We start from the raw sequence: 69,741 nt of genomic DNA, 5'->3' as shown, positions 1-69,741 counted from the left end.
CCTAATCCAGGCACTTGTCATCTCCCGTCTGGATTACTGCAACTCGCTGTTAGCTGGGCTCCTGCCTGTGCCATTAAACCCCTACAACTCATCCAGATGCCGCAGCCCGTCTGGTGTTCAACCTTCTCAAGTTCTCTCACGTCACCCCGCTCCTCCGCACACCTCCACTGGCTTCCAGTTGCTTGCATCTGCTAACAAGACCATGGTGCTTGCCTTACGGAGCTGTGAGGGAACGGCACCTCCGTACCTTCAGGCTCTGATCAGTCCCTACACCCAAACGAGGGCATTGCGTTCATCCACCTCTGGCCTGCTGGCCCCCCTACCTCTGCGGAAGCACAGTTCCCGCTCAGCCCAGTCAAAACTGTTCGCTGCTCTGGCACCCCAATGGTGGAACAAGCTCCCTCACGACGCCAGGACAGCGGAGTCACTCACCTCCTTCCGGAGACACTTGAAACCCCACCTCTTTAAGGAATACATGGGATAGGATAAAGTAATCCTTCTACCCCACCCTTACCCCACCCCAAACAAAAAAACAAAAAAACATTGTAAAGTGGTTATCCCACTGGCTATAAGGTGAATGCACCAATTTGTAAGTCGCTCTGGATAAGAGTGTCTGCTAAATGACATAAATGTAAATGTAATGTAAACACACACACTTCTCTCTCTTTCTCTCTCAGGTCCTTCTGATGGAGCTCCTACAGTGAGACCTATCTGTATGGAGAGGAGGGGGTGCTTCATGTAGCCCTGGGTGATGTAGAAATGTTTTGTATGATCGATTCTAAGTACATTCTTTCCATAAAACAATTCCACCCTCCTATTTGAACACATGTAAAACAGGAGTTATTTTTACTGTGCTCAAGTTTCTAAAAGTGAGAGTGTGAGTCAATCTCCCTGTGTGTTTATCCCTGAGGCAGAGACAGAAAGGGTTTGCTACTCCAGAATAACAGAATTACTTAGCTGCTCACAGAGGGTGTGACCATGACCATGCGGCTGGCTTACCTCACCACAATATTTCCCAGGGTCCTTGGCGTCACCTCCTGCATGTCATCGTCGATCACTGGTTACTGGAGAAGAGAGAGGTGCATAGGAAATCTGATTTATAAGGCTTATATTTCACCAGTGGGCAAGGTGGGATGTCAAAATGTGGCTTGCTCTAAAGTTCAACCATTGTTTTGATGGTGTGTGTTTTTCTTCTTTTCGCAAGTCAACATGCCTCGGACTCCTCTCAAACGTGCACATATTAAACCAATTACAGTGTGACATTAATACCTTTTTGTATTTGTCAACTACATGTAACTGATTACAGTTGCAGAGCCTGGGAAAAGCAGTATCTCTCTGCATACTGGTCAGGTAAATTGACTGAGACTTTCAGAACATTTGGGATAGTTCCAGAGGCGTCATGCCCATAGGGGGCACAGGGGCACGTGCCCCTCAGATTTGTCCTGTTTAAAAAATACATATTTTGTTTTTTGTAAATGTTTTGTTGTTTCTCTGTAATACACTCTCTGTAATATTATCTAGCACCAAGAAATGTTATGAAGTTGGCTTTAACTAGCCCAGATAGGTTACCAATTTCCAAACATCATAACTAACTACCAAGAAGCCATTTCAGGCTATCAATCGTTAGAGTAGCTAGCTGGTCTATCTACACTACATGACCAAATATGTGGACACCTGCTCATTGAACATCTCATTCCAAAATCATGGGTATTAATATGGAGTTGGTCCGCCCTTTGAAGCTATAACAGCCTCCACTCTTCTGGGAAGGCTTTCCACTAGATGTTGGAACATTGCTGACCCGGGACTTGCTTCCATTCAGCCACAAGAGCATTAGTGAGGTCGGGGCACTGATGTTGGGTGATTAGGCCTGGCTCGCAGTTGGCATTCCAATTCATCCCAAAGGTGTTTGATAGGGTTGAGGTCAGGGCTCTGTGCTGGCCAGTCAAGTTCTTCCACACCGATCTCAACAAACCATTTCTGTATGGACCTCGCTTTGTGCACGGGGGCATTTTCATGCTGAAGACAGGAAAGGGTCTTCCCAAATTGTTGCCATAAAGTTGGAAGCTACAGAATTGTCTAGAATGTCATTGTATGCTGTAGCGTTAAGATTTCCCTTCACTGGAACTACCTAGCCCGAACATGAAAAACAGCCCCAGACCATTATTCCTCCTCCATCTAACTTTACAGTTGGCACTATGCATTCGGGTAGGTAGGTGTTCTCCTGGCAATCGCCAAACCCAGATTCGTCTGTCGGAGTGCCAGATAGTGGGCGAAGGTGATTCATCACTCCAGAGAACGTGTTTCCACTGCTCCAGAGTCCAATGGCGGCAAGCTTTACACCACTCCAGCCGACGCTTGGCATTGTGTATGGTGATCTTAGGCTTGTGTTCAGCTGTTTAGCCATGGAAACCCATTTCATGAAGCTCCCAACAAACAGTTATTGTGCTGACATTGCTTCCAGAGGCAGTTTGGAACTCGGTAGTGGTTGTTGCAACCGAGGACCGATGATTTTTATGCACTACAGCCCTCGGCGGTCCTGTTCTGTGAGCTTGTGCTTGGCCTACTACTTTTGCGGCTGAGCCATTGTTGCTCCTAGACGTTTCCACTTCACAACAACAGAACTTACACTTGACCGGTGCAGCTCTAGCAGGTCAGAAATTTGACGAACTGACTTGTTGGAAAGGTGGCATCCTATGACGGTGCCACGTTGAAAGTCACTGAGCTCTTCAGTAAGGCCATTCTACTGCCAATGTTTGTCTATGGAGATTGCATGGCAGTGTGCTCGATTTTATACACATGGCAGCAACGAGTGTGGCTGAAATAGCCAAATCCACTAATTTGAAGGGGTGTCCACATACTTTTGTATATATAGTGTACCTTAGCTGGCATGGCTGCTGGCAGGTTGGTAGACTTTAGAAAAGCAAGCAATTACTAAATGTACTGAATAAGACTCACATTCCTTTAAATCTTTTGCCCAGATTTTAGCAGAGATGCAGAGAAGCATATTTAGTTTCTTTAAAACAAGAACCACCAATCAGGAGGATACAGACAGCTCAAGAGGTTTTTCTGCTTAATGCAGAAGAAATATTTTTTTTTACATAAGATTAAACATAATGATTATGGCTCTAGCTTACATGAAAAAGCTGTTTCAGGTGTTTGAAAAATGCAAAATTCTCCAACTAGCGGATGGGGGGGCCTAGACACCACCCCACAACCATCCTTGCGTTCTTTGTGCCCCCTCAGATTTTGGGGGTGCATGACACCCTGGATAGTTCTGCTCTAATGAAGGAGACAGGTTAGTTCTCACCATTATATCCTGGAACGGGTTTGCCAGCCTGACCAGCAGGGGGAGACAGGAGCAACTCCACACTACTCTTCTATCTCTGCAACACGCACTTATAAACACTCATATACACGTACGCACACACACACACACATAGAAAAATATGCACGCATGCACACAGGGGGCGCAACTTTCACTGGGGATGTCCCCCCACATTCTGAAATTGCATTTTGACCATGCGGATGCCTCCGAGCAGTCGGGTAGGCTGTTTGGAGTGTTTATCCGACTGGATTAAAAAAATGAAACCCTAAAACCAAAGTTGCGCCCTGCATGCACACATCACAATCTCAACTTTTTACCACACAACCATAAAAAAGTTTTACAGAATGCGCAAAAGGGAACAAATTATTCATACTTTTGAGTGGAACAAAAGTCAGTTTCATGCATCCCTAGAAATAAAAATGGTTTGTGATTGGCAGGCATGTCATCAAAGCTGTGGTTGACCTGTGTTCTTCCTGTGAGCAGAGTTAACCTACATTACCAGAACTATGACAACTCCTATGGGCTCCTCTGACTCACACAACCAACCTCCACTCTACACAGCTGCTCCACTTTACACTGAGATATCTCTCTGTCTATTCTGTCCCCAGTCACATGTGCCCACACATCAACACTACAGCCCTGGTTCCAACCTAAATACAGCAGAACCATCAAAGAGGTGACACATCACACAGGGGGAGGCTCTGATGGAGGATAGGAGAAGAACCAATGACCACCGAAAATAGTTTTCTTCCTCCATCCTCATCATTGTATCCTGTTGTCATGGAGATATCTGAACGTGAGAGCACTCTAACCTACTTCACTTTCTTAGCAAGCTTTTTGGACTAAGCTTCTATCCATATTATAAGGCATTCTTTGCTTGGAGGGGGGATTTTGACTGTGATGGAGATGTCGCATAACATCCCAGATCAATGGAGGGAGAGAAATGAATCCTCCTCCTCTAGCCACCAGGGCAGTGGCCTCTGAACTGGAGATGTTCTGCACCTCTCTGGGCTCATTCTCCATCAGCAGGTTAATCACTCCCTGTAGACTTCCAAAGCCCTTCTACCTCGGCCAACACTGACGCGCCAACACTGAGGGGCCAACACGGGAGGTCTCCCCCAATGGGAGGTGCAGAAGGGGGGATATAGTCTGCCCTGGTCCCACCTACATGGTCAAAAAGTCAAGGCCTATCAGCCGGTGGCCTCAGCCACCTCAGTAACCAATGACAACAAACCAGCCACTGTTCTGCTTCCTCCTCAGGTGTGATATACCACACCCTGAGGGCAGAGATGACATGGTGTAGTAGGCCTACCGTATGTTTACGACTCTTGTTATATATATATGTGGATAGAGATCAATAAACCTGTGCAGAGTAGCTGTGTGCGTCTGCTCAGCCCATATATGGATCAGTGCAGAAATGGCAGATTATAGCAACACATGTAGACCGTGACAGGCCTCTCTAAATGGGAGCATGTGAGGATAACACAATAAACCCACTGAGCTGTGGCAGCAGCGTGTGTTTAAATCTTGCTGTTAGCGGCAGTCGTTGTAATTGCGGCGCAGATTTCAGCCAGCAATTAAAGCTGGAACAGAGATGAGCAGAGACCACTAATATAATGGCCCAATATAATTGCTCTCGCCAATTAAACACTTAGAAGTGAAACAATGCACAGGGCTTAATTGGCTGCTTACATAACCAGGTACATCTGGGCTGTTAGTGGATACTAGAGCAAGAGAATAAAACACCTTGGAACATTTTCCATGGGAAAAGTATAGATCTACAGTGCTTTTTTTATTGATTGTTAACCAATCTTTGATCTTTGTTCCAGTTTCAAATAATTACATTTTGTCCCGAAGTTCTTCGTGAGGTGTAAGGGGCAGCAGTAGCCTAGAGATGAGAGAGGCGGACCAGCAGCTGGAAGGTTTCTGGTTCAAGCCCTGTGCCGGGCAACACAAAAATGGGAATGGAACTGAATTGGAAGGCTGCTGGACTCTGTCTGATCCCATGTACCATCGCCTGTTGTTGTGCCCTTGAGCAAGGCACTTAACCCCAATCGAGGGGCTGCACTGCTGCTAACCCTATGCCTCTCAACGTGTCTGTGTTAGAGGTCTTCACGGGTCCACCCAAACCTGAATACACCAGACCCGACCTGAGCGGTCTGGGAGTGTTGGGAAAGACCGAAGCCAAATTTCCATTCTAACCAATGGACAATATTTTAACATGCTGCATACTGCAATAGTCTAGTACTTGATATTCAGAGCTGTTTTTATTTCAGCGAGAGGCAGGAAGGCCTATTAATATGCCACTGCACTGCTTAGTTCTCCATTCATTTAGTGTTCTTAAACAGCAAGGCTACGCTAAGCAGAAAAACATTCCCCCTGGCACATTCAAAACATTGAAGCCGGACGTTATCTTTATATTCCCAATGACAGGGAAGATTGTCTAGTGAAAACAAGCAGAGTCGACTGAGCGAGGCTCCCGGATGGCTACCAGAGAGAGGGATACTGTGAGGAAATTAGTGTGAAAACAGGTTTAGACATGGACGAGGGATGAAAGATGTGGTTCGCTCTCTCCCTTTCTCTTTCTCTCAGTGGTCAGATATCAGTACACAAACAAATCTTCTCCAGACAGACAGATCTGTTGGGTCTGTGGTGGTGAGAGGCTGTTTGGGAGTGATGAATGGAGGGACACTGTGAGAGGGCATGCAGTGAGGGGGAGAGGAGAGGAGAGGAGAGGAGAGGAGAGGAGAGGAGAGGAGAGGAGAGGAGAGGAGAGGAGAGGTAGCATTGTGCCCTTTCATACCAGGGTGCCGTCTAAAAGCCAAGCTCCATCACTGGTCTGTCTGTACAGACACAGAGCTACACAAATCCTTTATCTTTGTTCTGGGATCTCTGACATATAACCACTAATGAATACTCTCCCAGAATCACCTTGGCTTGTTCTTCTCTTTAATCTCACATTGACTTTTACACACCCACATACCACACATGCACACAGAAGCACAAACACAAAGAAGCACAAACACATAAAGCACAAACACACAGAAGCACAAACACACAGACACACAGAAGCACAAACACACAGAAGCACAAACACACAGAAGCACATACACAAAGAAGCACAAACACATAAAAGCACAAACACACAGAAGGACCAACACACAGAAGGACCAACACACAGAAGGACCAACACACACAGAAGCACCAACACACAGAAGCACAAACACACAGAAGCACAAACACACAGACACACAGAAGCACAAACACACAGAAGCACCAACACACAGAAGCACAAACACACAGAAGCACAAACACACAGACACACAGAAGCACAAACACACAGAAGCACAAACACACAGAAGCACAAACACACAGAAGCACAAACACATAAAAGCACAAACACACAGAAGGACCAACACACAGAAGGACCAACACACAGAAGCACCAACACACAGAAGCACCAACACACAGAAGCACAAACACACAGAAGCACAAACACACAGACACACAGAAGCACAAACACACAGAAGCACAAACACACAGAATCTTGAGTCAGGCAATTATCTGGCATTCTTGTCCTTCATCTGACCCTTCACATGTCAGGTGTCAGATCTCAGGGGGCAGGCTGTGTGTGTGTGTTTCTGTGAGTCTGTGCCTGCGTCTGTGTGTAGAGAGCGGGGGGATTGGGTTGTCCCGATGATATGCGGTGCTGGGGTAACTTTGGATTGTCCCGTGATGTGCGGTTGTGGGTAACTAAGTCAGACGATGACAGTGATCAGACAGCAGGCCCAAGGTCAGCAGACCCCTACTGGGGCAGAGCTAAGAGAGAGAGAGGAGACGGCAAACATTCCTGCAGCACTGTCCTACATCTCATCTCTCTACTGACCTGTCTGAACCAACAGACCAGTATACAACGTATTTCTGATATCTGCACCAATTAAATAGGCCGGTAAGCATAGTATTCAATATAAAACAGCATGATGTGCAATCACTATATATGTGCTATGCAGTTATTTAATGTATTACGTTCTATTTTGGATCATAATATTTAATAAACGGTTAGTTTGAGGATATTGTCTGGTATGACGCACAATTACTTGTTTACTGCTTTAATTACGTTGGTAACCAGTTTATAATAGCAATAAGGCACCTCAGGGGTTTGTGGTTTGTGGCCAACACTCCACGCTAGGTCACGCCTAAGAACAGCCCTTAGCCGTGGTATATTGGCCATATACAGTGAGGGAAAAAAGTATTTGATCCCCTGCTGATTTTGTACATTTGCCCACTGACAAAGGAATGATCAGTCTAATTTTAATGGTAGGTTTATTTGAACAGTGAGAGACAGAATAACAACAAAAAAATCCAGAAAAACCCATGTCAAAAATGTTATAAATTGATTTGCATTTTAATGAGGGAAATAAGTATTTGACCCCTCTTAATCAGAAAGATTTCTGAGCTTCCAGGTGTCTTTTTATACAGGTAATCGAGCTGAGATTAGGAGCACACCAAAGGGAGTGCTCTAATCTCAGTTTGTTACCTGTATAAAAGACACCTGTCCACAGAAGCAATCAATCAATCAGATTCCAAACTCTCCACCATGGCCAAGACCAAAGAGCTCTCCAAGGATGTCAGGGACAAGATTGTAGACCTACACAAGGCTGGAATGGGCTACAAGACCATCGCCAAGCAGCTTGGTGAGAAGGTGACAACAGTTGGTGCGATTATTCGCAAATGGAAAAAACACAAAATAACTGTCAATCTCCCTCGGCCTGGGGCTCCATGCAAGATCTCACCTCGTGGAGTTGCAATGATCATGAGAACGGTGAGGAATCAGCCCAGAACTACACGGGAGGATCTTGTCAGTGATCTCAAGGCAGCTGGGACCATAGTCACCAAGATAACAATTGGTAACACACTACGCCGTGAAGGATTGAAATCCTGCAGCGCCCGCATGGTCCCCCTGCTCAAGAAAGCACATATACAGGCCCTTCTGAAGTTTGCCAATGAACATCTGAATGATTCAGAGGAGAACTGGGTGAAAGTGTTGTGGTCAGATGAGACCAAAATCGAGCTCTTTGGCATCAACTCAACTCGCCATGTTTGGAGGAGGAGGAATGCTGCCTATGACCCCAAGAACACCATCCCCACCGTCAAACATGGAGGTGGAAACATTATGCTTTGGGGGTGTTTTTCTTCTAAGGGGACAGAACAACTTCACCACATCAAAAGGACGATGGACGGCACCATGTACCGTCAAATCTTGGGTGAGAACCTCCTTCCCTCAGCCAGGGCATTGAAAATGGGTCGTGGATGGGTATTCCAGCATGACAATGACCCAAAACACATGGCCAAGGCAACAAAGGAGTGGCTCAAGAAGCAGCACATTAAGGTCCTGGAGTGGCCTAGCCAGTCTCCAGACCTTAATCCCATAGAAGATCTGTGGAAGGAGCTGAAGGTTCGAGTTGCCAAATGTCAGGCTCGAATCCTTAATGACTTGGAGAAGATCTGCAAAGAGGAGTGGGACAAAATCCCTCCTGAGATGTGTGCAAACCTGGTGGCCAACTACAAGAAACGTCTGACCTCTGTGATTGCCAACAAGGGTTTTGCCACCAAGTACTAAGTCATGTTTTGCAGAGGGGTCAAATACTTATTTCCCTCAATAAAATGCAAATCAATTTATAACATTTCTGACATGCTTTTTTCTGGATTTTGTTGTTGTTATTCTGTCTCTCACTGTTCAAATAAACCTACCATTAAAATTATAGACTTATCATGTCTTTGTCAGTGGGCCAACGTACAAAATCAGCAGGGGATCAAATACTTTTTTCCCTCACTGTACCACACCCCCTCAGTCCTTATTGCTTAAATGTAGAGTAACTTTCTCAGGCCCTGGCTTGACAGATTTGTCCCAGACAGGATCCGAGGAAAGGCCCACGCCTTACCACTCTTACAGAACATTAGCATATCTGTTTTAGAGCTTCATTAAGAGCCCATAGAGTCCTGTCCAGACAGTCTGACAACCTCCCAGCCAGCAGTGAGCTGAGGTGCCAGACTGCGGCAGAGCTACAGCAGCGCTGGTTAATAAGCCCTTCTGGTTGGAGCAGCTGTACCTGGGAGGTAGGAGGGAGTGGAGGGAGGGAAAACCTCCATGGAGGTCACAAATAAAGTCCTCTACAGCTGATGCTCAGTTCTGGATCATACAGGCATGTGACAGACATGCACAAAGTTCCGTATGCAGATGAACAGGTAGAGGAGTAGAAAGGGAAAGCTGCCATCACACCTGCTCTAATAGCATCTCAAATTTGCTAATTACAAAATGACCAGCGTAATAAAGAACACCAGCTTTACGGGTCTATGGAGTTTAAACAAGGCAGAGCTAACAGCCGACAGAAAACCACTCTGCTTGAGGAGCCAATGACACCAGCAGCCTCTAGTGAGAGGCTAGCACACACACACACACACACACACACACACACAAAGTGTCTCGGAGGAGAGCCAAGCTGTAATTACGCTAGTGGCTCCGCCCACCACGAGCCAGGAACCTCTTAATGAGCCAGTCTGTGGGACGGGAGCCATATGGTAGTGAGTGACACGCTAGGTGTGACGCGCCACGCAAATCCACAGGTGGGCACGGAAAACAAGGAAAGGTTGGCCAAAGTAAGGGCTTTCATCTGAAAATAGATTGTGTATGTAATGTGTATCTGGGTAGTACGGCTAAACAAAGGGCACATTAGGTATTTTTATCTGGCTGGAATTCTTTGAATTCTTTGGTAATGGGATGTAGTCTTATAGCTTTAGATAAGGGGACACTGTATATGTCCATTACACCATAGCCGTACGTTACCCTAGTAACGTAACCATAAGGTGGGAGGAGATACTACCACTAACCTAGCCCCTGTTGTAAGGTGAAACGTGTTAACAAACTTCAAGTCCCATACCCTGCGGTTACTTCCACTGCGTCCACTGGAAATGCAGTGAAGTCGCGTCGCCATCCATAATAAGCGCTAAGCTGAGTAGTTAAGACTTCCTCTTAACTTCCTGACTCTCTGGGGCATAATCGTGTTGGACTTTAGAGCCTCAAGTGCCAAGCACAAAGCTACTGGTTTTCATGTTGGTGAGGAGGCTGTTTAAAGGAGGCTATGTGAACACACACAGCGCCACTTCACATGGTGGCTTTAACCCACAGACAGGACTGGCTCCTCTCTAGTGCAGAGTACAGGGCCAGGGGAATGAACGCTCTAACTCTATAGTCAGAATGAGATCAAGAAAGAAACACTGTAGTTGTAAAGGATAGTCATTATTTCTAAAACCTAATTTGCTGCAAAACGTAGGATCCTGTTTCTAATTGCACTTTAATTTACAACCTTACAAAGGTTTATTTAATTGCAATTCATTATGCACCCATTTGCGTAATATCACAGTCTAGTACTTAATTGTTCAGCTTCTATTCATCCTCTCTGTGTGATGATTACCAAATGTCTCTTCCTAGAGAATAGACATCTTGTGTACTGCTCCTAGACATATTTCCCCACAACGTTACAATGAACCTGAACCTTTGTACTGAGACAGAGAGCTTTAAAGGAAAGAGCCTTTAGCGGGTCATGTCCATGGGCTGGAGCTTGGGCAAGAGGAGCTGGACAGTGGGGGACAGAGACCCAGCCGCCTGCCCTCACTGCGTCTCTAATCGCTGCCTCCCATCAGCCACTTCACCCTGGTGAGCCAGACCCTGCCAACTGGAAATATTCTGGTTGCCCGGCAACGCCGATGACATCAGCAACCTTCATCATCAGCCGTCCCTCCAACCCCAGGCACTTGGGTCTTAAAATAGCGACACAGATTATTATCAGGCTTCAAAATAGCAGCCATTTTCTCTGTTTTCTTCCTGGATACACAGGGGAAAACAAGCTGGTATTCAGACAGATTTGGATAAAGGGGTGGGGGTCAGAGGATGCTGTGGGTGTCTGACTGAAGTGGATAGATGTGACTGTCTGTGATGTAACAGAAATGGAGACCGAGTGGATACTCCTTTTTCCATATTTTTCTTCTTTTTTTTCTTCTTTTTTTTATAATTTTTTTCTTCTTCATTTTTTCATTTTTTTCTTTTTTGGATACTCTTGATAAGGGAGATAGAGAGGGGAGAGTGAAAGAGAGCGAGAGAGAGAGAGAGAGAGAGAGAGAGAGAGAGAGAGAGAGAGAGAGAGAGAGAGAGAGAGAGAGAGAGAGAGAGAGAGAGAGAGAGAGAGAGAGAGAGAGAGAGAGAGAGAGAGAGAGAGAGAGAGAGAGAGAGAGAGAGAGAGAGAGAGAGAGAGAGAGAGAGAGAGAATGGTGAAACAGGAGAGGTGATGATTGAAACGCAGAATGTATCAGCGAATCAGCTGACAGCGTGTGCGTCTGGGTGCACATGAAAGTAACGAGTGCACAAATCACTTCTACTTTATATCAGTAAAGTTCTCTTGCCCACTGTCCCTGCAAAATGACATTTGATTTGGAAAGAAAACTAATAAAAAAACTAATTCAAATTCAAAGCCATATTGGTAAATCAGTCAAACTCTGCCTGTAAGCTTGTTTACATAATTGAACATGTCCATTAGGGAACATGAAATCTGCTGTTCATATGAGATCACTGACAAGTTAGACACATTTAGCTGAGACTAATCAGAGGCATCATTTATTAGAAGAGTTTGAAGCGAGCTGTTGATGTGCCATGTCATTTTCATCAAACAGAATTAAGGAGAACATATTTCTCACACTCTTAATATCGCTCTTCCGTAGACGCAACACTCCTGCAGTGAACGATGAGAAAGAATGCTGTTCAAAATACCTGCCCCTTTGCAAAAACTCATTTACACTTCTTTGAAGGCTGCAGGAGGAAAGGAACACTTACAGTGGGGGAAAAAAAGTATTTAGTCAGCCACCAATTGTGTAAGTTCTCCCACTTAAAAAGATGAGAGAGGCCTGTAATTTTCATTTATAGGTACACGTCAACTATGACAGACAAAATGAGGAAAAAAATCCAGAAAATCACATTTTAGGATTTTTTATGAATTTATTTGCAAATTATGGTGGAAAATAAGTATTTGGTCAATAACAAAAGTTTCTCAATACTTTGTTATATACCCTTTGTTGGCAATGACACAGGTCAAACGTTTTCTGTAAGTCTTCACAAGGTTTTCACACACTGTTGCTGGTATTTTGGCCCATTCCTCCATGCAGATCTCCTCTAGAGCAGTGATGTTTTGGGGCTATCGCTGGGCAACACGGACTTTCAACTCCCTCCAAATATTTTCTATGGGGTTGAGATCTGGAGACTGGCTAGGCCACTCCAGGACCTTGAAATGCTTCTTACGAAGCCACTCCTTCGTTGCCCGGGCGGTGTGTTTGGGATCATTGTCATGCTGAAAGACCCAGCCACGTTTCATCTTCAATGCCCTTGCTGATGGAAGGAGGTTTTCACCCAAAATCTCACGATACATGGCCCCATTCATTCTTTCCTTTACACGGATCAGTCGTCCTGGTCCCTTTGCAGAAAAACAGCCCCAAAGCATGATGTTTCCACCCCCATGCTTCACAATAGGTATGGTGTTCTTTGGATGCAACTCAGCATTCTTTGTCCTCCAAACACGACGAATTGAGTTTTTACCAAAAAGTTATATTTTGCTTTCATCTGACCATATGACATTCTCCCCAATCCTCTTCTGGATCATCCAAATGCACTCTAGCAAACTTCAGACGGGCCTGGACATGTACTGGCTTAAGCAGGGGGACACGTCTGGCACTGCAGGATTTGAGTCCCTGGCGGCATAGTGTGTTACTGATGGTAGGCTTTGTTACTTTGGTCCCAGCTCTCTGCAGGTCATTCACTAGGTCCCCCGGTGGTTCTGGGATTTTGCTCACCGTTCTTGTGATCATTTTGACCCCACGGGGTGAGATCTTGCGTGGAGCCCCAGATCGAGGGAGATTATCAGTGGTCTTGTATGTCTTCCATTTCCTAATAATTGCTCCCACAGTTGATTTCTTCAAACCAAGCTGCTTACCTATTGCAGATTCAGTCTTCCCAGCCTGGTGCAGGTCTACAATTTTGTTTCTGGTGTCCTTTGACAGCTCTTTGGTCTTGGCCATAGTAGAGTTTGGAGTGTGACTGTTTGAGGTTGTGGACAGGTGTATTTTATACTGATAACAAGTTCAAACAGGTGCCATTAATACAGGTAACGAGTGGAGGACAGAGGAGCCTCTTAAAGAAGAAGTTACAGGTCTGTGAGAGCCAGAAATCTTGCTTGTTTGTAGGTGACCAAATACTTATTTTCCACCATAATTTGCAAATAAATTCAATGTGATTTTCTGAAAAAAAGTCTTAATTTGTCTGTCATAGTTGACGTGTACCTATGATGAAAATTACAGGCCTCTCTCATCTTTTTAAGCGGGAGAACTTGCACAATTGGTGGCTGACTAAATACTTTTTTCCCCCACTGTATATCCATGACTGTACAGAAGCCTCTCTACTCTACTCATATCTACTCAGTCTTTCTGTTTGTCAGTTCATTACAAACAACAAGGCCTCCTACAGTAGTTCCACTGTGAGTTCCTACTGTTTGAAACCCAGGGCCCACAGTAGATGTGAGGAGTTCCCTGGGAGGTCAAGGCGAGGCAGAGACATTGCTCCTGGCTCTCTGTGATGATACAGTTTGCCACACAGCAGTGGTACATAACTACACTAGGTTTGCTCCAGGGTAGAGAGAAGCCCAGGAAATGGCTAGGGACTGCTGCTTTCAAGCTGTGATACATTTCATTTTCTCAGATGGAAGGCAGACAGCCTTTCCAGAGCATGAACGCTTTGAATACTATTTCACTCTGATTCTAGATCAGTGATCTGACAGACAGCCTCTTCCATTCAGATCATCTTCCACCACCTCAATACTGATTCTAGATCAGTGGTCAGAAAGTGGTCAGACCACAGAATTATGTCTTAATAAGATTTATGGGTCAGACAGCCTCTCTCTGCAGTCTCTTCTAATTCAGATCAACACAAGTCGCCCACCCGTCTGCCTTTAAAATCTCTATCTCTCTGAGCCTCCACTCCTGCTGATATTCATGCCATCGATTTCAGCTTTCCTTTGCTGAATATTACATTGGAAAGAGATTAAAGTGTGTCATGGAATGATTTGTGAAAATCAAAGGGTAATTGAAAATGTTCAATTTGTATCCATTTTGCAGGGAGCTACTAGATCAGCCTGGGAAGGCTCAGCAGTAAAGCCCCTGGATGGAGACTGCCTGATTGCATCTGAAGGACAAATCCTTAGAGGCATCTTACATTCTTTATAAATAACTGTTGATGGAATGCATTCCAAAGGAGTTGTACCTTTTCAAAATATTATTTTGATTTACGAGAATGTCTTAAACTTAGATTTGTGAGAACCCACCCAAACGTTTCAAAAGTAACATGTTTGGAATAATAATGTTTGGAATAATACCAATAACTGTGGTTTTTCTTAAATAATGTGTCTTTTCAGTGTTGTTTGGATTACTGCACAAACATTATGCATTAAATGTACAATCCTCTCCAGAACCCTAGGCTGCAAGCCAATTTCAACCTGCACCACAATTATGATTTTGCCATCACTGCAATTCGCCTCCCTCTTCTTGTGAGAAGGCAAGACTGTGGCTGATAAATGGGTTTGATGGATCACCTGTCACAGAGCAGTTGAAGCACAGGGTGCTGAAATCTTTAGATGACTTGTGACAGCCACCACCTGTCAGGTTCTTCCACAGGACTTAATTATGCATGCCTTCTCCCAGAGTCAAAATCAAATCACTGCAGAGGTTTCATTTCTAGCTGTCAATATTAAAGGAAATGTTTTAGCCCAAAGTTTGGGGCCCATTTCTAAACCTCTGACAGAAACTCGGATGCTATAGAAGGCTTGTGTGACGGTGGAGAACAGAACATGCCTGCAGCTCCCTCATCTCTCACAATAAAACAGACTGCTCGCATTCATTATGGTCCCTTTAACATATTGAGTCTGTCTGAGTTCAGTCTATTCTGTCTCTCACTCACACACAGAAGTAGGCGCGCACGCACGCACACACACACACACACACACACACACACACACACACACACACACACACACACACACACACACACACACACACACACCACACACACACACACACACACACACACACACACACACACACACACACACACACACACACACACCAGGGTGAGAGGAGACTTTTGTTATTGTCAGAGACAGACTCCTCTACTCTCGAGTGAACAGGTTGAGAACTGCAGGCCTTTATTCCCAGTAATGGCTTTGAGCTTAGTGATGCCGCCGATCACACAGCCTGCAGTGGATGAAGCTCCCTGGTCTGGACTGCACTAGCACCCCAGAGAGAAGCTGGGAAAGTGCCAGGGTTATTGTTCCATCTCTATCTATCAGCAGTCTGAGGTTTGACTGAACTTAAGCGAACCATAGGCGGACAGTGTGAAGGAATCCTATCATACCCCCTCAGGGCTAAGACTGACAGAGAGAGCCCCAAGGATATGCTCTGAGAATCAGCCTGTCGTCTCTGATAAACCTCATATCAACACCACAACCATGGAGAAGAACCACCTCCTAGGAGAGTTAGAGAGCCGGAAAGGAACTGGGCGCAGACACACACACGGACACACGGACACACCTTTTGAAGACATCCAGACTGATAAATGTTTCATAAACCCCTGTCCTCTGAGCTCCGTGCCGGACAGGCTCTGAGACACTCCTACAGACAGGAAGAGTAGAAGTGGAGACAGTACGGAGACAGCCAGTGGCTTTACACTCATCTGAACTGTATATGTGTGTACATGTGTTTGCATTCATTTGTGTGTGTGCCTGTGTGGCATCTGGCCGTTCAGATCACACTGTACCAGCCAACCAGTAGGAGGCAGTCTTTGATCTATCTCCTCGCTGTTGAAACTGTGTGTGTGTGTGTGTCAGGGCCACACGCTGGGATGTCGATCACTCATCCCCCTTTGGCCCCTCAGAGCAGATTTACACCCTTGACAAAAAGCCTTACATAATAATGCCAGTGTGGCATGCCTGCTAAAACTGCACTCATGACTGATCAGTGAAATATAAGGAGAGTGCAGCCAAAGAGAGGGGTCAATTCCATTTCAAATCGGTTAGCTCTAGTGGAATTAACTGAGGTTCAATTGATCAATGTGACATTTCCTCTGTTTTTCCAGTTCACCAGCTACATTTAAATTAATTTCCTGAATCGACTGGAATTGAAATGGAATTGAACTTAACTTTGGGGCAAAGCACCATTGATTTCAGGCTAAATCGATGCACTCCTAAGTCTTCTGTATACACTGAGTATACAACACATTAAGAACACCTGCTCTCTCCATGACATAAACTGACCAGGTGAATCCAGGTGAAAGCTATAATCCCTTATTGATGTCACTTGTTAAATCCACTTCAATCAGTGTAGATGAAACGGAGGAGACAGGTTAAAGAAGGGTAGTAGATGCCAGGCGCACCGGTTTGTGTCAAGAAATGCAACGCTGCTGTTTTTTTCCAGGCTCAACAGTTTCCGTTTCTAGAATGGACAACCAGCCGACTTGACACAACAGTGGGAAGCATTGGAGTCAACATGGGCCAGCATCCCTGTGGAATGCTTTGGACACCTTGTAGTGTCCATGCCCAGAATAATTTAGGCTGTTCTGAGGGCAAAAGGGGGTGCAACTTGGGCTGTTATGGTGACCTTATTACCGCCACACCGGCGGTCACGAATCATGACAGCAGTCAAATTCCATGTGACCGTTTAGTCAACTGTGGGACCTTATATCGACAGGTGTGTGTCTTTCCAAATCATGTCCAATCAATTGAATTTACCACAGGTGGACTCCAAGCAAGTTGTAGAAACATCTCAAGGATGATCAATGGAAACAGGATTCACCTGAGATCAATTTCGAGTCTCATACCAAAGGGTCTGAATACTTATGTAAATGTGATATTTAACATGTTTTTGCTTTGTCATTATGGGGTATTGTGTGTATTGATGAGGGGGAAAACTATTTAATACATTTTAGAATAAGGCTGTAACCTAACAAAATGTGGGAAAAGTCAAGAGGTCTGAATACTTTCCGAATGCACTGTATTATTTAGTATATGTAAAGACAAGATTAAATTAAGAATAGTGTGATGGGTGACAATATTAGCTTATTATACAAGCAATATTATCACTTGTGAATGATATATTATCACTTGTGAATGATGCCCAGCTTAAGGCAAGAAACAGTGCATGCTTTGTTTTGCGACTTTATCAAATCATAGTCCCACACCTCATGTAGCCTACCTAGCCCATAGGCCTAAATGTTTTGATAAGGTTTGTATCACAACTAAAGTGGCCAAATAACTTCTTAAAGTGAAGCACATTAATCCGCTTTACAACGGGTGTAGAGCCTAACTGGCATACATACGCAGCGCGTGAGTTAAGTTTGGGGAAGAACATTTTCACCATAAAAATGAACCTTTATAATAAAAGCATTACACGTATAATAGCATTTGAGGTCACTTTAGAGAATGCTGTTTTCCTGCTAATGTAACATTTGCGCTTATAGCCTACTGCCGTGTGCACATTGCTGCGCTTATAATGTGAAGAAATAGCCTAATAGTTTATCAACAGTTAAGCTAAACATTCTCATCTGTTGCGTCAGGCTCATTACGGCCACACAAAGGGGATGCAGACAGGAAATTAGAAGCATTATCAAGTGCTTGTGAAATTGTGAATGAGAGACTGATGAAGTGTGTACAGCCTGAGCAAAAAAACATGCCTTTCATGCAACTTTTTCAAATCATCATTAGAGTTACATCATGCAGCCTTGGAATGTATTAAAAATCTAAACATATAGCCCAACATTTGTATCACAACTAAACTTACATAAATAACTAAATTAAGCATTTCTGAGTACCTGTTTCTTTGTTAACCACTCAAAACAGAATAGCCGCATATGCACACTCCCTCAAATCGTTTGGAGAAAATATCCTTTCTATTTTATTCAGCTATGTTCAATTGAATTCTTCATACTATAAAATAATATAAAATAATCCCATGGAATTCTAAGCAAACCTTGAAATGCTGCTAAATGAACTAGTGTAGCCCACAGCCATATGGGATAGCCAGATCAGTGCCTAACATAATGTCACGCCCTGACATAGAGATCGCTAGTTGGTTTGGTCAGGGTGTGAATATCTATGTATTGTGAATATCTATGTTGTTCTATTTCTATGTTGGCCGGGTGTAGTTCCCAATCAGAGGCAGCTGTCAATCGTTGTCTCTGATTGGGGATAATACTTAGGTAGCCATTTTGGCTACCTATGTTGTGGGATCTTGACTCTTGTTTGGCTTGTTTGTGTGTAGCCATTGTGAGCTTCACGTTACGTTGCTTTTGTTGTTTTGTCGTGTGTTATCTTAGTGAATAAACATGTATGCATTCCACGCTGCACCTTGGTCCAATCCTGTACTCAACAAACGTGACAGAAGATCCCACCACCAACGGACCAAGCAGCGTGCCCAGGAGGAGCAAACAACCTGGACACAGGTGGGGAAGATGTGGTCTTGGGAGGAGATATTTGCGGGTAAAGGACCCTGGGCGAAGGTAGAAGCCCAGGTAGGAGAGGATCAACGGCGGCGCCAACAGTGCCGACAATGAAGGAAGCCCGAGAGACAGCCCCAAGAAAAAACATTTGGGGGGCACACGGGGTGGTTGGCGGAGCCAGGGGCAGACCAGAGCCAACTACCCGCACTCGCTGTAAGGAGCGTGTGTTCATTGAGGAACCAAGGTATGCGGAGATACGCACTGTGTCGCCAGTGTGCTTTCACAGCCCAGTGCGTCCTGTGCCAGCGCCCCGCACGTGCCGTGCGAATGTGGGCATCCAGCCAGGACGGGTTGTGCCAGCTTTACACTCCAGACCTCCAGTACGCCTGCACGGTCCAGTATATCCTGCTCCGGTTCTACAGGATACAGGATAGCCCTGCACTCAAGACCCCAATTACACATCACCAATATAGACAACAGCGATGATGGATGATTGGTCAATTGGGAGGTATTATATACAAAATAAATCACACACACCAACAAGAAGAACTTCCCCTCTTTATCCATTGGAAAGCTACTAGACCATAGCATATGGTCTATGAATTATGAACTGCTTTGAAATGACTAGTATTAATGAGGTTAGATTGAGAAGCTGATTAAGTTAATTGGGTGGATGTGGGAGCATAGTGAAAGCCTTAGGGCACTCTAGGACAAGAGAAGAGCAGCCCCAAATCATTGTGGGCTAATTCTTCTTCTTAGCACTGCACTTAGTGGGTCAGATGTAGTACCATAGCCGGTATCAAGAAAACTAACCATCGTCCTAGTGTAATATGTAGTGTCCATTGTGAGGTTCCAGTAGCTAATGAAAGTCTTACCAGTCTGCCACCAGTGGTCCAGTACAGGCACGCCAAAGCTCCTTTTGGCCCAGTTCAGAGTCTCCACGTCACAGCGCTCTCCAGCCAAGAAAAGGCTCTTCAATCTGGAGGAGCAGAGAGAACAGTCGAGCTCTATAGGCCAGTACAGTGTAACTGAGTAGTGGTAGATCTATAATTAAGCAATAAGGCCCGAGGGGGTGTGGTATATGGCCAATATACCATGGCTAAGGGCTGTTCTTACGAACATCGCAACATGGAGTGCCTGGATACAGCCCTTAGCCATGGTATATTGGCCATATACCGCAAACCACAGAGGTGCCTTACTGCTATTATAAACTGGTTACCAACGTAATTAGAACAGTAAAAATAAATGGTTTGTCATACCCGTGATATATGGTGTACAGCTTCAGCCAATCAGCATTCACAGCTCGAATCACCCAAACAATATAACAGCCAAGGAATGTTACAATTTTCTTAACACAACAATGATTCCCTACCAGTGTTTCCCTTGAAGTGTTTTCAAGTAATCTAAAAGTGAGTTGCGCCAGTGGCAGGGTGAATAGAACAATAAGCTAGAGTTTTCCCATTAGACAATAATTGCCTTACGAGTCTCAAACTTGCACAAAAAACGTGTACACAAAACAGCCCATATTGTTTCTGTTGATCTGAGTAAGTAAAAATCCCCCTCCAGCTGTTGTTATACAGATAAAGCCATGTTAATCTTCACTCAGGGACCTTGACATGGTCTGATAAAGCAGAGAAGACTTCACTTGCTGCCATACAGTTTCCATGGCCTCGTTCCACACATAACAACTCAAGGAATTCTAATTCACATAGGCCTCAGAGGAGGCTGGTGGGAGGAGCTTTAGGAGGATGGGCTCATTGTAATGGCTGGAATGGAATCAATGGAACAGTATCAAACATCTGGAAACCACGTTTGACTCCGTTCCATGCTGTACATTCCATTCCAGTCATTACAATGAGCCTGTCCTCCTATAGCTTCTCCCACCATCCTCCTCTGATTGGTCTGTTATCTGGGTCAGGGTGAGGGTCTTGGTGTAATCTAAATGAGAATGGGTAGAAGAAGCAGGGTCACATATCTCTACATAACATCCAGAGAATCACTCTGCTGCTCTTCGCTCCATATTCTACACAGCACGCCAATTTAAATTTAAATTTCACCCGTGTCACCTTGCCCTGAGTTCCCTGCTCCTACTCTGGAACAATCTGACCACAGCCTTGGATGGTTGGATCTGTGTGTAATTCATACAAGTGGGTGGGTGAAGGCCTAGCACATTTCTTCATATCTTTACAGGCCCAGATTCAGCCTTGGACAGGCAACAATAGTCCCACAGTACTATACCTAACATAGTCCCACTGGGGAAGTTTGCGTCTCATTAACAACAATGAGTGGAAACATTCGCCCCATAATTGCGTTTAGTGTGCATGTGCTTGTGTGTATGTGTGTGTGTGTGCTTGTGTGTGTGTGTGGCTGCGTATGTGCAATGAGAATGTATATCAACCGCACATATATTCCTTGAAAGATGGCACATGATATCCCAAGTACTGCATGATATAAATCCTGCAAATGTTAAGCAAACAGGCAGAGTGAGTCGCAAGCCAGAAGTCAGTGAGCCAAGCTTCCTGGTGCTACAAGCTGGAAAATGTTATTGACTGAAGTCATGAACTTTGTCACCCATTTTGAGTTAGTGCTCCGGGCTATGTTAATAAGGGCTATGAAATGGTGCTTGCTCCATGGTGCTGTAATTGTTCATCTGGGTGGGTTGAACAGTACAGCAAGACGCTGCTCCTACAGAGAGCTCCAAACCCGCTTTTCTATTATTTTTCTGACATCTGGGGTGACGAGTGAAATCGCTCAAGCTCGCTGATAATGCTCCAAGGCCATTACAGTGCAGAACCATTCCACGGAAGCAACTCATGTGTCGTAATAACAATAGTCATCGTGAAGTACCCAGAGTGGATGAAATACTGGGCTGAAAATTGCAATTTTATGGTTTTGGCACGTCTGCACCTTGCAACACTTGGAAAGTGCTACACAGGCAAATCTGACTTTCTGAAAAGCAGCACATAGGAAAGTGCATTCATAATGGCTTTGTGGCCCTGGAGGAGGCAAGCACTCTTGCCGTGCCCTTCCAGCGCCTTCTTCTTCTTTGTTTTTTGGGCGAATCGCAACCAACTGACAGGTGCATACACCGCTACCTACTGTACTGGAGTGTGAGGCCGGTCACGACCTATCTATCCTCCCAACGCCTTTCCGGCACCTTCCCTGTTGGGAGGCTAATGGAGCCCAGCTGAGGATAATAAGTCAATCAAGTGTGTGCTTGGCTGGACAATCAGTCCCAACAGTTGATTAGGCTGCTGCTGCTCGCACTCGAGGGAGATGACTGGAGACAGCAGCAGACAGGTTGGGGCTGAAAGATGCTCAGTTTAAGATAACCTTTGTTATTTGAAGAAATACTTTACATTTCTTATTTGTAAGCATTTCTGTTGGTAAGTGATGTAATAAAACCTCATTTATGTTGGTAAATTGTGTAATAAAGCCTAAGTTTGAAGTGTTTACTCTACCTCACTGACCCTCTGTACCCGGAGACCCTATTAGCTCTGGTCCATGGCAGTGGCTTCTCCCCAGGCTGTGTCACAGGCGGCAATAATTACTATGGGCTCTGTGATATATTTTAGCACAGGAATTGGTGCAATTAGCTACGCATGTGGCGTAACTGAGCTAGGAGCTGAGAAGAGGCTACTGCAGTGAGCTTATCAGAGAGCGAGAGTGATGAATATTTCATATGCTATCCACCCCTGGGCTACGGCACCCACATCATATTACTACTGAACTATCTATGGCCTACTGATAGTGGTGCAATATACACTGAGGAGATAGCAGCAACAACCAGTTCATAGGAGCAACCATCCACGCGTGAATTAAGGCAAGAGTCCTTTGAGGAACATTTGAGTGTCTTAATACTTAATGATGTGTTCTCAAAACGCTTGCCTTTCAATTCAAACTACAAGTTTATAATCAATTCATGAGAAAGAGGGGAAATAGAGTTGACGTTTTAATTGACATTATTTGCTATTTTATTCAACTTTACTGGACTGCGTTCTTTTTACATTCACTGAGAACATCCAATTTCCTGAGCTGTCAAATAACACGTTTAGTGTCTGCTGCTTCCTGCCCCCAGACTGTTAATGCTGCTTCCTGTTTGGTAGTAGAGGAGTGAGAAGAATACATTTGATGGTTGTCTGTTTTGTCTCCAGGCAAGGAAACACAAAGGTCAACCGGATATTCAACTACTGTCTGAGTCTGTCTGGATTCTGGAAACAAACTATATTTCATTGCTGTTGTTGTGTTTGTGCCTCAATTCTCTCTCAGTGAATTGCAGTAGTCTTTCACTAACCTGCTCCCTATGGGAGAAAGACAGTCATGGAAAGATGTTGCATGGCACATGACTAAACCAACAACTGAAGCATAGTCCATCATAACAACTAGCAGAAAGAATGTCATGTTAAAGTCCAGGGAAAACAATGAATTCAATCCCTTTGGGATTTGTGTCTCAGGTCTGGCTGGAGCAGTCGAGGCAAAACACTGTTCACAAACAGCACACAAAATACCTTCAAATTCCCCACATACAGATGATTAAATGGCAAACTATAACCAAAGGTCAAAGACCCCTGCTTTATGACTGCGTGCAACAGGTGTGGGGAAAAATCTAAATAAGTGGAGTTATCACCACTTCCCCTCTATTTTCACATTATACCTGCTCGACTGTGATACTGTTTCAAAATATTAAGGAACCAAAACTGTATTTTCAACAGATTTATTATCAATATAAATTATGACATTTCCCATGGGGATAACAATCACTTCAGTCCATGGAACCAGGCACCATCAAAGATGGCGTTGCCTGGGGCTCTCTACAGCACTCAGTGATTCCCTGTGTGTTTAGCAGCGTGGCAGCAGCACAGAATGATTTAATAGGAATGAATGCCCTGCCACTGTGTTTTATCTATCCTGATTAAACCTCAATCAGGTCTAAATGAGAACACAGGTCCTGAGTGATGAGCCTGGGCATGGCAGGGACACTGCTCCAGCAGATGGACAGAGACTAACAAGAGAGTGGGCAGGCAGCGCCAAAACCTTCACCCAGTGGGGGACAACACTGGATATGGATGAAAGGTATCCAGTCCCTGGACGTTAATAGGAAAACACTCCTTTATTGGGAATAAAGGGTAGGCCTACTTCAAGTGGGCAGAAAAGCTACAAAACAGAGCTAGCCATGACAGTTGTTGAATGGTCCATCTCTGCAGTGTTATGTCAGTATGTGGGGATTGGGTGGTGAGTGTACCTGGTGAGGGGGTACTGATGCCCCCATGGCAGCCTGGGTGTCCTGCTGGCGGATGGCTCAGATGGCAGTGGGCGCGGTGAACATGGAGGAACAACCATGCTCTGACAGGACGCGGAAGAACGCCCCGGCATCCGGCGTCCCAACAGGCTTGCCCTGCAGAGAGAGAGAGAGAGAGAGAGAGATCTGTTACAAACCCAAACAGCCTGAGGACATAAGCTTACATGAACACGCCAATTGGGTATTGAAGTGTAGCGGCACATTCAGAGCAAGCTGTTTTTACAAAAGCTTGCGGTAGTAATGACACAGCCAGCCAACTATCAAACAGAAGAACAGTGCTAAGGCCATAAAGTTTTGTTCCTATTGGAAAGAGAGGAAGGCGAGTGAGCAGTCCTACGCAGTGAAAAGTGACGTTCCACTACATTAACACTTTCACTCTGCGAACAGAATGAATATTAATGGGAAGATCTGTTTGAAATGGAGACAAAATTATATTTGGAGCTCAGCCTTGCAGACAGATGAGCTGAAACTGATGAAAAGAACACGATTACTCTATTGAGAAAGTATTGTGCACCAACAAAAGTCGTAGTGAGGAAGAGCCCATGGTCGAGCGGAACCGATATTAATTCTCTAAAGGTTCAGTCGGCGAGGTGGCTACTACAGTAAGTAGAGAGAGAGGTGTGAGAGAGAGAGAGAGAGAGAGGGCCAGATTAAAATGAGCTGGGAAAACAACAACAGACCCGAGGGCCTTGTGAATATTTGTGACTGTGTATTGATCAGTGAGACGACAGAAGGTCTTGTGTGGAGCATGGTAGACAGGAGCAGTGCATTCCACAAGACAAACACAGCCACAGACAACATGCTTTGGTTAAAGCTTGGCTGATGAATTCAACCCCCACCACCAATCCTACAGCAGCCACAGAGACCAAAAGGCTAATGAGGTGGATAGCCTCCATGTGCAGTCCTACCTCCCCACCCCTCTCTCCCAACCCCAGGGGTCATTTGCCCAGGGCACAAACACAGCAGAATCACCAGCAGCTCTTCATACAAATAACTTCCACAAACCAACCTAACTGGGCCTTTCGAGCCAGTGAATATTGGTTTAATGAGGCCGGGGTAAATTTGCAATGATGATCATGCGCATGAATATCAAGAGGCCGGTCGTCTGAAACTACATATAATCATGCGTCATTAGGAGTCCATTTTTCTTGCACTCATTATCTTTAAATAGAGTGATCTGTGAAGCATTTGGAATCACTGAGTGAAAGGGACAAGACCTTGAGAAAGTTGAGTTTGCTTGTTTTTCTGGAGTCAATTGACCAATAGCGACCCGTTCACGCTCATTATAGTAGGCCTACTGTAGGCTACGGTACATACCTCGTATAGAATGGTGGTGTTGCCGTGGAGGAGAGGGGCATAGCAAATGTAGGAGTGGCCCACTACCCAGCCCAGGTCAGACGCTGCCCACCATACCTAGCAGAGTAGGCAGAGAAAGATGAGAGAATGCATACTGTACTATGTTTGTGCATGCATATGGTATATGTTCTGTAATACAATAATAAAGAACACTGGAGATGTTTCACATTGACTTACTTCACCAGGCTTGAGGGCATAAATGTTTGCCATGGTCCACGTCAACATCACAGCGTACCCAGCAGTGTCCCTAACAACGCCCTGAGGGGGGGACGTAGAAAAGAGGAGAATGTTGATGCAAGACGAATGCAACAAGCTCTCAACAGGTTTCGTTTTTTATTTTACATCAAACCCTTGTATAAATCACCTCTGGAAAAAACTATTTTCTTTTTCAAGGCAACTATTTTGTCAGGCCATCTTTGCTATGTTTTTGAACATGTATGGTAATATAACCTGTATGAGTTCAGCTGTGTCCTCCATAGATCTCACTGGTGACTATGAGTCTGAGAGAACAGCAGGCTATAATGGAGGACCTCGCCAGCGGGTGGATATTTCATATTACCTGGGTGCCAAAGACAAAGGGAGCTATCTGGAGCTGTGTTTTTCCAATTTAGATACGCCTCCGGGCAATTTTTCAACCTCCTGCATGGTTCACCTCATATTCAGTACTACCGTTTCTGGTTTAAACACCGTCTCATCTATCTCATGGTGGTAAAGGTTAGAATGAACTTTAATCACATTTGCAGAGCCATAGAAAGTATACTGCAGCATATGATACTCATCTCTTGCATTAAACTGTGAAATTGACTGGCTTCTTTGTGATAAAAGTCGTCAGACCCCACTGGGCAAAAACTGGTTGAATCAACGTTGTTTCCATGTCATTTCAACCAAAAATGCAATGTGATGACGTTGAATCAAAATGGAAAACAGATTGGATTTGAAAAAAGTCATCAATGTAAGGGAATTTCTTATGTTTATTCACCCAACTTTTAACCTAAATCCAATGACATAGTGACATTTTTTGTTGATTTCATGTTGATTTCACGTTAGTTGACAACTCAACCAAATGTAAATCAAACCTAGACATTGAACTGATGTCTGTTCCCGGTGGGACTTTACACTCCTTCCAGTAATGAACATGTGTTGTGTCTAGTCAGAGTGGTTTACCTTAGGAGTGCCGGTGGTCCCAGACGTGTATTGTATAGAGGATGGCTGGCAGGGAGAGACACACAGTCATGAGGACGTGCAGTGGACATCTCCTCCTCCCAGTCCAGACTGAGGTCAGGATGCATGGACACCTTCTCCTGTTGCAGACAATCAACCAGGAGAGATGCATTCATTTCCATTACATATTCAAGAGAGACACATTCAAATAATTTTTACCATGTGGACATAAAATACAGATTAAAACAGAGCCATTAGTTGTGCACAAATCAACAAGTGCCTTTTCATAGTGATTACTAAAGTGGTTTAAGTTTCATAAGAGGGGCAATTTACCGACGACTTCAAAAAAAAGGGGGTGCATCTCATATTCTCACTATTCTTCAACAGGGGAGGTGTAGTGATTTGCTCAGACAGTTTCCATGACAACACACAACGTATCACCTTAAAAGTATCCTCCCTGTGTTGCATAATCAAAAATAGCTACTAGGGTAATTGAACATAAAGGTAACACAGCAGCACTCACAGTCTGGGTGCAAAGCCCCAGACATTCTGATACATTCCAAACATACAGTGGGGAGAACAAGTATTTGATACACTGCCGATTTTGCAGGTTTTCCTACTTACAAAGCATGTAGAGGTCTGTCATTTTTTATCATAGGTACACTTCAACTGTGAGAGACGGAATCTAAAACAAAAATCCAGAAAATCACATTGTATGATTTTTAAGTAATTAATTGGCATTTTATTGCATGACATAAGTATTTGATCACCTACCAACCAGTAAGAATTCCGGCTCTCACAGACCTGTTTGTTTTTATTTAAGAAGCCCTCCTGTTCTCCACTCATTACCTGTATTAACTGCACCTGTTTGAACTCGTTACCTGTATAAAAAAGACACCTGTCCACACACTCAATCAAACAGACTCGAACCTCTCCACAATGGCCAAGACCAGAGAGCTGTGTAAGGACATCAGGGATAAAATTGTAGACCTGCACAAGGCTGGGATGGGCTACAGGACAATAGGCAAGCAGCTTGGTGAGAAGGCAACAACTGTTGGCGCAATTATTAGAAAATTGAAGAAGTTCAAGATGACGGTCAATCACCCTCGGTCTGGGGCTCCATGCAAGAACTCACCTTGTGGGGCATCAATGATCATGAGGAAGGTGAGGGATCAGCCCAGAACTACACGGCAGGACCTGGTCAATGACCTGAAGAGAGCTGGGACCACAGTCTCAAAGAAAACCATTAGTAACACACTATGCCGTCATGGATTAAAATCCTGCAGGGTCCCCCTGCTCAAGCCAGCGCATGTCCAGGCCCGTCTGAAGTTTGCCAATGACCATCTGGATGATCCAGAGGAGGAATGGGAGAAGGTCATGTGGTCTGATGAGACAAAGATAGAGCTTTTTGGTCTAAACTCCACTCGCCGTGTTTGGAGGAAGAAGAAGGATGAGTACAACCCCAAGAACACCATCCCAACCGTGAAGCATGGAGGTGGAAACTTCATTCTTTGCGGATGCTTTTCTGCAAAGGGGACAGGACGACTGTACCGTATTGAGGGGAGGATGGATGGGGTCATGTATCGTGAGATCTTGGCCAACAACCTCCTTCCCTCAGTAAGAGCATTGAAGATGGGTTGTGGCTGGGTCTTCCAGCATGACAACGACCCGAAACACACAGCCAGGGCAACTAAGGAGTGGCTCCGTAAGAAGCATCTCAAGGTCCTGGAGTGGCCTAGCCAGTCTCCAGACCTGAACCCAATAGATAATCTTTGGAGGGAGCTGAAAGTCTGTATTGCCCAGCGACAGCCCCGAAATCTGAAGGATCTGGAGAAGGTCTGTATGGAGGAGTGGGCCAAAATCCCTTCTGCAGTGTGTGCAAACCTGGTCAAGACCTACAGGAAACGTATGATCTCTGTAATTGCAAACAAATATTAAGTTCTGCTTTTCTGATGTATCAAATACTTATGTCATGCAATAAAATGCAAATTAATTACTTAAAAATCATACAATGTGATTTTCTGGATTTTTGTTTTAGATTCCGTCTCTCACAGTTGAAGTGTACCTATGATAAAAATTACAGACCTCTACATGCTTTGTAAGTAGGAAAACCTGCAAAATCAGTGTATCAAATACTTGTTCTCCCCACTGTAAGTGGTACTAATAGAATAGACGTGAAAGATTACCTGAGGAGAGTGATTGCAATACCTGGCAAAGCATTTTTAGAATGATTTCCCTGAGCACAGATTCGGCTGTTTTTATGTACGAGTTGAGAAGAAACTCATTTCAGTTTGCTGGAGTGCCAACACATTACTGTAAATGGCTGCTGGCTGTTTTGGAGGAAATTGACTGTATTTTATGCTACCGGTTCAGCCTGGTTTCACTCTGACCCTGTGCCAAGCTCCCCACCACGGCCTGGAACCCATCTCAGCGTTGCATGATTCAGTCCCACAGCAGGGGGAAAAAACACACACATTTGCATTTTCATTCACTGAGCATTGACTCGCACACCTCATGCGCACCGGTTCTCTCTCCCACCTTTGTTTCAACAGGCTGTTTAGGAGCGACAGATCTGTCGAACCATCCATAACTCCATACAAACTCACGGCTGAAATAATCTGATCTATATACACTGGAATCGGATTAGTGGTCTATTCAGGAAGTAATAGCATTACGTAACCGCTAGAGAGGATAATGTAAAACTATTGCATGTCAACAGAGCTATTGTCTTTGGGAAATGACAGGCATCTCTCTGAGAGAGTTGACGTTAGTGAGTTAGGCCTTACCACAGCATAACATAGAACAGTATTCTATCTCTGTGGGCCTCACCATGTTGGGCTGGTTGTAGATGAGGACCTTGGAGGGATTGTGAGAGCTGAGCTCCAGGGCTTTCTCTACCAGGGGGATGTACTCCACTCTCCTGCCAGGCTCAATGCCAAAGGAGGCCGTCACTATCATCTTGGGCTGAAAGACACGGCATTCACACAGTGTGTTAGTGGTGCCTCTTAAAACACAACAAACGAAACAAGACCTAAGAGATGTGATACAACACAGTTTAACAAATGCATTAGTCTGAAATGTACTTTAGAACATTCTGAAAGGCCATGTTCTGATTATGTAATGTACTGTAAGTCAATATGACCGATATTACCTCTCAATTCCTATTTGCACACTAATCAAATGTAATAAGGGATCTGAAATTACTCTCATTCAACATAGAATGAGTGTCTCTAATATTTCATTCATTCTAATCCAATATAAAACAGGCTAATCAATTCTACCCAAATGCTTGAGGAGGAATCCTCAGCCATGGTGGAGGTGCTCCTCTCTGAATGGTGTATACTGTAGGCCTAGAACTTAAAAGGCTTTAAGGTCTGGCTTATATAGCTTAAAAGGATTTCAGTATATCCAATTCAGTGTCAGAGTCGCATACTGGCTAATACCCCTGCTGCTTTGATGAAATCCCTCCAACAAAATACTTCACTTGGCTTCAGTGAGACCTTTATCTACTGTAATATTACTATCTATGTGACTGTGAAAGTGGACCATCAACTCTTCTATAAAGGGTCCTATAAATGTGGCATGTACATTTCACACTTAACCATTCAACCATTAAACAGATCTGACAGTGGAGACAATCCTAAATATATTTTGGGTGCATGGTCCATTTAAAACTAAATTGACATGTTTTGTATCATGTTGAAACTGTTGCATTTCACTGATGTAGCATTATGAAGGAATCCCAGCACATCAAACTAAAGAGACACAATGTGAAGCTATGATGGTAGGCTGACCTTGGCATGGTCGATGCGGACAGACAGCTCCTTGGAGGCGAATCCCCCAAAAATGAGGCTGTGGGGGGCTCCGATCCTGGCACAGGCTAGCATGGTGAACATGGCCTGGGGCACCATGGGCATGTAGATTACCACCAGGTCGCCCTTCCACACCCCGTGTTTCACCAGGACCCCAGCCAGCCTGGACACCTAGGCAGAGAGGAGGGGAAGGGGTTACATTCTAATTAAATATCTACTGTGTGAAATGTTTTGTTAAGATCATTACCTGTTCCTGTAGTTCTCTAAAATTGATTATCTGCTTAGTTCCAGTCACTGGGCTGTCATAAATGATGGCCGGTTGATCTCCTCGTCCACTCTCGACATGGCGATCCACTGCATTATGGTAAACATTCAACTTCCCCCCACCAAACCTTACACAGAGAAAACCCAACATTAGAGACAGCATATTGTCATTAAGAGCCATTAAATAACTACTGTAATATGTTCACTGTAGATGTATCAATGTTATGAAATAACAAAGCTAACAGTAAGCACAGTAGCTAGGTCTACATTTAGAGAACGTGTTTGATAAGATAAGGGCTGAACAGACAAAAATGTCATTTTTTCCTGCAACGTACAGGATCTGTCTACAACCCCCAGATCTTTTGATGAAATGGGAGTCTCAACTCATTATGAGCTCTGTTGAGGTACTAAGGTGCTGAGACAAGCAGATGGTGTCTGGGTTCCTGTTGTTTTAAATATGCACCCACACAGAAAGATGAGACATCATGCACAGTCGCTCACTAGCCACGCCTTGATTTGAACACTATTACAACACTGAGGTCAATCTAGAGAGCATAGGGGATATTTACCATGCATAATTAAAGGTTCATCCTGTGAGGTCAGCCATCAAATACTTTGGACAGCTATACATGGTTTAATAATATGACCTTGTTGCACACAATTAATTCTGAAATATCTAATGATTAAGAACAAGTGCATGATATTTCACTATTGGATAGTCATAGACTAACTGTATGTACAGTGTCCCTAAACCTATCGTCCAAACATCTAATGCTTTCAAGTAGTAGGATAAATTGTATAGCTCCAAGGTGGTGGTAGTGCACAACGCCACTCCTTCAATATATTTTTGACGAAAATGAAAACGTTTCAGTTTGTCACTTTCACAAGGTTGGAGTAATAACATTGGCTCGAATCTACTTTGTGCCTTAAGATTTCGAGAAAATGAACAACTAAGGAAGATTTTTTCAGTTATCTCATTTACATCTCAAACCCCGGCCTGGTTAGTTTTGCAAGCGTTCCCGGAAGTCTCGCATTGTTGCGCATATACAGTGGGGGAAAAAAGTATTTAGTCAGCCACCAATTGTGCAAGTTCTCCCACTTAAAAAGATGAGAGAGGCCTGTAATTTTCATCATAGGTACACGTCAACTATGACAGACAAATTGAGAAAATCACATTGTAGGATTTTTTATGAATTTATTAGCAAATTATGGTGGAAAATAAGTATTTGGTCACCTACAAACAAGCAAGATTTCTGGTAAAAACTCAACTCGTCGTGTTTGGAGGACAAAGAATGCTGAGTTGCATCCAAAGAACACCATACCTACTGTGAAGCATGGGGGTGGAAACATCATGCTTTGGGGCTGTTTTTTCTGCAAAGGGACCAGGACGACTGATCCGTGTAAAGGAAAGAATGAATGGGGCCATGTATCGTGAGATTTTGAGTGAAAACCTCCTTCCATCAGCAAGGGCATTGAAGATGAAACGTGCCTGGGTCTTTCAGCATGACAATGATCCCAAACACACCGCCCGGGCAACGAAGGAGTGGCTTCGTAAGAAGCATTTCAAGGTCCTGGAGTGGCCTAGCCAGTCTCCAGATCTCAACCCCATAGAAAATCTTTGGAGGGGAGTTGAAAGTCCGTGTTGCCCAGCGATAGCCCCAAAACATCACTGCTCTAGAGGAGATCTGCATGGAGGAATGGGCCAAAAATACCAGCAACAGTGTGTGAAAACCTTGTGAAGACTTACAGAAAACGTTTGACCTGTGTCATTGCCAACAAAGGGGTATATAACAAAGTATTGAGAAACTTTTGTTATTGACCAAATACTTATTTTCCACCATAATTTGCAAATAAATTCATTAAAATCCTACAATGTGATTTTCTGGAGAAAAAAATTCTCATTTTGTCTGTCATAGTTGACGTGTACCTATGATGAAAATTACAGGCCTCTCTCATCTTTTTCACCCTCCCCGTTGTCCTAGGGTCAAAATGACCCGCCACTGTGTTGAACCAACTTTATTTAATTTTTATATTTTTTGGATCATTTGTGAGAAGGAGGCAGTGATACTTTCTTTAAAGTCTCACTACCTCCTTCTCACAAATTATCCCAAAAATATAAAAATTAAATAAAGTTGGTTCAACACAGTGGCGGGTCATTTTGACCCTAGGACAACGGGAGGGTTAAGTGGGAGAACTTGCACAATTGGTGGCTGACTACGCCCCCATTCTCATCGACGGGCTGTAGTGGAACAGGTTGAGAGCTTCAAGTTCCTTGGTGTCCACATCACCAACGAACTATCATGGTCCAAACACACCAAGACAGTCGTGAAGAGGGCACGACAAAGCCTATTCCCCCTCAGGAGACTGAAAAGATTTTGCATGGGTCCTCAGATCCTCAAAAAATTCTACAGCTGCACCATCGAGAGCATCCTGACTGGTTGCATCACCGCCTGGTATGGCAACTGCTTGGCCTCCGACCGCAAGGCACTACAGAGGGTAGTGCGTACGGCCCAGTACATCACTGGGGCCAAGCTTCCTGCCATCCAGGACCTCTATACCAGGCGGTGTCAGAGGAAGGCCCTCAAAATTGTCAAAGACTCCAGCCACCCTAGTCATAGACTGTTCTCCCTGCTACCGCACGGCAAGCGGTACCGGAGTGCCAAGTCTAGGTCCAAAAGACTTCTCAACAGCTTCTACCCCCAAGCCATAAGACTCCTGAACAGCTAATCATGGCTACCCGGACTATTTGCACTGCCCCCCCACCCCATCCTTTTTACGCTGCTGCTACTCTGTTAATTATTTATGCATAGTCACTTTAACTCTACCCACATGTACATATTACTTCAACTATCTCAACTAGCCGGTGCCCCCGCACATTGACTCTGCACCGGTACCCCCCTGTATATATAGCCTCCCTACTGTTATTTTATTTTACTTCTGCTCTTTTTTTCTCAACACTTTTTTAGTTGTTGTTTTATTTTTTACTTTTTTTGTTAAAAATAAATGCACTGTTGGTTAAGGGCTGTAAGTAAGCATTTCACTGTAATGTCTGCACCTGTTGTATTCGGGCGCATGTGACCAATACAATTTGATTTGATTTGACTAAATACTTTTTTTCCCCACTGTAGGTTTAGAAACTGACAGTGAATTCGACGTTGCACTGAAATGAATTGCCGTAGAAAATGACATGCAGCACAATGCCCGTGTAATTAATAGTAGCCTACTTGCACTGCCAGTGAATGCAGTTACTTTACCAGTGGTTGTAATATGACTAGTATTTACCATTATGCAACAAACCCGTATTTGGCGTTCATCACATTGGTATTGATGCACTTAAACGAATCAAGTAAGTAGTTACCACTTTGGAAATATGGCATCCCCATTGTCAAGTGTTCGACACCATGGCACAAACCAGGTGACATTCTGTGCTGCTTCACTCCAAAACTTTTCAGGGTCATCCCTCGCTGTTCTGAAAGCTTTGTCGTATGTGTTGTTGTTTGTTGAGAATGTTCTGTTACATTGTTGCGCTAAATAACTGTTACATTGTTGCTTGTTAGTTGTTGACAAAGATGAGAGAACTCTCCACTCACGCTGTGCTGTCGCTGTCCAGGAATTATAGAAATTGAACGGTCCCAAAGTGATCCTTCTCTTGCTCCGGGTATTTGGAATGGCAAGGAAATTGCAGTAACGTTTACAAGCAATACCATTGTCTGGTCTGACTTTTGCGATAATTACATTTTTAAAAGTCATACTTAATATTGTTGGCCGAAAAAGACTCATCTCTGAAGTGTTGGTAAACTAGTCTACTGAATGTATTTCGCACTTTAAATCTAGTTTAGAGGTGTGCTGTCAAAGACGAAAGAGGGAACCCTTGATCTCATCCGCAGATTTCTCCAGGTGTTTCTGTTCTTCAGACTCTATAGTGGCTACAGTGCCAACAGGGGCCAGCCATTTCGAGGGAAATGCAATAGTCTCAAGGAACACGAACTATGAACTGGATGTGGAAAGTTGAGTCGGGGGGTGCTTTTCTCAAGATAAATCAATCTTGGCAAGATTCCCTTCAGATTAGTAGTGAGTGCTTGCACAAGAGAACATGCATGCACTTCTTGTTGATTTAGTCGATTTAAGAACTAGATAATAATCTAGACCAGAATGTGTTTTTGAGTCTACTGAATGGGTGAGATTTGAGACAACTCCTGCAAGTTGCTACTATGCCCAGAGAACTAATCAGTTTTATACGTTTTTCCATCAATTCTTAGCCTACTATTAATTTATTTGGTACATTTAAGCAGCAACAACAACAGATTCTCAGCTAACTTCCTGTATTTCAACACATTTTGCCATGGTGCAGAAAGATAAATGTGCAGTTTTATAATTCTATTCAACACATTTTGTCATGAGGCTCAGAGAAAATGTTGCAGTTTCAAAGCTAATTTCCTGCAATTCTAAACGTTTTGCCATGGGTCGGGGCGCGTGCCCTGAGTTTGGCCCTGCATACCCGTTCGGTAATCCGGCCCTGGCTGTTATGCAGGAATATTTACAAAGTATAGGCCTAATAAGAACATAGGAAGTGGTTGTAAAGTGTTACCCAGATTTGTATTCCTTGGTGACAAAAAGTTAGTGCTTTGTCAAAAGTTTCCTAATAGATACCTTAAAGATGCTGGCCTACATTGTCTTCATAATATGCAGTTTATAAAATACCTTGAACCCCCACAATAAATTATTTTAGTTAAACTAATGTTATGAAGCCAATAAATACATTATTTTATTATATTGTGTTCTGTTCTAATACTAAATTATATAGACATAAGTACATGAACAGGGTGAAGGCATTGCAAATTAATGGAGCATTGGTCACATGAAATATTTTTTCTATTAGTCTTATATTCCATATTTAAAAAAATTTATAGGAAAAAATCTGAGTTTATGCATTTTTAGATCATTTACAATAAAGGTTTAAAAATGACAATAAAAAAAAATAAATGTTTTTCAATAAATAATAAAATAGTTTGACAACGATGCTTGTATGCTTTTAAATGATATCAGAATTCCTTTGATATCAATTGTTTTGGCATTCAGGTCCAAAAAGTCGCTTTCTGACCACTTCTCCGATGGGAAAACATGTAGGGAAAGTTTTCTTTTTTTTTATCAAAAGGGATGCTGTCAAAAAGTGATTGAAATCAAATGGATTTACCCAAGACTGTTTGCTCAGCAAACACATGCAGTACTGTTCTATAATAAAGCAGGAGTGCAACCTATGCTTAAACAACCCCTCTTTCCTCTTAAGATGAATGTTTTTATTTTAGTGTCAACCCAAAGATCAATCGGTGAGTTTTGAAACCCCTAAAGTTCTGCAGTCTGATATACCAGGCCTTAAATTATCGATCAAGGTATTTTGCTGATGCCCTATAAACTCCTGGGCTTAAGTCCAGCCACCACACCCTTATATGGTAATTTTCCCCCCTTAATCATATCACGATCAACTTCTACCAGTTGAATGTAGACACAAATATAATACTTTTTGTATTACAATTTTTCTGAAATGTTTTATTACAATATACAAATGAGGCTATATCTAATTAAATATTCACATATTTGCATATCGTGCAAATACATTTTTCTGGACACTGGAGGAAGTCAGCCTAAATATTTTTGTTTATTTTTGTTAAAACATTCCAGGGTCGGACTTGTCCTCAGGAAAATATTGGATATATACTTTAAAATCTTTAAAATCTGTAAAATACTAAAGATATACTAAAACACTCTATCTGCATTTTTCCAAAGAAAATGTTATTTAGAATAAAATATTTACAACATATCAACAATTCCCTCTGGGAAAGTCTGGAGAATATATCTAAGGATAACCACACAAAATTTGGTGAATGCAGATGCTTCTGAAGCTGAGATTTTTTTTTGTTGGTGTGTGGGAAGAGCCTGACTTTTGGGAAATGGCAGTTAAAGACAAGTAAACTGACTTTAGACTGCCAAACCCCTATTTAGACCCAATTACCATCTATTCAAAGTAAGTTACTAAATATAGTCCAGTTTGTAACATTTTCTATGAAATGGGCTTTAAATTGTGTAATTTAATGTAGTGAGCTGAGCTTTGCAGTTATTGATGTACAGTACCAGTCAAAGGTTTGGACACACCTACTCATTCCAGGGTTTTTCTTAATTTTTTACTATTTTCTACATTGTAGAATAATAGTGAAGACATCAAAACTATGAAATAACACATGGAATCATGTAGTAACCAAAAAAGTGTTAAACAATTCAAAATACAGTGAGGGAAAAAAGTATTTGATCCCCTGCTGATTTTGTACGTTTGCCCACTGACAAAGAAATTATCAGTCTATCATTTTAATGGTAGGTTTATTTAAACAGTGAGAGACAGAATAACAACAACAACATCCAGAAAAACGCATGTAAAAAATGTTATAAATTGATTTGCATTTTAATGAGGGAAATAAGTATTTGACCCCCTCTCAATCAGAAAGATTTCTGGCTCCCAGGTGTCTTTTATACAGGTAACGAGCTGAGATTAGGAGCACACTCTTAAAGGGAGTGCTCCTAATCTCAGCTTGTTACCTGTATAAAAGACACCTGTCCACAGAAGCAATCAATCAATCAGATTCCAAACTCTCCACCATGGCCAAGACCAAAGAGCTCTCCAAGGATGTCAGGGACAAGATTGTAGACCTACACAAGGCTGGAATGGGCTACAAGACCATCGCCAAGAAGCTTGGTGAGAAGGTGACAACAGTTGGTGCGATTATTCGCAAATGGAAGAAACACAAAATAACTGTCAATCTCCCTCGGCCTGGGGCTCCATACAAGATCTCACCTCGTGGAGTTGCAATGATCATGAGAACGGTGAGGAATCAGCCCAGAACTACACGGGAGAATCTTGTCAATGATCTCAAGGCAGCTGGGACCATAGTCACCAAGAAAACAATTGGTAACACACTACGCCGTGAAGGACTGAAATCCTGCAGCGCCCGCAAGGTCCCCCTGCTCAAGAAAGCACATATACATGCCCGTCTGAAGTTTGCCAATGAACATCTGAATGATTCAGAGGAGAACTGGGTGAAAGTGTTGTGGTCAGATGAGACCAAAATGGAGCTCTTTGGCATCAACTAAACTCGCCGTGTTTGGAGGAGGAGGAATGCTGCCTATGACCCCAAGAACACCATCCCCACCGTCAAACATGGGGGTTGAAACATTATGCTATGGGTATGTTTTTCTGCTAAGGGGAAAGGACAACTTCACCGCATCAAAGGTACGATGGACGGGGCCATGTACCGTCAAATCTTGGGTGAGAACCTCCTTCCCTAAGCCAGGGCATTGAAAATGGGTCATGGATGGGTATTCCAGCATGACAATGACCCAAAACACACGGCCAAGGCAACAAAGGAGTGGCTCAAGAAGAAGCACATTAAGGTCCTGGAGTGGCCTAGCCAGTCTCCAGACCTTAATCCCATAGAAAATCTGTGGAGGGAGCTGAAGGTTTGAGTTGCCAAACGTCAGCCTCGAAACCTTAAAGACTTGGAGAAGATCTGCAAAGAGGAGTGGAACAAAATCCCTCCTGAGATGTGTGCAAACCTGGTGGCCAACTACAAGAAATGTCTGACCTCTGTGATTGCCAACAAGGGTTTTGCCACCAAGTACTAAGTCATGTTTTGCAGAGGGGTCAAATACTTATTTCCCTCATTAAAATGCAAATCAATTCATAACGTTTTTGACATGCATTTTTCTGGATTTTTTTGTTGTTATTCTGTCTCTCACTGTTCAAATAAACCTACCATTAACATTATAGACTGATCATTTCTTTGTCAGTGGGCAAACGTACAAAATCAGCAGGGGATCAAATACTTTTTTCCCTCACTGTATATTTGAGATTTGAGATTCTTCAAATAGCCACCCTTTGCCTTGATGACATCTTTGCACACTCTTGGCATTCTCTCAACCAGCTTCATGAGGTAGTCACCTGGAATGCATTTCAATTAACAGGTGTGCCTTCTTAAAAGTTAATTTGTGGAATTTCTTTCCTCCTTAATGCGTTTGAGCCAATCAGTTGTGTTGTGACAATGTAGGAGGGGTATACAGAAGATAGCCCTATTTGGTAAAATACCAAGTCCATATTATGGTAAGAACAGCACAAATAAGCAAAGAGAAACGACAGTCCATCATTACTTTAAGACATGAAGGTCAGTCAAAACTTTGAAAGTTTCTTCAAGTGCAGTCGCAAAAACCATCAAGCGCTATGATGAAACTGACTCTCATGACATTCCGCGACAGGAATGGAAGACCCATAGTTAACTCTGCTGCAGAGGATAAGTTCATTAGAGTTACCAGCCTCAGAAATTGCAGCTCAAATAAATGCTTCACAGAGTTCAAGTAACAGACACATCTCAACATGAACTGTTCCGAGGGGACTGTGTGAATCAGGCCTTCATGGTCGAATTGCTGCAAAGAAACCACTACTAAAGGACACCAATAAGAAGAAGAGACCTGCTTGGGCCAAGAAACACGAGCAATGGACATTAGACCGGTGGACATTTGTCCTTTGGTCTGGAGTCCAAATTTGAGATTTTTGGTTCCAACCGCCGTGTCTTTGTGAGACGCGGTGTGGGTGAACAGATGATCTCTGCATGTGTATTTCCCACCATAAAGCATGGAGGAGGAGGTGTTTTGGTGTGGGGGTGCTTTGCTGGTGACACTGTCTGTGATTTATTTAGAATTCAAGGCACACTTAACCAGCATGGCTACCACAGCATTCTACAGCAAAACGCCATCACATCTGGTTTGGGCTTAGTGGGACTATCATTTGTTTTTCAACAGGACAATTACGCAACACACCTCCAGGCTGTGTAAGGGCTATTTTACCAAGAAGGAGAGTGATTGAGTGCTGCATCAGATTCCTGGCCTCCACAATCCCCCGACCTCAACCCAATTGAGATGGTTTGGGATGAGTCAGACAGCAGAGTGAAGGAAAAGCAGCAAACAAGTGTTCAGCATATGTGGGAACTCCTTCAAGACTGTTGGAAAAGCATTCCAGGTGAAGCTGGTTGAGAGAATGCCAAGAGTGTGCAAAGCTGTCATCAAGGCAAAGGGTGGCTATTTGAAGATTCTCAAATATAAAATATACTTTGATTTGTTTAACACTTTTTTGTTTACTACATGATTCCATATGTGTTATTTCATAGTTTTGATGTCTTCACTATTATTCTACAATGTATTTTTTTTTACAAAAAGTATAGAAAAACCCTTGAATGAGTAGGTGTGTCCAAACCTTTGACTGGTAGTGTATGTCCATTTTAAAGTGGTTAAAAATCATTAAAATGTTGTTGACAGTAGTATGATAAACTAAAGAAAATATACATTTTAAATTGTTTTTTTGTTGTTGTGTGTAATGTTTACTTTTTGAAAATACTAATATTAATGGACCAATATACCAACAAATCTCAAAACTGATAGGTAGATGCAAAAATGGCATTTCAGCCTGTGGTGCCTGGGCTTAGCACAGTAAACTCTCCGTAGCTGGTTTGTCTGCATGGCTCAACATGATAATGGATTTGTACTGGTTTCTGATCAGTCAATGTGATCTGTACCTTGATTGTGCTCTGCTTGCTGCTCATTAATGAATTACTACCATGTCATCAAAAGGGAGATTGTGTTTTCATGTACAGAACAGGAGTCTGACTACATTCAAAACCTTGGATCGTCAAAGGCTGTCAATTCTCCCAATGGTTTAATTTGTCCAACCTGAATGCCTCTGTAAATCACAGTACCCAGCGATAGAGCAATAATTCTTCCTATAGTAGCGCAGATGCTGCTGGCAGGATATGTGTAGTTTTCATTCTGTGTCTGGCACCTGGCACGGACGTGCAGTGTACACTCAATGATCTCCTGTAAACAGGGGCTGCACTAGGTTTAATCATAAGGGGTCTTCCATTCACCTCTCTCCCTCTCTGTTAGATATGATATGAGGAGTCAGTGTGAATTTGAATGGGACCGAAACGCACTGTCCACTTACGGACTACTTATTAAGGGTATTTTGAAGCCTTTAGCATTCTTCTTTTATCGTACTGTGATTGATTTCATACCCAATGTTACAATATGCCAGCATAAAAGTGGATTTATGAGACGATATTTGGTGTAATTACGATGATTGGAATTTTATACCCTACTGTGTGACTGGGTTTAATGTAGCACAGCAGTAAAATATGCCATTTAGCAGACGCTTTTATCCAAAGCGATTTACAGTCATGCGTGCATACAGTAGATGTTTAGTTTCATTAATCTAAGTGATTTGTCAGAAGTAATTTTGAAGTAGCTACTAGCTACTTCTTAGCCATCTCCTTACAGTTCCAAGCACGACTGACTTATTGTGACTGTGTTGGATGGTTGCCACTTTATCTTGACAAATTTTGGCTTCTCAGAGATCAGAAATGCAAACTAGTAGGCTACATTATTAAAAAAAATGTTTTAGTCATTTAGCAGACGCGCTTTTCCAGAGCGACTTACAGGAGCAATTAGGGTTATGTGCCTTGCTCAAGTCTTGCAAGTCCTTCATGTTGGAGCTCGAAGCCTAAGATTTTCCCTGTACCCTGCAATCACACCTACAACCCTGTACATGTGACTATTAAACACTCTGAAGCTACAGATTTTTCACCTAGTCGGCTCGGGGTTTCGAACCAATTACCTTTTGGTTACTGGCCCAACGATCTTAACCGCTAGTACTAGGTCACATGTTTGATTTATTCTTATTTGACATCTGGACATGTTACCTGCCTTTTCTGCCGAGACCAGGGTGGTTGAATGAAAGTTATTGAATGCATAAGGTAAATGCCTCGTGTCTGTCATAGTACCACTATACAGTATATGTAGAGGGCATTGCCCTCCCTCTCCATAAGGAATAGGATATATTTTCCAGAAGATCTGCCATGCAGTGCCAGCATAACACCCACATGTTTACACTGATTTCCTCACTGCTCTCTTTGATCAACTGTCAACAGCTGCCTGTTGGATGGATTTGAACAGTCTGGAACACTGCGATGGCAAAGCAGAATGTCAAATCAAATCAAATTGTATTTATCACTTGCGCCGAATATAACAGGTGTAGACCTTACCGTGAAATGCTTACTTACAAGCCCTTAACCAACAATGCAGTTTTAATAAAAATAAGAGTTGAGAAAATATTTACTGAAACTAAAGTTTTAAAAAGTAACACAATAAAATAATAATAACGAGGCAATATACAGAGTGACTCAGTACAGAGTCAATGTGCGAGGGTACAGGTTAGTTGAGGTAATATGTGCATGTAGGTAGGGGTAAAGTAACTATGTACTATGCAATTTATCATTCCTTGAAAATGGGGCTTGATCAGATCATCTCGGCAACCCTGAGCTGCCTTTTACCTCTTGGATAGTGCATTCTGCACATAAGCAATGGTATTTGTTTGTTCCTGACTTCCTTAAGTGCTCTATCTCTCTTTCTCTTTCTCTTTCTCTTTCACTTTCTCTTTCTCTTTCTCTTTCTCTTTCTCTTTCTCTTTCTCTTTCTATCTCTCTCTCTTTTTCTCTCTTTCTCTCTCTCTCTCTCTTTCTCTTCTCTTCTCTTCTCTTCTCTTCTCTTCTCTTCTCTTCTCTTCTCTTCTCTTCTCTTCTCTTCTCTTCTCTTCTCTTCTCTTCTCTTCTCTTCTCTTCTCTTCTCTTCTCTTCTCTTCTCTTCTCTCTCCTGAAGTAGAACGTGTCATCCATTCAGAAATCAATTCACTCTCAGTCGCAGGGCCTTAAGAGCACTGCAGTCTAATCCCCTCCTCTTTTTAAAAGCAGATTCTTTCTCCAAACACTAGCACAGCAGCCCATATTAATGTGAGCACATAATCTCCTTGTGTCCTCTTTCTCACTGGCCTTAAGCCCTCCCTCCATCCCACCACTTACCACCCATATACAATTTGCATCTGCATGGAGCTGGGTGGAGCTGCTGTGCGGTTGTGATTCGCCAGCACATATGGTCTGTGTGGAGTTGATTTAGAAGTGCAGGTCTAAAAGCACTTTAAGATGAAAGATACAGTATGGAATGGGTTTGCTGAAATGCAATCTGGGAAAAATGGCACAGCGTTACACAGTAGGCTGCAGAGTCATATGCTCTTCCGTTGTTACACTTTCCCACATTAGAATGGAAATCTACCTGAAAGTGAGGTCATTGATTTTCCAAAGTTTAAGTAGACTTCTGAGAGGAGCCAAGACATATTAAAAAAGAAATGGAATCATTTGAAACTTAAACACTGTTGTCTAGTTTATAACAAATTGTGCACTGAAAAGTCAGCCAGTTAAATACAATAAATGTCCCCTTATTTGCTTGAAATCTATAATAGCATTTACAACTGAAAATGTACAGGCCTATGAAATTCTGTAGCCTACAGTGTGATCTTGTTTCAATCCTGGTCCCTCCATTCTAAAGGATGTACCCATGGGCATTGAGAGGGCGATATTCAATTTTCCTTGGTTTTTGGCCACACTGCTACAGGTCATGCAGTAGATTTGCCACAGCATTAAGCTATAGCTGCAACAGGCATTAGTAAAGGAAACATAGATACAGAGAGAGCCCAGCCCAGTTCCCATCTATGCATGAGTCTCCTTTTTACAGGACTATAAACATGGGGATTAATCTATAAACCCTTGATCTGCTGCGGTTCCAAGCCAACATTGAAACCTGCCTATCACTTTGTGGTTGCTGTAGACTACTATATCAGCCTGGGGCTGCAGGAAAACAAAAATCACCTGCCATGAGCACAGGTTGGCTATGAAATTGGCAGTGAAGAATTCAATATCAAAATGTTCATATCAGCTATTCAATATCGAACACAGTTGGGCTATAGGTCAGTCCAGTACCATCCACACTCAATTATTTGCATAAAGATATTAATCCCGCGGTTGTTCGGTTTGACAGGACCGTTGGATCAGTCCTATGGAGCGGCGGCGCGGGAGGTAATCCCCTCTTGCTTCCAGCCACTCCCACCGACGGGCTCTGTGCTCTCACTCGCCCGTTTGGCTTGAGTTGCTTCTGATGCTGCAGCTACCATAGTCGTTCTATCTCCCAATAACAACAGTCATGGCGACAGAGGTCCAACCGCTCACTCTGGATCGAGGTAAGATGCACAACCGTCGGATTCGCTTTCTTGTTGAATTATTTATGGTTCTGTAACTTGAGCGGGCGATGCATTGGCGGACGGCATTTGAGGGGAAACTAGTATAAGCTATTATTTAAATTTGACATTCGTCAGTTTATATTTCTCTCTTGCGGGATACCGTTATTCGCTGGGAATAAAATGACCGTTTGGTGCGTACTCTGCAAAATGGGATAAAACGGCTTATAACAAAGGTGTTATTAACGCACAGTATTACATCCCACTGCTTATGAATACAGTGCATTTATCACTGTTATGTAACATCCAGTAGAATATTATCTCGCTGTATTCTTCACTTCGTGATTGGGATAAATAATTTATTGGGCGCAGGAAACCAATCACGCGTAAATCCTTACTTCTCTGGACATCAGACAACTTTTGGATGGGTAGGCTTAAGAATAGATAACAGCTTTTTTGATTGGTTTATATTTTTCTTGAATCTATTGGTAAATTGGACAGTGAACAATAAAGGGGTACAGGTCTTCACCCCATAGCATACCTGTTGTTGGCAGTGAAAAATGAATTCATTATTCTAAAGGGAAGGATAAGTCCACAATGTAGTCTACCTATAGCCTACGTCATATTTTGGAGTAGCAATAGGCCTACTTGCACGCGGACTTCAGGTGATATTGCTTTCCTAAAGTACCCTGCCTGTCCAATGATAACAGATGGATACAGATGTGTCACAGCATGATTGCAGGTCATGTGATAAAAGCTTATTTTATGAGCTCATCATTCAGATGTCGTCATGCAACCACCACCGATATTTCCATTGGTTCTATGTAGCCTACTTATTTATTTCCGATAGATCCTGGCTATTGTTTCATTTTGATATTCAAAACGGGGACAATGGGGAATATGGATAAAAAGTGAAGCCTCCGTTTCAGTCTGGAAATATGTAGCCTATAGAGTGCTTAAAACGAATCCGGCAGTGAAATGGCATTGGTGTGGCTGCATAACACAAACGAAACGAGTGGTGTTAAAAATAGAGAAAGAGGATACATCTGGGAAAAGTAATGGGCATGGGCTCACTTTGAATGATTGCCACAACAGTCAGTGACAGTAGGCTAAGCTGTAAACGCCTTGGAATAAACAACTCACAGGAATGTAGAAGGCAAGAGGATCTGTCTAAATGGAAAAATTACAAATGGTGACCTCTTTACATTGTATTGTCCACAGCGTTGCGCATGAGTAATCTATCCTGGCTGTTGTCGTGAAGTATGGAATGGATTTAAACCGAGGATCATCAGCAAAAGTGACCTGTCTTTATGCCCAAGGAATAGCGGATAATATAACAGTTTTATTCACACTTGATAAACATTGGCTCATTTGAATGATTTACAGTTAATTCCAATGCTCAGTGGCAATTGGACTCATTATTGCGTGACTGAAGCAACTGATAGGGGCTCTACATTAGTCAAACGTCTTCACATACTGTATATGAGCTTGAATGTGTATGCAAAGTCAAAAACATGATACAGGGCAAAATGATAAACAAGAAGCTCAACTCAGTTTCCTCCCACCATCCTCAGTTCAAGGAATTCAGTAATTAGGGGAAGGAACATTTCTGGCATTGAGATTCTATTGATAAACAAGTCATTCATTATATGACACAGTGGGGAAGAGTTTTTTTCTCCCCAGTCAAACTGAAATATAAATGCCAGTATAAGCTACTCAACCCTTTCCATTAGATATGGACATTTGGGTTTGCATATAGGTAGACTAGTGAGTCAGAGCCCTTATAATTTCAGAGAGAACATTCAGGTGACTGCTGTATTCACATGTTCTGCACATTAACGTTAAGCAGTCACTGCCCCGCAGCAGTGATCATGTAGGGGATCATAATGATAGCTTTACAGGAGCTGTCATCGTCTTTGCACAGAGTCCTTTGTCGCTGCTGCCACTAGCGAGGAAACGCTGTAATTGATATTGAAAAGAAGGCTGTTTTTTTGTTGAAAGCAGGATGTGTTAGGAATTTGTCAAACACACACACACACACACACACAAAGCTCACAGTGTGCTTTGAGGTCATGACTGCACTTCCTGCTATTGTCTCAGGAAATGACTCAAACGCCACAGTCCTGTGTAGAAACAGCCTGTGTAGGAACCTCCCATGGCACCAAAGTTCTTCTTCAAAGATTGACTCTCATTCAAACACTAACCGGCTCCAGGCATGCCAAGACTATTGGTATTGATAGAGATACTGAGAGAGTTCTCAACTGTGTGCCATGAAGCCATAATAATATCAGTCAGGCTGAGGCTGGACAGTAATCACAGTGAAATGTGAGAGTGCTCTTTCTGCCAGATATTTGCTGGTGGAGAGGCATTTGAGGCCTTTGTGAGTGGAATACTTATTTATTTGCTAATTGAGCCGTGTAGGAAAACCCAGACACAGATGCTCAAACAGGTTTCTGTGCTGTCTGAAATTACAATGGATTTACTAAGAGGCCAAACATCGAGGGAGAGCAGAAGCTTGAAATCTGGAAGTCAATACTTTTTTTGATGCTCTCCATGCATGGTTTATTGCCATAACATAGAACAACCACACATTTCCTTGCAAGTTATCACTTATCCCTTGTTTTGGTCTATTCACAGGGGAGAAAGGGCAAAAAACGATAACCTACTCAGGGCCCTAAGCGTGTTGTCTCACCATACTGCAGACAGGCTTTGCTTTGCTTGCAGAGGTCACTGGGTTTGTTTGCTGTTGCGCAGCAACCTTCCTCTTGTACTTTGCTTTGGGTGATAACAGAGAGGAGGGATTACAGGTGAGGTGAACAGCCAGCTCAGCATTGTCATCAACGGAGAGCTGTTTGGAATGGCACAGCTCTGCGTAAGCTCTCATTAGAACCACATTGAAAGGAAAGGTAATTTGTTTGGGATGGACATTTGCCAGGTAATCAGTCAGAGGAAGGGAGACAAAAACAGAGTGCAGTGTCATCTGCTTCTGCCTTAGACGGTCACCATCAGGGCTCATTAGCCTAAGGAGTGATTTATTTTCCCTCTATAGTCAGGAATGTCACGGCAGGGGCATTTAGTGTTAATTCACTCGATTTATGGGGGGGATTGATAAAGTGAGGTGCGTCCACTTAAAAAGCTCTCCTGTTGAGGAGCTGGCCTCATGTCTGGCAAGCCCCTGCTGGCCTGTTCCTCTACTCATCCAGAGTATGAGCACAGTAGAGGTTTTTGTGTGGTAATTTCTGTGTGGTTGCCAATGGCACAAAGGATACGCAGGTCAAATTGGGAAGTGGCAGATGGCATGGCCTCTCCGGGGTAATTTATTCTGGCATGTGTAAGGCAGACATTCTGGTAGTGACTGTGTTAGGGCACTGCTCTGGAAAACATTACATGTGGGATTGAAGAATAGTTCAGACTAGTCTTACTTTTAACATTTTAGTCATTTAGCAGGCGCTTTTATCCAGAGCGACTTACAGTAGTGAGTGCATACATTTTCCTACTTTCTTTCCCTACTGGGCAGTCTTGAATAAATCTGCTATGAAAAGTTGATCTATTAGGGCCTTAGACATCCCAGTGGAGACGGAGAAGATGCACCTGCATTGCAGTATCTGTTTTCATCATCACCATATCTTAATGAGCCAGCTGAGTTAATTGGAAATATTTATTTACACCACACAGCGTTTTTATTAAAACTGCACGCAGATATTGGAAAATATATTATATTCAGCTCTGCCCTCTATTATCAACAGGGTAATTATGTGAGGGTATTGGAGCCCTGCCCAGTTTTGCAAACAGCTCAAAATCATGTTTTAGAATCTTACTCAAGTATAGAAAGCAGTGAAGCACTCATTGCTTAATACTGTGGCGTTGAAAGGCTTGGACCCAGGAAGAGTAGCTGCTGCTTTTGTAACAGCTAATGGGGATCAAAATAAAATGTTAAAGGCTTGATGACTTTCTCTAGTGAGGGTGACCTTTGTTAGTCACAAGCACTTGTTAAGGGCTGAAATAGTCTGTGGCCAAGGCAGGACAGCACAGACCTGGTGTGTTGCTTGTGTGGTCTTCACATTTATTTATGACGCATCCAGAGTGATGGCCACATTAGTAAATCCAGTCATCAAAGTAGAGCAGAAAGTGAACTCAGTGTACTTGAAAGGCTGACTCATTCTGGAACTGGTGACTGTTTTAGACACCCTGCTATTTATAGTTTGAACCATCATTTCTGTGGTCGTCCGTCATTAATTCGATTTGAGAAAATCTCAAGGTGACACATATATTAGAGATAGATTTACCGCTAAACGTCTTAACATTGTCAGTCACAGAAACAGATTTACCACTAAAAGTCTTTACATTGTCAGTCACTGAAACAGATTTACCACTAAACGTCTTTACATTGTCAGTCACAGAAACAGATTTATCACTAAACGTCTTTACATTGTCAGTCACAGAAACAGATTTACCGCTAAACGTCTTTACATTGTCAGTCACAGAAACAGATGTACCACCCAACGTCTTTACATTGTCAGTCGCAGAAACAGATTTACCACCCAACGTCTTTACATTGTCAGTCACAGAAACAGACTATAGTAGACTAATAGCTTATTAGATACACACTATTAATTCATTGATTCCTCTTGGCTCTTTAGAGGACACTGCTTTCGATAGCACTTTCAGAATAGTTCTCTCCCAAAGTTGGACACCCTCTAAAATACCTTCATCGTTTCATTAGAACATGAATTAGAATGAGCATAAATGTTTTATTTGTTGGATGCCTCAAGAAATCTTTCTCACAAAGAATTCAGATATTATTTATATTGGCCTTTGTTCTATTTCTTTTGCTTTTATTTATCTCTTTATTACTATTGGGGACACATACATAGGCACATTATGAATTTATTCATACGTACGCTTGAGGACGTACAGTATAATTTTGGTTAAAGTTTGCCACAGTGATTTCAGTATACAGTAAGTTTGCTTTACTGTCTGCTGTAATTGGAGACAGATGATAAACCTTTCAAATAGAGAAATATACCCAGTCAGGAGTGATTGTTGAAATAGAAAATGGTAGATGAGAGCCTTATGTGACCGCTCCAAAAACACCTCTCATTACTTTCAGCTCATCCAATCAGGCAATGGTAATGAGTGTTCTCACTGCTCACATTCAAAGTGTGGCAAAGAGAAGTTAAGCTTGGTAAAATGTTTGGCAAGTAGCATCAATATTCCTGACTACTCAATGCATAGCAATATACTGGTGTTTCATACTTTATTTAGTTATATAATACTGATGAAGGCAAGACACATGCCTCCCCAACTTCACAGATGTAATTAATGTCAATTAGGAGTTGTATGTTTAACTTTTAACAGCCATTGTTTTGCATCCCATCTCTGGCTCCACATCCCTAATAACACCTCCAATAAGAGCAGCAGTATTACTTGACACCTTTGTCTTCCCTGAAAACAAGTATCAAATGAAACAGGAAAAATGGTTTTATTGCACACAGTGCTCATGCCTTGCAGATGTTCTAATGGCAACATTGACCTGCCGTTGTGTCGGTATGAAAGCTGAGCATACAGTAACTGCTCTTTGAATATTTTCATTTTGTGGAGGAGGGGTGAGTCCCACAGATGTTTCGCACATCTGGACCCCCGGAGTCCATCTCTAGAGTTGGTGAAGCGCCAAGGGGGCTGAAGTCTCATTAGAGTGTGGAGACATGTGGAGACATGAGGAGAATACAAATGGATTAGTAGGTGAGTGGATTCCCTCCACTGACTTCCATTGGTTTCAAATGAATCTATCTCAGGTGAGTGAGGAAACCCTAAGAGAGGATATCTTTCAATTTAAGCCTACTAGAATGTGTGTCCCCCAGGCTTGGAGGAAGCAAAAGTCATTCCGCTACCTAAAAATAGTAAAGCCCCCTTTACTGGCTCAAATAGCCCGACCAATTAGCCTGTTACCAACCCTTAGTAAACTAGTGGAAAAAATTGTGTTTGACCAGATACAATGCTATTTTACAGTAAACAAATTAACAACAAACTTTCAGCATGCTTATAGAGAAGGACATTCAGCAAGCACAGCACTTACACAAATGACTGATGATTGGCTGAGAGAATTTGATGATAAAAATATTATGGGGGCTGTTTTGTTAGACTTCAGTGCGGCTTTTGACATTATCGATCTGGTAAACCTTATGTGTTATGGCTTTACTCCACCTGCTATATTGTGGATACAGAGTTACCTGTCTAACAGAACACAGAGGGTGTTCTTTAATGGAAGGCTCTCCAACATAATCCAGGTAGAATCAGGAATTCCTCAGGGCAGCTGTCTAGGCGTATTACTTTTTTCAATCTTTACTAATGACATGCCACTGGCTTTGAGTAAAGCCAGAGTGTCTATGTATGCGGATGACTCAACAATATACATGTCAGCTACCACAGCGACTGAAATGACTGCAACACTTAACAAAGAGTTGCAGTTAGTTTCAGAGTAGGTGGCAATGAATAAGTTAGTCCTAAATATTTCTAAAACTAAAAGCATTGTATTTGGGACAAATCATTCACTAAACCCTAAACCTCAACTAAATATTGTAAAAAATCATGTGGAAATTGAGCAAGTTGAGGTGACTAAACTGTTTGGAGTAACCCTGGATTGTAAACTGTCATGGTCAAAACATATTGATACAACAGTAGCTAAGATGGGGAGAAGTATGTCCATAATAAAGCGCTGCTCTGCCTTTTTAACAACACTATCAACAAGGCAGGTCCTACAGGCCCTAGTTTTGTCACACCTGGACTACTGTTCAGTCATGTGCTCAGGTGCCACAAAAAAGGACTTGTGGGGCAGCATGGCTGGCCCTTGGATGTACACAGAGAGCTAATATTAATAATATGCATGTCGAGCTCTCCTGGCTCAAAGTGGAGAAGAGATTGACTTCATCACTACTTGTGTTTATGAGAGGCGTTGACATGTTGGGTGCACCGAGCTGTCTGTTTGAGCTACTGGCGCACAGCTCGGTCACCCATGCATACCCCCACAAGACATGCCACCAGAGGTCTCTTCACAGTCCCCAAGTCCTGAACAGACTATGGGAGGCGCACAGTTGTGATGAGGTGGTGTTGAAGGAGTCAGGCGCAGGAGGGTAAATCACAGAATAACAGGCTTTAATCCGCAAAATACAGGTTTACGCAGAAATGCGTCAAACACACTACAGGGCACAAAACAGGCGCACTGGAAAATACAAGGCACACGGGAAATACTTCAGTCTAAACAAAATACACGAGCTCCACCGAGCTTCACTAACCTCCACAATAAACAATCACCCACACAGACAAGGAAGCAGAGGGAACACTTATACAATGACTAATGAGGGAATAAGGACCAGGTGTGTGTGATTGAAGACAAGACAAATGGAGTGATGATAAATGGATCGGCAGTAGCTAGTAAGCCGGTGATGCCGAATGCCGAAACCTGCCCGAACAAGGAGGGGAGGCAGCCTCGGCGGAAGTCGTGACAACAGTACTACATAGAGCCATGACTACATGGAACTCTATTCCACATCAAGTAACTGATGCATAGTAGAATTAGATTTAAAAAACAGATAAATAAACACCTTATGGAACAGCGGGAACTGTGAAGCAACACAAACATAGGCGCAGACACATGCATACACACACACGATAACATACGCACTATACACACCCGTACACATGGGGTTTTGTACTGTAGATATGTAGTAGTGGTGGAGTAGGGGCCTGAGGGCACACAGTGTGTTGTGAAATCTGTGAATGTATTGTAATGTTTTAAAAATTGAATGAACTGCCTTACTTTTGCTGGACCCCAGGGATCCATAATAAATACAAATACAAATCTGTAAGCCTACAGGACTGGTATCCTCGGGCTTCACTGAGCTACATTATTTTAATGAAGTGGAATAGCGATAGAGCCAGATCCATGCGTACTCACAAGTTCCTCTCTCAGATGGGTTGGAGTGTTAGTTAGTAAGGCAGGCCAGGATCATGTTGCCTGTCTGTGTGTTACCCTCCAGATGTACTGTAGTTATTCATAGAGCGGCTCCGGCTTGGTAACAGGCCACGCCATGTGGGCGGTGAGGATATTCTTAGTGGTGTGTAGAGCCACGCTTACAGAGTGGTTTGCCTTTGTGTTGGTGTTGTAGGCTGAGGGACTTTAACGTCGATGCTAGTGGTGGTATAGCTCAATATTACCATGGTTTTACTGGTCTGTGTGTGTCTACATAGCCAATTATAAGGTCAGATTAATAAGGACTTAAGTTCTCAGCGGGTCTCCTAGGTGATGTGGCTAAATGCACCATGCAGGGATTTGATGTGAGGCGTCATTGTAACATGTCTTATTTGGGAGTCGTTGCAGACACAGCTATGTGGATGTGACATAATCACCCTGGGCTGCCAAGCAAATCTTATACCCTGGGGTTTTATACCCCTTAGATCACACACAGAGGGAACTATTTGATGTCTCACTCCTCAGTCCTCACACTGTATACAAAATACAGGATTTCAGCAGAAATGCCTGACGTGGGCAGCTCCTCACAGCAATGGACTACTACTGCATGTTTTACAACAATTATCACACAACACTATCCAAGGTCTGTCCAATACATTCTGTCCACAAATAGCCATCTACATATTGAAACAAATCGACACAGCAGTGCTTGCAGAGGGGGATGAGCTAGCAGATCAAGGGAAGCAGTGTGGATGATGGGCATAACAAGTGTCACGATGCAGCAAATGAAATGCAACTGTTGGAGAGGGGAGGCTTTTATGACCTATTACCTGCAATAACTCCGGGATCAGGAGAGCCACTGCTCTAGACTAGCCCTCGTAACTGGTCTAGGGGGATAACAACTATCACATCTAGTAGCAACAGACCATATTAACTGTTGGTGTGTTGGCTAACTGGGCTCAGACACTGGACAGTCTGAATAGGGGAGATGGGACATGACATGTATGGCCTCGTTACGGTATTTGCGGGATTTGTTACTCAAATGGAGGTCTAAAATAGTACCTTTGACTGCTTGTAGCCTAAAACTTTTCAGGACTTTTCAGGACTGCCAGATCTTCTTCTCTTTCTCCTTTCAAACAACTTGATACCCGGTCAAAATCCTTCCCTTTTAGCAATCAAACATGGTTAGCTTTACTTTTACAAAATAGCTTTTTAGCCTATAACCCAGTTTATTTAAAATAATTAATTAATTTAATTCCCCCGACAGAAGTTAAGAGCCAAACTACTTGAAAGTGGTGCTGAACAGGTGGAGAATCCTAACTATCGCTTTTGATCAGTGTAGCGTCAAAGTACAAAAACGGACCCCAAAAAATCACATCTATAAACATAGTTTTTTAGAAATCTTAATCTTTGAAGCGTTGCTCGAGTTCGGAGTCCTCATCAGAGTCCTTGACGGGGATGAAGAAATTGGCGCTAATGAGCAACTGAGGGCAGTTAAAAGCCCTCCTGATCTGGCCCTGACCTCGCTATAATGACAAATAAACGCTCATAAAACTACCCAGGCTGCTTGGAATAATACCAGCACATTACTGGCCGCTCATTAGTGGGAAGCTAACTTAGTTTTTTACAGGTATGGTACAGAATATTGTACAACTTCATTCACCTTACTTAGGGACTCATAGGCCACCTATTAAATCTGACGGAAATTCTGTACATTAGCTACATTACCTTTGCACAGCTCTGTTGCAGGGGTAATGTAAAGTAGTAATGAATACTGTTATATCCCTTCATACACACTTACAGGTTCAGAGAAAAGTGTCCCCTTTCCTGTGCCCGACTCCCTATGCACCAGCTCTAATTCTGCTCACATCTCCCCATCCCCTGAACCTGACAGGTCAGGCAACAACCTGGAGGTGTGTTGGGTCATTGTCCTGTTGAAAAACAGATGATAGTCCCACTAAGCCCAAACCAGATGGGATGGCGTATCGCTGTAGAATGCTGTGGTAGCCATGCTGGTTAAGTGTGCCTTGAATTCTAAATAAATCACAGACGGTGTCACCAGCAAAGCACCCCCACACCATAACACCTCTTCCTCCATGCTTTATGGTGGGAAATACACATGCGGAGATCATCCGTTCACCCACACCGCGTCTCACAAAGACACGGCGGTTGGAACCAAAAATCTCAAATTTGGAATCCAGACCAAAGGACAAAGGCCTGATTCACACAGTCCCCTCTGAACAGTTGATGTTGAGATGTGTCTGTTACTTGAACTCTGTGAAGCATTTATTTGGGCTGCAATTTCTGAGGCCGGTAACTCTAATGAACTTATCCTCTGCAGCAGAGTTAATTATGGGTCTTCCATTCCTGTCGCGGTCCTCATGAGAGTCAGTTTCATCATAGCGCTTGATGGTTTTTGCAACTGCACTTGAAGAAACTTTCAAAGTTCTTGAAATGTTCTGTATTGACTGACCATCATGTCTTAAAGTAATGATGGACTGTTGTTTCTCTTTGCTTATTTGAGCTGTTCTTGTCATAATATGGACTTGGTATTTTACCAAATAGGGCTATCTTCTGTATACCCCCCCCTACCTTGTCACAACACAACTGATTGGCTCAAACGCATTAAGAAGGAAAGAAATTCCACAAATTAACTTTTAAGAAGGCACACCTGTTAATTGAAATGCATTCCAGGTGACTACTTCATGAAGCTGGTTGAGAGAATGCCAAGAGTGTGCAAAGATGTCATCAAGGCAAAGGGTGGCTATTTGAAGAATCTCAAATATAATTTGATTTGTTTAACACTTTTTTGGTTACTACATGATTCCATATGTGTTATTTCATAGTTTTGATGTCTTCACTATTATTCTACAATGTAGAAAATCCCTTGTATGAGTAGGTGTGTCCAAACCTTTGACTGGTACTGTATATATTTACGTCATTTAGCAGACGCTCTTATCCAGAGCGACTTACATACATTTTCATACTTTTTTCATACTAGTCCCCCATGGGAATCGAACCCACAACCCTGGCGTTGCAAGCGCCATGCTCTACCGACTGAGCTACACGGGACATACAGTGGGGAGAACAAGTATTTGATACACTGCCGATTTTGCAGGTTTTCCTACTTACAAAGCATGTAGAGGTCTGTAATTTTTATCATAGGTACACTTCAACTGTGAGAGACGGAATCTAAAACAAAAATCCAGAAAATCACATATATATATATATATATATATAATCACATGTATATATATACATTTTACATCCTATAGAACGTTCTGTGTGATATTATCTCTGCTATACAACACTTGGCCATTACAGAAGATGCTGAGTGGAGTCGTGGAGTTAGGGTGATTAATGCCCTGTAAAGATCTCCCTGACAACACTTCTTGGCTTGCAGTAACCAATCCTGATGGAAATCGAGCCCACAATTTCTTCTGGTTCAATGTAATCCACTGTGGTATTCTGGGTATCATGTTCTTTGTCCATTTTATACTTGTGTACTAACAGTAAATGTTGTGCCCTTGTATGTCTGTTTGACTGCCTAACACTGGCACAGAAAAAAACCTGCTAAACGACTACAGGTTCTATGTATGCAGTTCTCCCTCCTACCTAGTTCGCCCCTAGGTCTGTAAACAGTAATAGCTTTTTGTCTCCTCTCTGCCTCACTGGGTTACACTAGATTGTCTTCCGTCTCAGTCCAGCCTCCCTGGGTTTGGCGTGATGTTTGTAAACATTGTTGAGTGTTTACCTCGCTCTGATGGTGTCGTCCAGAACGTGGCGCTAGTTCAACACCAGGGTAATAGTGTTTCAGATGATTGTTTACAATCCTTACGCTTAGCCTCTGTATACACTTGCTATTCCGATGTAGTCGGAATTGGATTAATAAAGTAGACATCTCCTCACTTAACGATTTGAAATGTTTCCTTTTGCACATCTAAGCTATATTATCAACTCCAAAAACATAATCTTGCTATTTCTTCCAAGTGTCACTGTGTCGACATCAAGCTAGGTATTAAAAATAAAACATCAGTATTTGATTACAAGTGGTTTGATCATTTTCGAGCAACTCGCTGATTGCAAACTGTATAGTTTGCTCTTTGCACATGCTCAAGGGATAAAGGGTTGACAGATGCACATTATCGACCAACTGCTTTTTATTTTGGTTCTTCTAAAACAACTGACTCAATGATTAGGCTAAGCACCAAATCCCTCCTCTCCCCTTCCAGCATGTACTGTCATTTTTAAATGTTTCCTGTTTGTCGCTAAGAGTGTGAAAGTAATCTGCCTTACTCCCTGGATTTATTCAGGGATGATAATTAGGGGTGGAGAGCTTACTAGACACAGGAGTCAAAGCCTTTAACTTAGGGCGTCATGGGTTTGTTTTAAAAAGGATCTAATGCCCACGGTACCCGCTCCTGCCAGAAATCGCTCGCTTTGAACAGAACGATTCCGTCCCTCGAAGTCCGCCCCCCATTTTCTCATGCATGGAGCAGGCCTAATGCAAACGACACTGGGATTGCTTTCTCTCTCTTTGTTGTTCCCCTTGGCCTTGAATGAGTTTTTTTTCCGTTATCCTCTATATCGATTCGCACCGGTGTCTTTCTCAAGGCTCTGCTGTTAATGTAATTCAATATTAATGTAATTCATTTTTTTTCCTTCTTGTCCTCTCTCTCTCTCTCTCTCTCTCTCTCTCTCTCTCTCTCTCTCTCTCTCTCTCTCTCTGACTTTCTCCACCTCTCTCTACCTCTTCCTCTCTCTCCTCTCTGTCTCTCTTTCTCTCTCTCTGTCAGATGTGGCCAGGGCGATCGAGCTGCTGGAGAAGCTACAGGAGTCCGGGGACGTCCCGGGTCACAAGCTGCAGTCCCTGAAGATGGTGTTGCAGAGTGAGTTCTGCACAGCCATTAGAGAGGTGAGTCGAGTCCCCGGTCCCATGGCCCCACTGCCTCAGGGTCCTTTTGCCCCTGCCAACACAGGGAAATTAACCACAGGTCACTGATGGTTCCTGTAATGAATAAATGTGGCTATCCTAGTCAAATCTAATGTCTTAAAGGGTGTAGTTGTAAAGAAAGTTAGAAATAATAGAATAGGAATGGTGTTGTACACAACAATGTAGACTTCTAGGGCTGTTCTTTCAGACAGACCACAAATCAAATCAAATGAATATGAATATGCCATTTAGCAGACGCTTTATCCAAAGCAACTTACAGTCATGCGTGCATACATTTTTGTGTATGGGTGGTCCCGGGGATCGAACCCACTACCTTGGCGTTACAAGCGCCGTGCTCTACCAGCTGAGCTACAGAGGACCACAAATCAAATTTGATTTTCCACATGCGCTGAATACAACAGGTGTAGACCTTACAGTGAAATTCTTACTTACAAGCCCTTAACCAACAATGCAGTTTTAAGAAAAAAAGTGTAAAGTAAAAAATAAAAATATAAAAGTAAAATAAAATAACAGTAGGGAGGCTATATACACGGGGTACCGGGTACAGAGTCAATGTGCGGGGGGCACAAGTTAGTCGAGGTAATTGAGGTAATATGTACATGTGGGTAGGCTCCAGTTAGTTTGTTATGTCAACTCAGACACACAGACTGAAGAGTAAGAGGGCCATCAATACTCAGACTGAGGTCATCTAGTAGGAAATGTCATCTACTAGAGGAAATGTCAGAGAGGACTGGCCCTTTCATTGAGCAGCAGGATGAGAGAAGGCTGGCCTGGGAGTCAGGCAGAGACACTGGAGCCTGGTGCTGCCTGGTGGTGGGAGGCTTCATGTCTCTGCCAGGAGTAGCAGCGACGCAGCACCCTACAGACTAGCTTACAACAGCTGGCCATTGAGAGGGAAAGAGCGAGAGAAACACTTCAACCACCAACAACACATCCAGTCACCAGGGAAACTAGAGAGGATCAGCTTGGATTGGTTGCCGATGCTGACCGGCCGTGGTTTCCAGTCAATTACGTCCCTTGTGTGAGCTGACACTTTGCCACGGTGCAGAATGGCTCTTTCTCGTAGAGGTCTGACTGCTAGAGGGGCTAGAGAGTGAAGATGAGTGGTTATGGCCATGATAATGTTTACTGTTATTACAGAGATCATTATCAGCACATGCCGTTACGCTGCAACATTCAACAGCTGGGTACTCCACTGTGGCGTTCACGTTAGTGGTTATTAGATCAACAGCCTCCCAAGACCATAAATGCTCCCATGTCTCTATGGAAGACCAGAGAACATGGCATTTATGTGAATTGAGCAATACCTTGCCATGCGTGCCGTGTCGCATGTATTTACAATCCAGCATTCGGTCACAACCCCTGTGCACACTTTTCTAGAACATGCTAATTTTAAAATGTCACCCTTTTTCCCCAGACTATGGATAGTGACGAGAATCGTAAAACACTTTCCTGCAGCTCGCTCTTAAAACCCTAACATAGCAGGACTAGAGATAAACAGCGCCGGAAGAAGATGGCTGCCGTTTTACAGCCCTCTAACCAATTGTACTATTATGTGTGTTTTTCCGCGTTATTTGTAATTTATTTTGTACATAATGTTTCTGCCATCGTCTCTTATAACCAAAGAGAGCTTCTGGATATCAGGACAGCGATTACTCACCTCGCGTTGGACGAACACTTTTTCTTCAACGAGGCGTTCGCGAAGGATATTCTACAGACTCCCGACAAGGCCCAGATCCCCGTCATTCGCGTGAGGAAGAGACGGAGATATCGTGGGCGCAGATCCGGGTGCCTTGTAAGGATACGACGGCGAACGAGTAAACTGCCTCTCCCATCAATCCTATTAGCCAACGTTCAAGCTTTGGAGAATAAAATGGACGATTTAAGATTACGGTTATCCTACCAACGGGACATTAAAAACTGTAATATCTTATGTTTCACGGAGTCGTGGCTGAACGACGACAATGATATCATTCAGCTAGCAGGCTATACGCTACATCGGCAGGACAGAACGGCAGACTCGGGTAAGACGAGGGGTGGCGGTCTCTGTATATTTGTAAACAACAGCTGGTGCACAAAATCAAATACTAAGGAAGTCTCAAGGTTTTGCTCGCCTGAGGTAGAGTATCTTATGATAAGCTGTAGACCACACTATTTACCAAGAGAGTTTTCATCTATATTTTTCATAGCTGTCTATTTACCACCACAAACCAATGCTGGCATTAAGATTGCACTGAATGAGTTGTACAAGGCCATTAATCAACAGGAAAACGCTCATCCAGATGCAGCGCTCCTAGTAGCAGGGGACTTTAATGCAGGGAAACTTAAATCCGTTCTACCTAATTTCTACCAGCATGTTAAATGTGCAACCAGAGGGAAAAAACTCTAGACCACCTTTACTCCACACACAGAGACGCATACAAAGCTCTCCCTCGCCCTCCATTTGGCAAATCTGACCATAACTCTATCCTCCTGATTCCTGCTTATAAGCAAAAACTGAAGCAGGAAGCACCAGTGATTCGGCTAATAAAAAAGTGGTCAGATGACGCAGATGCTAAGCTACAGGACTGTTTTGCTAGCACAGACTGGAACATGTTCGGGATTCTTCAGACAGCATTGAGGAGTACACCACATCAGTCACTGGCTTCATCAATAAGTGCATCGATGATGTCGTCCCCACAGTGACCGTATCGTACATACCCCAACCAGAAGCCATGGATTACAGGAAACATCCACACTGAGCTAAAGGGTAGAGCTGCCGCTTTCAAGGAACGGGACTCTAACCCGGACGCTTATAAGAAATCCCGCTATGACCTCCGACGAACCATCAAACAGGCAAAGAGTCAATACAGGTCTAAGATTGAATCATACTACACTGGCTCTGACGCTCGTCGGATGTGGCAGGGCTTGAAAAACTATTACAGACTACAAAGGGAAGCACAGCCGCGAGCTGCCCAGTGACACAAGCCTACCAGACGAGCTAAACCACTTCTATGCTCGCTTCGGAGGCAAGCAACACTGAAGCATGCATGAGAGCACCAGCTGTTCCGGACGACTATGTGATCACGCTCTCCGTAGCCGATGTGAGTAAGACTTTTAAGCAGGTCAACATTCACAAGGCCGCAGGGCCAGACGGATTACCAGGACGTGTACTCCGAGCATGTGCTGACCAACTGGCAAGTGTCTTCACTGACATTTTCAACATGTCCCTGACTGAGTCTGTAATACCAACATGTTTCAAGCAGACCACCATAGTCCCCGTGCCCAAGAACTCTAAGATAACCTGCCTAAATGACTACCGACCCGTGGCACTGACGCCTGTAGCCATGAAGTGCTTTGAAAGACTGGTCATGGCTCACATCAACAGCATAATCCCAGAAACCCTAGACCCACTCCAATTTGCATACCGCCCCAACAGATCCACAGATGATGCAATCTCTATCGCACTCCACACTGCCCTTTCCCACCTGGACAAGAGGAACACCTACGTGAGAATGCTATTCATTGACTACAGCTCAGCATTCAACACCATAGTGCCCTCAAAGCTCATCACTAAGCTAAGGATCCTGGGACTAAACACCTCCCTCTGCAACTGGATCCTGGACTTCCCTGACGGGCCGCCCCCAGCTGGTAAGGGTAGGTAACAACACATCTGCCACACTGATCCTCAACACGGGGGCCCCTCAGGGGTGCGTGCTCAGTCCCCTCCTGTACTCTCTGTTCACCCATGACTGCATGGCCAGGCACGACTCCAACACCATCATTAAGTTTGCCGACGACACAACAGTGGTAGGCCTGATCACCGACAACGATGAGACAGCCTATAGGGAGGAGGTCAGAGATCTGGCCGTGTGGTGCCAGGACAACAACCTCTCCCTCAACGTGACCAAGACAAAGGAGATGATTGTGGACTACAGGAAAAAAAAGAGGACTGAGCACGCCCCCATTCTCATCGACGGGGCTGTAGTGGAACAGGTTGAGAGCTTCAAGTTCCTTGGTGTCCACATCACCAACGAACTATCATGGTCCAAACACACCAAGACAGTCGTGAAGAGGGCATGACAAAGCCTATTCCCCCTCAGGAGACTAAAAGATTTGGCATGGGTCCTCAGATCCTCAAAAAATTCTACAGCTGCACCATCGAGAGCATCCTGACTGGTTGCATCACCGCCTGGTATGGCAACTGCTTGGCCTCTGACCGCAAGGCACTACAGAGGGTAGTGCGTACGGCCCAGTACATCACAGGGGCAAAGCTCCCTGCCATCCAGGACCTCTATACCAGGCGGTGTCAGAGGAAGGCCCTCAAAATTGTCAAAGACTCCAGTCACCCTAGTCATAGACTGTTCTCTCTGCTACCGCACGGCAAGCGGTACCGGAGTGCCAAGTCTAGGTCCAAAAGACTTCTCAACAGCTTCTACCCCCAAGCCATAAGACTCCTGAACAGCTAATCATGGCTACCCGGACTATTTGCACTGCCCCCCACCCCATCCTTTTACGCTGCTGCTACTCTGTTAAGTATTTATGCATAGTCACTTTAACTCTACCCACATGTACATATTACCTCAACTACCTCAACTAGCCGGTGCCCCCGCACATTGACTATGCAACGGTACCCCCCTGTATATATAGCCTCCCTACTGTCACTTTATTCTATTGTATATATAGCCTCCCTACTGTCACTTTATTTTTACTTCTGCTCTTTTTTTCTCAACACTTTTTTGTTGTTGTTTTATTCTTACTTTTTTGTTTAAAATAAATGCACTGTTGGTTAAGGGCTGTAAGTAAGCATTTCACTGTAATGTCTGCACCTGTTGTATTCGGCGCATGTGACCAATAAAATTTGATTTGATTTGATTTGATTAGACTGTTGAGCCTCTTTGAGCTACATTGGTGATCTAATCGTATCGTAATCACATTTGACCTCTTCTGACCCCTGTTCTGTACTGCATGTCTACAGATGTGAAGTCTTTGTAGTTGAGAGAGCTATTACAGGAAGGTTGCTTCAGAGCCCTCTATTGTTGTGCTGTATTGGGATTCACCTGCATGTAATTTCATTAATGCAGATGACCTATACTGCATTGAGCTGGGGCCACCAGGTATTATAACTGAGCGATTCGATTTGTTCCCCTCCTCTCATATCTGCTGCGGAAGCTCATTTCATGGTCTGATGAACAGAATCCCACAGACCAGTGTAGCTTGATCATGTCTCTACTGTAGAAGTCACAAAGGTGATCCGGTTGAAAACCTTCTTCACAGTGTCAATAGAATTTACAGCCACATGAATCAGCCTAGCTATGGGTGAGAGGGGTTAGCTGGCTAACTGTTGATAGGGGAAAATGATGGGGGACGGAAATGCCTGCTAAGCTGAAAGACACCCAATGACAGAGAGATGGACTGAGGAGGAGTGTCGCTCTTCCCATCCATGTCTATCAATGACAGCTCGGAGCTCAGGGGAAAGTCCCTGAATGAGTCGTCAGAGTCAATCGACCTTGCAAATGGAAAGGGAAGGACGCCAGGGAAGACTGGGAGCACTAACCAGCTGGAAATGATGGACTTTATGATGATTTACAGCTTCTCTGTTAGCTTGACTTAAAGCGTTATGCATATCAAGAACTGGTCCTGATGAGAATCATCCGAGAGGCCCAAGCAAACATTTCAACCACACATGAAATCGAATCATGACTTTCATTAGTCACAAAACAATGCAGGTAATTTTTCCTTGCTAAGAAAAAGCATAGTCTATTCCAATGAACTGAATTAATTATGTGATCATAGAGTTGTAGTAGCCGGATGATAAAGGAATAGTGCATATGAATAAGGGTCTCACTTTGAATTCATATAAAGGAAAGGATTTGTGTGCCGCTCCATTGAGGGCGGACCTTTGCCTCTTACTGCATTTACTGCTGAAGGATGAAAGCCACTTCATTTAATTATCTCTGTGCGTTTTAATATTCTCTTTTTGTGTCATGCAGACAGAGCGAGGGAGGTCTGTGAATGAACAGTTGTTAAATACTGTGTCGCTTCTACCGAATGACCCATTTAAACTCTGTCAGCTAGAGAGAGGAAAAGGAGAGCTCTTCAACCGCTCTTTCTCTCTCTCTCTCCGTCTCATCTCTTCCCCCATTTTGCTCTCTGCTCCCTGACTCAGTAGAGAGAGGGAGACTGTTCGGGGAGCCATGGTTACACGCGTCATGCCAGGCACCCTTCGGGCAGCTCTCTCCACGATCAGGCATTGTGGCGTCCTCGTAAGGCTGATGGTAGACTGGTAGCCCCCAGCCCGTCAAGCACAATGAGCCTTCTACAGAGGTGAAATAGATCTGGGTTAATGAAAGCCTGCCGCGGTGAACGCCCAGTGAACCGGAGAGTTAGAAGAGAGAGGGAAGAGAGAGAGGGAGAGTATATTCAGGAGGGACAGGAGGAGGTATATTCAGGAGGGACGGAGGTAAAGATGGATGCATAGCAACAGGAGGGGGAGTGGGGTAGAACTGATGTCTTCAGGAGTCTTTCGAATCTCTCTCACTCTCTCCTCTCTCTCCATCTGTCTCTCTCTCTCTCTCTCTCTCTCTCTCGCTCTCTCTTTCTCTCTCTCACTCTCTCACTGTATGTTCGCTGGAGCTTCACAACATCAACTGACGGCAAAAAGAACACAGCAATTTGTTCCATGTTGCGACTGTTTTCTTGATGTTATTGGAGATTATTTTCAGAACAGAAGGTTAAGTTCATTCATTAACTGGGTTCATTAAGGTCAGTCTAAAAAGCTCCAATATCTTATTTTTGTAAGTGAACTGCTTGCTGAGAACAAAATACAATTTCTTTATTTTGTTGGTGTGAATTGTGAGCTTGAGGTTATTCTTTTATTTTCATATCAACAAACAGACTTTGTTTTTCATCAGTCAGACGGAGGATATTCGGGATATACGTAGGCTACACCAAACCACTTGTTTTATTGTTGAAGCACAGATGAAGCACTTTGAAGTCGTAAAGGAGCAAGGGCCTTTGTTTTGTTCCAGCTCATCATACAGAAATATTGAATGATGGTTGAGCGCAGAAAACAGTTGCACTCCTTTGTAGAGAGTAGAGACATACCGAGGTGTGAGCTGATGACTAGAATTCCTGTAAGTGTCCATTCCAGAGAAAAACAATACAACGAAAATGTTTTAAATTCACTGCACAAGAAAAAAAACAAAGTCAATGTTGTTCTTTAAGAAGGGTTTGAGACGTTACAAGTTAATATGGTTTGCTCGTTGAATAATTCAGCAGTAGTTAGTGGTAAATCCAATATGCACTTCAACTAGTGGATGTTTGTGCATATAGTTAAGCAAATTACAGACTGAAATAGCTTGACCTTTATTGTTATTCATGTGTTTCCTAGACACAATTATCCTGGCTCGCTGCAAGGCGTCCACTGAGACCTTAAATACACAACAGTCCAAACATCTTAAGTGTATTTAAACCAAGCTCACAATGATGGATGGATGTTGCATCTTTATATGAAAATGTATATAGCGTCTTGGCTAAAGAACAAGAAGGATGTGGGCTAAAATGAGTCACATCAACAACTACATGACCCGTATGGGGATTTAGGCCAATGTCTCATGTAATGTTCAACAATGCAACACTAATCAGAGTATTCATAATGTTTCTAGTTGTTTCTGTTGGATCACCAGAGGAAGGTGTAATAATGGCATACTGTACACTGGGGTGCTATTGTAAATGGTGTTGATACAGTATGTCATATTCTGTATAGAAACGACTCAAAATAGCTATTTTACACCTGAAAGCTTTCCATTGGCTCATAATGCTGACTCCTCTTCAGAGGAGGGTAGAACACACTGTAAATGTGGAAGAGGTGTCTGGAATAAGGCCCCAAGATACTGCCATGGTGTTCAATACTGGAAATCAAAGAGTTGCTAAGCTGAAAAACAAAGTACTGCTTTTTGACTGTAACACCAGAGTTACACTAGTGTATATGCATCGTTATGTTATACTAGGGACATTGTGTTTCCATAGCTAGGGCTGACAGTGAGGATTTGTAAAGAGCAGAATCAGCAACCTCTTCATAATCAAAACAGTTGCTTTGTGAGAAGGTGTTCAACATCGTTCACAGTTAGCCATTGTTATGTATTACTGAACAAAAATATAAACGCAACATGTAAAGTGTTGGTCCCGTGTATCATGAGCTGAAATAAAAGATCCCAGAAATGTTCCATATGCACAAAAAGCTTATTTATCTCAAATGTTGTGCACAAATTTGTTTACATCCCTGTTAGTGAGCATTTCTCCTTTGCCAAGATAATCCATCCACCTGACAGGTGTGGCATATGAAGAAGCTGATTAAACAGCATGATCATTACACAGGTGCACCTTGTGCTGGGGACAAGAAAAGGCCACTCTAAAATTTGCAGTTTTGTCACATAACACAATGCCACAGATGTCTCAAGTTTTGAGGGAGCGTGCAATTGGCATGCTGACTGCAGGAATATCCACCAGAGCTGTTGGCAAATAATGTAATATTCATTTCTCTACCATAATCCACCTCCAACGTCATTTTAGAGAATTTGGCAATACGTCCAACCGGTCTCACAACCGCAGACCACGTGTAACCCAGGACCTCCACATCTGGCTTCTTCACCTGCGGGATCGTCTGAGACCAGCCACCCGGACAGCTGATGAAACTGAGGAGTATTTCTGTCTGTAATAAAGCCCTTTTGTGTGGAAAAACTCACCCCACTGGCTCCCAAGTGGGTGGGCCTAGGCCGTGGAGCTGGAAACACAAAAGTCTGAGGCTTTTTGGGAAAACACCGGGGGAAATCCTCATTGGAAATTCACCTACAGTACCAAGAATCTTAGTTCCACTCTCTACTCCGTTCCAAACTCCATTCTCTACTCCGTTCCAAACTCCACTCTCTTCAGTTTATTTACTCAGTATCATGTGTTACCTGCATGAGAGGTAATTTCAAGGGCTAGTAGCGCCACGCCACAGTGTGGTATGAGTATTTTGTGCTTACCGATGCACCACTGTTTGCGTATGCTAACTGTCGTAGGGACCAGATGTTTGAGCAGCCTTAAGGGCAGTAAGTAGCAGGAGGTAGCAGAATCAGGTGCAAAATTGTGTCCAGTTTATTAACAGTGAAAGGTGGTTTTAGGTGGATGAAGAAATCCAATGAATATCTACATAATCTACGAAGGTATTTGCAAAATAAACAATCTAAAAAAACAGGTTTGAATAGAAATCAAAACTCTTAGACTACCAGACTTGGTAGTTGGTAGGCTATGACATGGATTGAACATACAAGAGACTTGGAGAAATGTAGCAGCAAATTCAAAAGTACTGAGAAAATACACTCATGGTTTGTCCATTTTTCTCTCTCTTTCAGGTGTACCAGTACATGCATGAAACAATCACAGTCAATGGCTGTCCGGAGTACCAGGCACGGGCTACAGCGAAGGTGAGCAACATACTCCAATCTCAGACTGGCTTAGCTGTATTGACCAAATTTGAGGCTGAACACAATGCCATACATAAATAACCATCATGTCTCCTTCAGATGATCAAAGACTTGAGCAGGTTTGGTGTACAATGAATTACTCATTAGCAGACCTTGGATGTAAACACTTGAGAGGTTCTACCAATGAGTCCCTCCGCTACCACTCATTCATATTCCTTCGGAGGAGAGCTTATTTTGTGGAGGAGAATTAAGAAAGCAGACATCTAACAGCGAAAGGGGGACACGAAGAGAGGGAATCAAGAGGGAGGGGTGAGATGAGAGAGAGAGGAGTGCATCTCAGTCCTCTCTCTCCCAGTGTTACCAATACATCAGAGAGGGAGTGAAGAAGAGATGGGGCAACATAGGGAGGTGTGCAGACTGACTGATACAATTGGCTGCTCCTTCCAGAGACTGCTGCCCCGTCTTCTGGGCACAAAGAGGAGTAGGACACAGATAGATCGACAACACTGGGCAAGCAGGATGAATACATAACTAGGCCCGGTGTGGAATACAATTCCAAAGGGCTCTTTTTTGTCATCTCTTCAATCGCAAATTCTCTGCAAAACAGTTTGCAATGCAGAGTATTGCTATAACCTCGACTATGGTTCAGTCCCTTTCTAAAGGAGTAGTAAACGGGGTAACCTTTTTTACAACTTTAATCAGACTGTGGATTGTGTTGTGAATTTCCACCTTGGATGAAAGGTATGCAAGGACATAGCTTAGGCCTATTGAAGGACACCAGTGTATCTGATGTTGATAGAATATCCAAATACTCTTTCTAGCCTGCTCAGATCAAATGTTTTTGAGGTTGATGGTATGCTGTTACAGCAGCGTGTCCTTTTCATTTCCCTTCAAATATCCATCATTTGTGGAATATTCAAGGTCCCGATTCAACATTATAAAGGACATATTCATAAACAAACCATTTTATTTTCAAAGCTTATTCAACGGCTGTTTTGAAAGAGAGAATGTAGACAGGTCTAATCAAACGACTTTACAATTCATAAAAGAGGCCTTGGGGCTTGTACTTCACAGTGTTAAAGCAAGGCAATCGGCATCTTTTATACAGATTGTCCATATGACACTGTTTACACAAGAAAGCAATGACAACAGCATGAAGTGCCTTTCAGCTTTGTCCTTGTGCATCACCAATGTTTTCAAAAGCATATTAAATACAGCCACCAGCGGAGCAGCAATTAACATAGCACAAACTCAGTTCGCTGGCTTCCGCGCCCATGGGAGCGATTTCAATCGATGACATCGAAATGAGATGGTGCGCTGCTTTTGAAAGTGCCGCCCTCCTGAGAGTTTCCGTTTAGCTGAGCCAGTGCTTTCGTTTCATCAGCCTTGTCTCCAAGTACATCTCAAGTACATTGCTGACCAAACTCCTGAAGGGCAGCACTTCACATGAATCACTTTAATAAGTAGGAAATTGGAAGCCTAAAAAAGTGCTATAGTCCTATTGAAAAGCAGGGATCCCTTGATACACCAGCAATCTTGAGGAGAAACGGGTAGATGTTATTTTAGATGCCTTTGCTGCACTGTTGCTGGTGAGCGTTTACCAATTAAAATGTGTTCCCACCTGAGAACATGAGCACTTGATTAAGTTTATTACCCAGTTAATTGAATCAATTCCAGACTGTAATTCCTGGCCTGAGGTTTTAATATTTTTATCTTCCAGAAATGGGAGACCACGTAGGCTATGGTGCTCCAGAGTAAAGACTGAGCTGAACTGATGGCTGCTGATGATCAAATGTTTGTAGAAATTAAGTAATTTCCATTCGGTACTGTGACATTACATGGGCAATTTCCCAGTAAGCTGTAATTTTAGTTTGGTTCGCCCTCCAGACGCTTTTTGCATTTTGAGGAGGCAGCCATGTTTCTTCCTCCCAGGAAGGGAGATAAACTTGTGAAGGTGGATGTGCCGTGAGCCAGAGAGGTGGTGGTGGCATACTGAGCACAGTGCCTCTTTACCTCACAGTGGGGGAGAGAGACGGATAGGTGAGATCGAAAGAGAGGGAGGGGGGCAGAAAGTGATTCCGGAAGAGTGGAGGATCTCAAAGCTTTGGGCTTTTGCCTGCTGGGAAAACTTTTGGATCCACATCCGCCAAGCTTTGAAACCGAGGCCTTTTTTCCCCCTGCAGTTTCCTGAGAAAGTATTGCTTAATAATAATAATGAGGCAGACTTGACAGACCGGCACCTGCGGCGCCTTTGTCTCTCCGAACATCTGCTGTTCCTTTTCCAGGCTGAGCTAACAAGCTCCCGCACACTTTGTTTCAGACGACAAGGCGAGAAAATATTCGTCTAGAACTTGAAAGCCATCCCAAGGCAGTGGAATTTAGTGAAGCAGGCTCACAGAGATTTAGTTAGTTGGGGTGAAAGTTATCTCGCTTCTTCTTCTCCAGCTGCAACAGATATGTGCTAATCCATGTTCTTACAGAGCCAGAAAACGTCTCACATGGCTATACAATACATCACCACTTTATTATTCTCAGCCCTACTGAATGTCTCTAAGCCCCGCTTTAGAGAGAGAAGTCAGAAAGCCCCACTTAAAGAGTGAATTTAAGTCTGTACACTTTGTTTCTCCTTTGCTCTTGGGGATGGGAAAGTTTATTTGGCTGTTGGGAAATCCAATCTCAGTCCATGCACTTAGTATCGTCATTATCTAATCTATTTGTGTGGTTGACAGAATAGGGTGGAATAGGGCATGGAGTTAGTGCTGAAAAACACCAATAATGGTCTGATCTTTATCCTCTCTCCTGTCTCTCTCTGCAGGCCACAGTTGCAGCCTTTGCGGCCAGCGAGGGTCACTCTCACCCCGGGTGGTGGAGCTGCCCAAGACGGAGGAGGGGCTGGGCTTCAACGTGATGGGCGGCAAGGAGCAGAACTCTCCCATCTACATCTCCCGCATCATCCCAGGGGGCTTGGCTGAGAGGCACGGGGGCTGGGCGAGGGGACCAGCTCCTGTCTGTCAATGGCGTGGTATGTATAGATTATTTACGATTACCGCTAGGTCTGGTCAACATGGTCAGTTTTTCCTGACCATCGTGACCCGACCAGAAAAAACTCTGTACCCTATTAATGATATTCTGTGAATTTGCATCTTCTATATTACGAGTCCCAATCCCAGTTGTATGCTGTTGTTGTTTGGGTCCCATCATTTTAGCTAATAACATTTTTGTGAAAAAAATATTTCAAGTAATTTATTTTCTCTTGTCACGCTTGACATTTTTCCTGACAAACCCACATCCGAGCAGGAAGCATTCTGTCTAAACCTTGAGTCAAACTGTCACAATATGGAGTGGTTCAAACAGAGTGATTGGTTTTCTGAAGCCTAAAAAAATATATAGTGAGCGCTGTAATAATAATAAAGTGATTT

At 43.3% G+C, this 69,741-nt stretch overlaps 2 pseudogenes; one reads left to right on the top strand and one right to left on the bottom strand.

Annotated features, from left to right (window-relative positions):
* Positions 1-19,780: 19,780 nt before the first annotated feature.
* Positions 19,781-43,887, bottom strand: LOC123488962 (annotated as a pseudogene).
* LOC123488963 lies at positions 43,792-69,344 on the top strand (annotated as a pseudogene).
* Positions 69,345-69,741: the final 397 nt, after the last annotated feature.

This window comes from Coregonus clupeaformis, unplaced genomic scaffold (genome assembly GCF_020615455.1).
Source record: "Coregonus clupeaformis isolate EN_2021a unplaced genomic scaffold, ASM2061545v1 scaf2626, whole genome shotgun sequence".
Lineage (NCBI taxonomy): Eukaryota > Metazoa > Chordata > Actinopteri > Salmoniformes > Salmonidae > Coregonus > Coregonus clupeaformis.
Note: the sequence above shows the minus strand (reverse complement) of the source record. Positions and strands in the feature narration are given on the sequence as shown.